Here is a 72,089-nt window from a genome sequence, read left to right on the forward strand (position 1 = left end):
CATAACCCTTCCTTTTTCCAGGACCCCCAGGCACTGACAGGGCTGATCAAGTCCATCTTACTCACACATCAGCCCACCTGGGATGATTGCGAAAACTTTTCCAGGCTTTTCTCACTAATGAGGGAAAACAGTGAGTCTTCTTAGAGGCACACAAGAATGTCCTTAGAGCAGACGGCAGATCCACCCAGCTGCCAAAGGAGATCAAGGATGCCTTCCCCCTCACCTGACCAGACCGGGATTACAACACCATGACCGGTAAGGAGTGACTTTGTTTCTATCACCAGATTCTCCTAGTGGGTCTCAAAGGGGCTGGAAGATGTCCCACCAATTTGGCCAAGGTACGTGCAATAGCTCAGGGTATGGAGGAGACTCCTGCATGATTCCTAGAGCATCTGATGGTATGATACTGTGTGTATACCCCCTTTGACCCATTGGCCACTGATCGCCAATTGGATGTGATTATGTTCTTCATAGGGCAGTCTACACCAGATATCCAAAGTAAGCTCCAATGACTGGAAGTGTTGCAGGGTTATACTCCCCATGATTTAGTCAAAGAGGCAGAAAGAATTTTCAATAAAAGAGAGACTCCTGAAAAGAAAGAGGAAAGACTGTGTAAGGAATAGGAAGAGGCTGAAGACAAGAGGGACAAAAAGCATAGCCAAGAATTAACTAAGATCTTGGCCACCATAGTACAAACTCAGGGCAAATTAGAACAGGTCAGAATAGGAACCTGGGAGACAGGAGAAAGCCATGGGTGGACCGGGACCAATGCACCTACTGTAAGGAAAAAGGACACTGGGTTAAAGGCTGGCCAAAGAGACCTCGTGAACTGAGGAAGAAATCAGTTCCCATTCTGTCACTAGAGGATGATGATTAGGCTGATCAAGGCCAGGATCACACACACACACACCCCAGGCCCCAGATAACCCTTGATGTAGGGAGACAACCAACAACCTTTTTAGTGGACAACTTTTTTAGTGGAGCTCAGTACTCTGTCCTAACCCAGATAAATGGCCCACAAAGCTCCAAGACCTCCTGGGTCCAGGGAGCCACTGGGGAAAAATATAGCGATGGACTACCGAGAGGAAAATTCACCTAAGCACTGGGAAGGTGACACACTCATTCCTGCTGGTACTGGGCTGTCTCTACCCCCTATTGGGTAGAGATCTCCTTTCAAAAGTTGGAGCCCATATCCATTTTCACAAGGAAGGTGCTACAATTTACTGGCTCGGATGGACAGCCCCTTCAGGTCCATCTTACACCTCGAGGATGAACACTGACTGCATGAAAAGCCCTCAGCCAACCTCCCTTTCCTTGATCCCATCTAGTTAAAAAATTTTCCACAAGCATGGGCAGAAACAGCTGGAATAGGACTGGCTGTTAACCAACTACCACTGGTCATAGACCTAAAACCTTCTGCCATCCCTGTCTCTATCCGGCAATAGCCCATGAGCAAGGAGGCTAGAGAGGACATACAGGCCCCAAAGTTCAGGTCAGGTAGAAAGAATGAACAGGACAATCAAAGAGACTTTAACCAAATTAGCAATAGATATTGGCACTAGAGACTGGGTGCAGCTCCTTCCCATAGCCCTGTTGTGAGTACAGAACATCCCTTCCTGACGTGGGCTGACTCCATACGAGATGGTCTATGGAAGGTCTCCCCCTGCATCAGACTTGAACACTCCTGCAATTGACTCTTTTGCTGGTGCTCCTGACTTGCAGGCACAGCTGAGGGTACTCCATATCATACAAGCTCAGGTCTGGAAGCCCCTTGCAAGGCCTACTGGATGGAGGGTACAGAGACTCCTCACCTGTACCAGATTGATAACTCCGTCTATGTCTGGAGGCACCAATCTAAGACCCTCGAGCCCTGCTGGAAGGGTCCTTACGCTGTGCTGCTAACCACCCCAACCACACTTAAAGTGGGCCATATTGCTGCCTGGGTCCACAATCCCACGTCGAAAGAGCACAATGAGAAGACAATGGAACCCTGAAGGATCAAGCAGGATGGAAGCTTCAGAGCACTCAATATCCACTCAAGCTAAGACTTTTACAAACTGTAATAACTTTGAGTCTCCTAGCCTTGGTTAAAGGAAACTCATATGCCCCTCAACAGCTTACCTGGCAGGTCTCCTCCCAGACTGGGGAGGTCATTTGATCCCTCACAAATGTAGCAACCCCTGGGACCTAGTGGCCTGCCCTCATGCTCGACTTCTGTCAGCTGGTTTCAGGATTAGATAACTGGGACATACCCACGTATTATGTAATAACTTATCCATCCATACAGGAGGAAAAATTAATGTGGCTGAGGAATTTGGATGTGGCATTCCCCAGAGGAGATGCCGACTGGCCCAGCAAGATTTCTACGTCTGTCCCCGAGATGGTAGAGATTGGGCCATGGCTCAGGGATGTGGGTGCCTTAACCATTTTTACTGTGCTGCCTGGGGATGTGAGATCACAGGAGATGTGTACTGGTGACCCATGCCCTCCTGGGACTGGATTCAAGTAAACAGAAACTATACCAAACCATCCAGCTGCTTAATTGATAATAAGGGAAAACTCCTGGGTGCCTATGGGGAAAAATCAGCTTGCCTACCCCTCAATATCACTTTCACTCAGAAGGGGAGACAAAAATACCAAAACTGGCTAAAAGGAAGAACCTGGGGCATTAGATGCTATCGTTCGGGTACTAACCAGGGAGCCACTTTTAAGATCAACCTCAAAATATAGTCACTCCCTAGTAAACCTAGCCAAATATAATATTGTCCAACCAGAGTGGTCCCTCAGCTGGCCAGCCAGGCAACCAAGAGCCACCATCTGAGACTCCCATTCCAACCCCTATCACTGCTTTCGACATCACCTCCTCCCCCGAATTTCCCTCGACTGGGCAGAGACTGTTCAACCTAATTACAGGAGCGTACTCGGTCCTCAACCAAACTAGCCTCAACTTGACCAGTTCTTGTTGGCTCTGCCTGGCCTCCAGCCCCCCTTATTATGAGGGTATTGCAGTCTTGAGAGCCTATCATAGCACCACTGATGCAAGCTAATGTCTTTGGGACACACACCACCAGTTGACTTTGACTGAGGTCTCAGGAAAAGGAATCTGCCTCGGGCACCCACCCAAGTCCCATCAACGGCTCTGTAACACCACCATTCCAACCGAAGTGACAGCGGCTAATTTTACCTGGTCCCTAGCCAGGGAATATGGTGGGCCTGCAACAAGGGACTCCTCCCCTGCGTCTTTACTCAGGCCCTTAACACTACCAAAGATTTTTGTGTCATGGTGCGACTGGTACCTCAGGTGTTCTATCACTTGACTAACACCCTGGAAGATTTCTATGACAAGCATCCCACATGCTTTCAGAGAGAGCCGGTCACCTTAACTCTGGCAGTCTTACTGGGATTTGGGGTTGCTTCTGGGGTTGGTACTGGAACAGCAGCCCTAATCCAGGGCCCCTAATATTATAATGAGCTACATGCTGCCACTGATGAGGATATACAAACCTTAGAACAGTTCATCTCTAAATTGGAAGAGTCACTCACCTCTTTATCTGAGGTTGTGTTACAAAATAGGAGGAGATTAGACTTACTCTTCCTAAAGGAAGAAGGTCTATGTGCAGCTCTAGGTGAAGAATGTTGTTTCTATGCCAACCATTCAAGAGTTATCAAGGACTCCATGACAAAATTAAGAAATGGGCTAGATAAAAGACAAAGGTACCAGGAGGTCCAACAAGACTGATTTGAAGGATGGTTTGACAGATCACCCTGGTTAACCACCCTCATTTCAACAATCATGAAATCCCCTTATCATTCTCCTCCTGTTTCTCACTTTTGATCCCTGCATTCTCAATAGACTCCTCCAGTTCATTCGTGAGCGACTGAGCATCACCCAAGCCTTAGTGCTCAGCCAACAATATAGGCCCTAAAAGAGGACCTCTGATATTCCAGGATTACAAAAACATGTTTTCCTCATTCCCTTCTCTTATTTTGCAAACTAGAGAAAACATGTTTTTGTGAACGAGCCATGACCCCACTCTGCCTGTTGACCAGAACGTTGTGTTGACCAGGCTGTGTCTTCCAACAGCCTGCAGGTGCTTGCCTGTCCTTAGCCTGACCCAGCAACCACCGTCCCACCTTCAATATAGCCAATCATAGTAAATGCCCTTAAAATGAGTGAATCCCTGCATTTGACAAACAACCCACTGTACCCCCTCTCTGAGTATGTGGTTTTTTGTCTTTAAAAGTAGCCTCTAATAGCTAATTGGGACTTTTCTCCCTTGCCTGGCTGAGAAGCCTGTTTGTGCAAATGAGAATAAACTTCCTCTTGCGTTTGCATCAACTGGAGAGGTGAGTGGTTTCTTGGGGCAACCTTCCTGATGAGTTAACATCCCAGAGTTGGGGTTTAACACTAGCAGCTATCCTGATTCCCCAATACGTCTCTGCCTGCCTGTGATGACCCTGTCAGATCACTTGGCTTTCTCAGACCTCGGTGGGACTTCCACTTGCTGTGCCAGTGCAACTAGAGTCAAGTCTGAGTGAAAGACATCAGGATCAACGAAACACACACTTTGGATGTTGCAGAACAAGAAGCCTTTATTGTACAGCACCAACAGGATTTTATACAGAACCCAGACAGGTGGGTCAACAGGATGGAGAGTGCATCACCAGATCCATAGGTTAGGGCCAAGACAATGTATATTCAGGAATCAGGGTTGGTAAACAAATCTGAAATCATGGAACTTGCAACTTTCTTAGAAACCCAGAACAGTAAGGACAAGAAAGGTCACCAACAGGGGAGGTGAGTAGGAAGGCCAGGACTCCATTAGGTCCCAACAGGGAGCAAGAGAATGTGCAGGAAGGGAACTGTAGTTGTTATGTAAAAGGAATTTTAAAAAAAGAAAAAAATAATAAACAAAATGCAGGACTTATAAAAAAGATATGAAGGTATTTATTAAATGATTTAGCTACTTATTTATTTATTGAGTCATTGACAGAATAATTTTCAGTCTTCATAGAGATGAAGAATGAATAAAGAACACATGATTTTTAAACAGTTTGAATATTGTGTAGATGTATCTATACTTAAAATAATTTTGACCTGGAAAGCAGTAGTGGAAACAATATTGAATTAAGTTCTCAATAATATACAAGAGTTCTTAAATAATAAACATTTTTATATTTTGTATCACTTATTTGCATATTTAATTATTTTTACCATTGAAATTAGTGAGTGAAATGCCATAGCTGTGATTACATATGTTATTATCATTTTATTATCCTTAAATATCTAAATATATTGAATAGTAGAGAATAATTGATATAAATAAATTTTAATATAGATACATTACAATGTATCTATATCAAATGATAGGTTGCATTTTGATATAGATAAAGGATACATTGTATATTATAAAATAAAAGAATTTAGCATTTCAGTGTCATTTAATTTTGTGTTTGGAGACTTTGTGCTCCCTTCTGTCTTTGTTGTATATAAAGTAGATGAATCTTTGAGGAAATATTAACTTTGCCTCATAGATGACATACAGGAGATGTGAAATTTTGTGTTTAAAATTTTATACATCTATTAATAAATGATTATATAAACAATTGCATCAATTCATAGAAAGTTTACTTGTCAAAATTTACTCTTTTCAGAAATCTCTGTGGTCAGTTTTCCTCTGTAGAAAAGCATTTATCATGATCTTCAGCTGGGGAAACATTTAATAGTAATTGCAAATAACATGTGATTTTATCAAAAGCACCAGCATATTTCTTTAGAAGAAGATGAATCCAGTAGCATGGAAGTCCACTGCAAAAAATGGTAATCTCATAGAAACGATCTAATGTTGGAGACTTAATAATTGGTATTAGGAGTAGAAACAAACTTAAACCTATTGATCCAAATACAAGTGGCAGCCATACCTAAAAGTAAGAAGAAAATTAAAATGAGTAGTGAGTTTGTTATCAAATTTACTATGACAAACAAAAATATGCTTTGATTGTTGTTAGGTCTGAGACTTTTATGTTACTAACTTCAATCTTTAGTATAAATAAAACATTTTGGTAACCAATAAGTTAGATATTTTACATAATAAAAATCAATCCCCAAATGGTTCATACCACAAAATTAGAAACTGTTGGCCCAGGAAATATTTATCAGTATTCAATTTGCAACCAGTAACAATGTTCATTCAATTCCCACTCCTGGTCTCCATACTATGCCCCACAGTCCTGGTAACCTTAGAGGAGGTCCCTAATTTTAGGGACCCCATATAAGATAGTGACCACCATCAACTAAATCCTTATAAGTCTGCCCAACAATCTCAGAATATTTCCAAATCCCTGGGCTCCATATAAGAGCCTACAACTTCTAAAGAAGACTTCAGCTTTACAAGAGGCCAGGCTGGATCTAGCATACCAGGGAACACATCAAGTGGTGCCTATGAGTGCTCCCTAAAACCCACTCAACAATTCCAGAATTCACCCTTTTTGGGGTTCTATATTCTGGCTTACAACTTTAGGAGAAAATGTCAACTCTACCTAGTGTCATACTAGATCTGAGGACCCCAAGATCCCAAAACCTTTGAAGGGACTCGCTGCTGTCTAGTCACCAAATCCCTTGGATACTTAGGCTAGAAGACCAGAGAAGATACAAAAGTCAAGGAAAAAAAAAATAATACCAATCCAACAAAGACAGATGCATTAATCAATACCTAGACTTATAATTAGACCAAATATAGATGTTAAATTCCAGTATAAGAACAAAATCAATAACAGAAAGTGTAATGTGGTACCACCACATTGTACTTATAACAGCCAAATCTGAAAAATTCAACACATCTAAAACATAAGAAATTGATCATAAAACTGACTTCAAGAAGATGATAGAGGTCTTTGAAGAAGAAATAAAAAAATACCTTAAAGAAATCAAGGAAAGCCTGTGTCAGCTCGGAGAGTTTCATGGCAAGCAAGGGGCACTAATCTGCTAGCAGAAGATTCATCAGAGAGGAGAGTTTGCTCCTGACCTGCAGCAGAAGCCTGGCAAGGAGGAGCTCAGATATTCCCTGACCCCCTTGACTCCCTGATCACTCAGCAGGGCCTAAGCCCTCTCGCCTCCTATCACAGCCCAGCTTTCACCCAGGAACCCCTTTCTTTATTCCTCCCTGCCTCCTCAGGGCCATGAAATCCTCCAGATAGGCGGGCTTGCATGCTGGGACTGGGCTGCAAATGCAGCCTGGCAGGAGGGAGTTCCTGTGTTTCGATAGCCTGCCAGCGGAAAGGTAGGCCCTGTGTCAGCTCAGCGAGTTTCCTGGCCACCAAAGGGCACTGATCTGCTAGCAGAAGATTCATCAGAGGGGGAAACCTGACCCAGTACTAGAAGATCTATTAGAGAACATTTGAAGGAAGAGATGGGCAGACGCCAAGGCAGGAATTCCTCCAACAATCTGAAAAACAACATGAAAACACCAGAACCCAGCGTTCTTACAACAAAAGGACTTGAACACCCTAATCCAGAAGAAGTGGGAAACACTGCCATTATGAAAGCAATAGAGTCCCTTAAACAGGATATGAATAACTCCCTTAAAGAAATGGATGGGAAGTATAACAAAAAGTTTGAAGAACTGAGTAAATCCATAAAAGATACCCTGGGAAACCAAGAAAAGACAATCAAACAGGTAATGGAAACAGTTCAAGATTTGAAAATTGAAATGGAGGTAATGAAGAAATCACAAACCGAGGGCTGGCTGGATATGGAAAATCTAGGTAAATGAACAGAGACTACAGAATCAAGCACAAGCAATAGAATACAAGAGAAAGAAGAACGAATCTCAGATTCTGAAGAAGCCATAGAGAAAATAAACGCTCTGATCAAAGAAAACAGCAAATCCAACAAATCCTCATCACAAAACATTCAAGACATCTGAGATATAATAAAAAGACCAAACCTAAGAATAATAGGGATAGAAGAAGGAGAAGTGCAGATCAAAGGCCCAGAAAATATATTCAACAAAATTATAGAAGAAAACTTTCCCAACCTAAAGAACAATATTTCTATGAAGGCTCAAGAAGCATACAGAACACCAATAGACTGGATCAAAAAAAATCATCACCTCACCACATAATAATCAAAACACAATAGATACACATTAAAGAAAGAATATTAAGAGCTGCAAAGGAAAAAGGTCAAGTAACTTATAAAGGTAAACCTATCAGACTTACACCGGACTTCTCTATGGAAACCATGAAAGCCAGAAGGTCCTGGATAGAGGTACTGCAGAAACTAAGAGACCATGGATGCAAGCCCAGACTACTATACCCAGCCAAGCTATCATTCACTATCAATGGAGAAAACAAAATATTCCAGGATAAAAACAAATTTAAACAATATGTAGCCACAAATCCAGCCTTACAGAAAGTAATAGAAGGAAAATCGCAACCCAAGGAATCTAACATTGCCAACACTGCCTACAATAACTCAGATATTTAGCAAGCCTTCACAAGCACATCTCAAAGAAGGGAAACACACAAACTCTACTACACAAAAAAATAAAAAGAAAAAATATAACCGGAGTCAACAACCACTGGTCATTAATATCACTTAATATTAATGGCTCATTAATATTATAATGACTAAAAGGCACAGACTAAGAGATTGGATATGAAAACAGGACCCAATATTCTGCTGTTTACAAGAAACACACCTCAACCACAAAGACAGACATCTACTCAGAATAAAGAGTTCTGAAAAAATTTTTCAAGCAAACGGATCTAAGAAACAGGTGGGTGTGGCCATTCTAATTTCCAACAAAATTGACATCAAACTAAAATTAATCAGAAGAGATGAAGACGGACATTTTATACTCATAACAGGAACAATTCATCAGGAGGAAGTCTCAATCCTGAATATCTATGCCCCTAATATAAAAGCACCTACTTATGTAAAAGAAAAACTTCTAGAACTCAAGGCAGTCATTAAACCACACACACTAATAGTAGGAGACTTCAACACACCTCTCTCACCAATGGACAGGTCAATCAGACAGAAACCTAACAGAGAAACAAGAGAATTAATGGAGGTAATGAATCAAATAGACTTAACAGACATCTATAGACTATTCCACCCAAATAGGAAATATACCTTCTTCTCTGCAGCTCATGGAACCCTCTAGAAATTGACCACATACTTGGTAAAAAAGCAAACTTCCACAGACACAAAAAATATTAGAAACCACCTGTGTATTGTTGGATCACCATGGAATAAAGTTAGAATTCAACAACAATTCTAACCCCAGAAAGCCTACAAACTCATGGAAGCTGAATAGTCAACCACTGAATCAGCCCTGGGTCAAGGAAGAAATAAATAAAGAAATTAAAGTCTTCCTTGAATTTAATGAAAATAAAGACACAACATACTCAAACCTATGGGACAACATGAAAGCAGTGCTAAGAGGAAAGTTCATAGCACTAAGTGCCAAATTAAAGAAAACAGAGAAAGCACACATTAGAGACTTAACAGCACACCTGAAAGCTCTAGAAAAAAAAAGGAAGCAGACTCACCCAGGAAGAGTAGAAGACTGGAAATAATCAAACTGAGGGCTGAAATCAACAAAATAGAAACACAGAAAACAATCCAAAGAATCAATGAAATAAAAAGTTGGTTCTAAGAGAAAATCAACAAGATTGACAAACCCCTTGCCAAACTAATCAAACGGCAGAGAGAGAACATGCAAATTAATAAGATCAGAAATGAAAAGGGAAACATAACCACAGACACAGAGTAAATTCAGAGAATCATTAGATCTTACTACAAAAGCCTATATGCCACAAAATTGGAAAATGTATTAGAAATGGACTTGTTTTTAGATAAGTACCATTTACCAAAGTTAAATCAAGACCAGGTGAACAAGCTAAATAGACCTGTTAGTAGCGAAGAAATAGAAATTGTTATCAAAAACCTCCCTTGCAAAAAAAGCCCAGGACCAGATAGATTCAATGCAGAATTCTACCAGAACTTCCAAGAAGAGCTAATACCTATAGTCTTTACTGTATTTCACAATATAGAAACAGAAGAGTCAAGGCCAAATTCTTTTTATAAAGCTACCCTGATTAAAAAAAAACCACACAAAGACACAACAAAGAAAGAGAATGACAGGCCAATCTGACTCATGAACATTGATGCAAAAATTCTCAACAAAATTCTGGCAAAACGAATCCAAGAACACATTAGAAAAATTATCCATTATGATCAAGTAGGCTTCATCCCAGAGATGCAGGGCTGCTTCAACATAAGCATATCTATCAATGTAATCCATCATATAAATAAACTGAAAGAAAAAACCAATGATCATTTCATTAGATGCTGAAAAATCATTTGACAAAATTCAACACCCCTTTATGATAAAGGTGTTGGAGAGATTGGGGTTACAAGGATCATACTTAAATATAATAAAAGCTATTTACATCAAGCCGGCGGCTAACATCAAATTGAATGGAGAGAATCTCAAAGCCATTCCACTAAAATCAGGAACACGACAAGGCTCTCCACTCTCACCATACCTCTTCAATATAGTGCTTGAAGTTCTAGCAATAGCAATAAAAAAACATAAGGGAATCAAGGGGATTCGAATTGGCAAATTGGCAAAGAAGAAGTTAAACTCTCATTGTCTGCAGATGATATGTACATAAATGTATGTATGTAGTGTACATAAGCGATCCCAAAAACTCTACCAGAGAACTCCTACAGTTGATAAACACCTTTATTAATGTGGCAGGATACAATATCAACTCCAAAAAATCAGTTGCCCTCCTATACACAAAGGATAAAGAAGCAGGGAGGGAAATCAGAGAAACTTCACCTTTCATGATAGCCACAAATAGCATAAAATATCTTGGGATAACTCTAACCAAGGAAGTGAAAGACCTATTTGACAAGAACTTTAAGTCTTTTAAGAAAGAAATTGAGGAGGTTACCTTAAAATGGAAAGACTTCCCTTGCTCTTGGATTGGGAGGATAAACATAATAAAAATGGCAATTCTACCAAAAGCAATCTGTAGATTCAATGCAATCCCCATCAAAATCCCATCAAACTTCTTCACAGACCTTGAGAGAACAATAATCAAATTTATATGGAAAAACAAAAAACCCAGGATAGTCAAAACAATGTTATACAATAAAGGAACTTCTGGAGGCATTACCATCCCTGACTTCAAACTCTATTACAGAGCTACAGTATTGAAAACAGCTTGGTATTGGCATAAGAACAAACAAGTCGACCTATGGAATCGAATAGAAGACCCAGATATTAACCCACAAACCTATGAACACCTAATTTTTGACAATGGAACTAAAGGTATACAATGGAAGAAGGATAGCATCTTTAACAAATGGTTAAAGATCCATAACTGAATGTCAACCTGTAGAAGAATGAAAGTAGATCCATATCTATCACCATGCACAAAACTCAAGCCGAAATGGATTAAAGACCTCAACATTAATCTGACCACGTTGAACCTGATAGAAGAGAAAGTGGGAAGTAGTCTACAAGACATAGGCACAGGAGACCACTTCCTAGGCAGAACCCCAGTAGCACAGACAATAAGAGAATCAATGAATAAATGCGACCTCCTGAAACTGAGAAGCTTTTATAAAGCAAAGGACACTGTCAGTAAGACAAAAAGGCTACCTTCTGACTGGGAGAAGATCTTCACCAACCCCTCATCAGACAAAGGTCTGATCTCCAAAATATATAAAGAACTCAAGAAACTAGACACTAAAACTCTAATTAACCCAATTAATAAATGGGGTACTGAACTGAACAGAGATTTCTCAACAGAAGAATTTTGAATGGTCAAAAGACACTTAAGGTCATGCTCAACCTCCTTAGCAATCAGGGAAATGAAAATCAAAACAGCTTTGAGATACCATCTTACACCTGTCAGAATAGCTAAACTCAAAAACACCAATGATAGCCTATGCTGGAGAGGATGTGGAGTGAGGGGAACACTCATCCATTGTTGGTGGGAATGCAAATGTTTTGAAAGACAAAGGACACTGCTAATAGGACAAAGTGGCAGCCCGGAGAATGAGAAAAGATCTTCAGCAACCCGTATATCCCATCAAATCAAGGTCTAGTCTCCAAAATATATAAAGAACTCAAGAAACTTGACATCAACAAAACAAACAATCTAATTAAAAATGCAGTACTAATGTAAACAAAGAAATCTGAGCAGAATCTTAAATGACAGAAAATTCAAGGAGTTTTCAACATTCTTAGCCACCAGTTTGAAATAAACAAGAATGACACTAACATTCTATCTTACACCTGTCAGACTAAGATCAAAAGCACAAGCGACAGCTTACGCTGCAGAGGATGTGGAGCAAGAAGAAAACACCTCCATTTCTAGTGGGAGAGTAAATTTGTTCAGCTAATTTGGAAGTCAGTGTGTAGGTTTCTCATAAAAGTGAAAAATAATCTACCACAAGACCCAACTATACCACTCTTGAGACTATACCCAAAGCATGCTCAATTTTATCACAAGGACTCTTGCTCAAGTATGTTCATCACAGTTTTATTTGTAATAGCCAAAACCTGGAAGCAATCTAGGTGTCCTTCAATTGAGGAATGGATAAAGAAAATGTGGTACATTTACTCAGCTGTTAAAAACAATGACATCAGAAAATTTAAGGGCAGATAGATTGAACTAGAAAATATAATCCTTAGTAAGGTAACTCAGACCCAGAAAGACAAAGAAAATATCTACTCACTCATAAATGTATATCAGCAATGAAATAAAGGATAACTATGCTACAATCCACAGAGCCAAAGAGACAAGGTAACTAGAAAGGTTTCAAGGAGATACTCCAAGATCTCTTTGGAGAGACAGGAGAAAAGAAACTTTGGATTAACTGTGACTTGTTAGAGATGGAAACATGAAAAATCAAACTGGGGATAAAGACCAAGGGGGAGAATGCTGAGACAGACTTCTGGAAAAGGGGGTGGGGTATTTCAGTGTAAGATCAAAACCTGGCACAAGGGAATCTTTCCAGTATGCACCACGGATGACCGCAGCAAAGACTCCTAGCGCTAGTGGATACAGCGTGAATTCGCTAACTCCTACGATCAGGCAAGACTTCAAGTGGAGGGAGTGGGAAACCAGCCCAGTCACATGATCTTCAATCAACAGTGTGTCTAACCCATGGGTAGTTCTGGGGAAAGTGTTCTCTAGAGGTTGAGTGAATGACCAATCTAGCATAAAATCTGTAACAGGAGAGTAATACCATGCCTAACACTTCCAGGAGCACCAGGAACTACCTACTGGGTATCCCAAAACCTTATTATAGAACCAAATACTACTGGAGGGAAAAATAATCTGTCAATGTAATGATGCCTCACAACATTCTGCAATACCCATAGATTGATGTCTAGCCCAATTGTCATCAGAAAGGCTTCATCCAGCAACTGATGGAAACAGATGAAGACCCACAGTCAAACATTAGGCAGATAATCCTGCAGAAGTGTGAGAGAAAGGATTGTAGGAGTCAGAAGGGACAAGGATAACACAAAACATCACAGAATCAACTAGCCTGGTCTTACAGGGACACACAGAGACTGAATCAACAACCAGGGAACCTGCGTGGGAATGACCTATGCCCTCTGCAGATATTATAGCTGTGTGGATTGATTCTCTTGGACTCCTTACAGTGGGAACAAGGGATGTCTCCGACTCTTTTCCTGGCTTTTAAAAGCAACTTACTGCAACTTGATATGACATGTTTTATGGATATTCATGGGAGACCTGTTCTTTCCTAAACAGAAACAGAGAAGGTGTAGATCGCAGAGTGGGACAAAGGGGAATTTATAGAAGGCACTATGAGGAGAGGAGGCTGTAATTAGGATTTTAAATTAATTGGTAAATTAAAAAACATTTTCTTTCATTATTCTTTATATAAAGACAGAAGAAATTTAATGTTCATACTTTTATTTACCTTATAAGGCCTAGGAAGGTCTGGGTCCTTGTACCTCATTTTAAGTAAAGCTATCATATTTAGTCCATTTCCAATAAAGTATGTTAGTCCTAAATATTTTATCACATAGATTAAATTTAAAGGTATTATTGCCAAAGATGATAATATGATAATTTGAGTGATAGCTACAACTGGGCAGTGGTGGTCATTAAGCATAGAGCAAATTAAAGGAAGCTGTCCTTCTTGGCTTGCAGAATAGACAACTCTTGAGGCTGAAAGTACTCCACAGACAGTGGTGTTCAGTATAGAAATTGAGATGGCCAAAGAAACGACCCATTGCATGGAAGGCGACACTCTGTTCATCCATGTGACCGCAACAGAATCTACAAAAATTAAATAGAAATTTAAGAATTAAAGCTATTTTGATTATTGAGAACACAGTGTTAACCCTATGTTCTTTCCTTCATGATCAATGAAACTTGGGTGCTTCTACCAAAGGAGGGAGTTACTTTACTCATTCTTGTTTCACATAAAGCCTTGTGATTTCATTTGATAAGTAAAAGGCATTAAAAGTTTTATGTTCCAGCATTCAGTCTATTCTCTGATATTGCAGAATTCTTGGCCTCTCAATTGGTAGACTGGATACCTGATAAATTGACAATATTAGATAGTTTGTGAGGAGATGAAGCCATGACTATGCACAACGTACACTGAAAAGCATGTGTTCCATGTTTCACTGTATTAATCACTAGTCTTCTTACTGTGACCAAATACTGATAAGAACAAACTTAAGAAGACTCTATTTTAGCTTACATTTTGTGGTGCATAGTGCATCATGTCAGACAAGATTTGATGAAAAAATTATGAGGCATTTGATCACATTGAATCTATAGTCCAAAGGTAGACATAAAGGAATCTGAATCATTAAATTCATATTTATTCATATTAATATTCATATTTAATATTAATGAATATTAAATTCATAGAAGGACTCAGTTTTTTCAGCAAGGACCTGCATCTGAAAGTTTCTATAGATTTCAGAGCAATTTCATGACCTGGAATCCAAATAATCAAACAGTTAAGCATACAGGGGACATTTGACATTCAAATAGTATCACTCAGCTGCTTCACTGCTACATCAGTGGTAGAAATTGAGCACACATTATTTATCTGTCAGATTGTTCACACCTCATGACCTTGTGTGGAAGTCACTTGAAGCATCATTTATTTTCTGACTGAATTTATTTTGCTAAAAGGTTCTTGCTATTCCTTTCTCCTATCTAATGAATAATGGGAATTAATTATCCAGTTCCATTATACCCATGATTTTCATATTTTTGTCAAGTTTCCTATTTTTTCAAACACAAAAATTTGCCCTAATACAATAATGCACATATTCTAGAATTTTCTAATTAAAGGACAGTAAGTCACCTAAACTTAAGAGCTCAGTTTATTTTAAGCTTCATGGCAGATGATTTCCAAGCTACAGTAGTCTCCAGAGAATTTACAGACCCTGTGAAAGATAGAAGCAATTTCCTGTACCCACCATAAATGTTTATCCTATAGATTTGTGGATTAAACAAATTGACAACTTTTGTCATAAAATTTTTGGAGAATTGATAGGAACACCATGGGTAATTAAACAGTGACTAAAACATTCATAAATTATAATTTATAAATTGAAAGATTTTTTTCAAAATGGAAATAAAATATGTTTATGAATAAATGGATGTTTCCTGTCCTGAAGCTTATTGGTCCCAAATACTCAGAATTCATATCACAAATTACCTCACAGAGGGTTATATTACTTATGAATACTTTGCTGATAACTCAGACTTGTTTCTAGCTAACTCATATGCTTAAATTAATCAATAATTCTTATCAGTGGTTAGCCATGTGGCCTGGTACCTTGTCTCAGTACAGCATTCTCATGTTGCTTCACTGCATTTTCCAGTAATTCTCTTACTCTGCCATTTCTCTTCCCAGAATTATCCTTATCTGACTTTTGTTTTCAATCACTTCCTGCCCAACTATCTGTCAATCAACTTTTACTTAACAATGAGCATAATGCACAGCTTTTCCTCCTTTTATCTAATTAAAGATTTTAACCTTAACATAGTAAACTTGTATACAACAAAAACAGTTGGTAAGCAAAAATTACAGTAACAATAGCCAGTCTATTTGTATTTCACAAAATTAGAGAAAATACTCTATCATCTATCTTATCCTGGTAAACCTAAAATTTCACATCTAATTTATCTTTCATCATAACTAAGACAAATTGTAAATATGAATACCTAGTCTTTAACTCCATCAAATTCCATAGAAGAGTTACTAAGTTAACCTCTGACAGGGACCTTAAGCTGCCTGAACAGTCATCCAAAATTCCTCTGCAGCATTTGATCATCGAAGCCCAGCTCCCAGGCCCAGCATATCTGACAGACTTTGCTGTGAAGCAGGGCATTTTGAAGGATTGTTCTATGTTCTCTTGACAAAATTTGGCAGTCACCTTTCTTGCATGCTTTTGGATCAGTTTTTTTACAGTAACTGTCAGCAATTGTGGCAAGGGCAGTTTCTTTGCCCACATGACTATCTTTTGCCATAAAGAAAAAAAAACCCAACACATGAAGTTTCTTCAAAGCCTTTGAAGTAATTGGTGCTGCCAGGAACAAATGAGTCTCAACATCAAGAAAAGTCTAAGCTCTTAAAGCAATTTAAATCACATATCCTGTAGGTCTGTGAAGTGTTTCAAGGCTGTCTATCTATCTGAAATATATTTCTGTATGACTTTGGAAACCTAACTAACATGGCTATAAGTTTGCTATTATAGATGACTAATAATCTGTATATCTTAGTTATATATTCTGTTTTCAGATGAACCATACAATCACAATGTCCTAAACAAGAGTAGAAACATCAATACAGAACAACAGAAATAACTTTAAATTAGTATCAATAAACTGAAATCATTATCAATGTGAACTGTTTTGAAATTAACAGTTGTTTTTTCGGGGGGTTAAATTATATTAATTAATCTACCTTTTTACCCATTATTTCTATGTCACATCCCTTTTTCTTCTTTTAGATAGAGATCTCTGATTTTATCTCTTTTATTTAGTCATTATTTTTACTATAGTCAATAACAATTTTTAACCAACCCCCTTAAGTAAGAACACACATTTATAACCAAAAGTTTGAAAATTTGTGTGTAGCTCTCTAGAGTACTTTCTGCTGATTGGGGGCAGTGGCAATCTTTGGGAAAGCCTGAGGAAATTTAGGATTATGTTCAAGTCCTCAGTATTGTACTTTGTGAGGCTGAATTATTTCAGCCAGCACCCTAGAAGCTGTTCTCGATGCTCAATCATCTGTGCCACTGTTTCCTGTTGGAAATTTTTTTCATGGGGTCTTCCGCAATCAAACTTGATATTTTTTTTAACCTGTAAGGAATCCATAGCCTTTCATTTTCTGTGGAAGCAAAACCATAACCTTTCCCACATAGTAACATATCTTTTGACTTAATTGTTGAAGTTAAGACAATTTTAATACGTATTGGTAGGTTTAATATAGGAGTTTTCATAATCCAAGGTCTTCTATATCCAAACATTTTAAAGATAGTGCAATAATATACACAATCCAGACTCTGTGTGTGTTTTCCATTTTTATATGGCTTATTATATTTTTTATTTCTCCATTCCTTTTGAAGGACTTTTTCCACACTTTTTATTTTCTCTCCCATGCCTACACATATTTTTAATCCATTCAAAATTATTTAGAGGGCTTTTTTCCATCTGAATCTGTCTTTATTGCATATACATATCTTTTCCTGACCACATGATCTTTTAAACTACTAAGTGGGCAAAGCTAAGACCAAAGCAGCAGCTTTGGCAGTTGGCACTATCTCATTCCTTAGCTTCCTGAGATGAGAGTCTAGCTTAATGGTGAAGGCAAAAGCTGGAACCATGTTTATCACTTCAACAATGCAATGTCTCTAAGTCCACACTGCCACTAAGTAGCTAACCACCCACTGCTCAAAAATCCACATTTAAGTACTTGGTAAAAGGGCCTCTTAAAAGAGCCATGCAGTTTTGGCCAAAAGCACTCAGTCAGGAAGCCATCTCCTAATGGAGTTGTGCCTCTGCTTGTCACTTAGAGACTAGAACCTACATAAGAAAAAGTGGTTACTAAGAAGCAAAGTTTCATTCCATTTTTTGTATCTTTAGAATCCTTTTTTTAATGCTTTTACAGACTTTATGGAATTTCTTGCCCAACTTGGACACCTTATATAAATGGCCATTTCCTGCATTACCACACAGAGGCTTATATTACTTATAAATAATTAACCAGAAGCAGACTTACTACTAGTTAATTCTTACACTTAAATTAAACCATAATAATTTTTGGTCACGTGGCTTGGTACTTTTTCTCAGTACAACATTCTCATGTTGCTTCTCTGTGTTTCCAGTGACTCTCTGGCTCTGCCCTTCCTCTTCCTAAAGTTATCTTAACTGGATCTCAAACTCAATCTCTACCTGCCCAGAAATTAAGAAAATGATCTTTTATTTAACAATGAGCATGACCCATAGCGCTTAAGTAATATGGATATCTGACATTAGGAAAATAGCAATAAATTTGTAGCTTTATCTGACATAGTTAAAAAATTATCCCCCCTGTGTGTTTAAACACTGTTTATAGAGCTGTGAGATGGTGGTGAATCTCTTTAATCCTAGAATCTAGGAGGCAGAGACAGGCGGATTCTATGGGCTCAAAGACAGACTGGTTCACAGAGAAAGTTCCAGCACAGCCTCCAAAGCTACAGAGAAAACCTGTCTTAGGAAACCAAAAAGAATAAAAAATAAAGATTATAAGCTATTGTTAAAATTTATTGTTATAGTTATATTGTTTTTTTCTTTTTTAGTAATTTTCTGTGGCTGGGCCATAATGATTTCCTTGGGGGAGAGCATGAGAAGGCTTCACATCAATGAACACAGTCACTGAAAGTACAGTGAAAAGGATAGGGCAAACTCATTTATTTAACAATGGGAAAAAAACTTATATACTCCTCCATCATCCAGGCCTTTGTATCCATTGACATCATGGTGGTCAGTCTCATTGGCTAGGCAAAATAAGGATCTCTGACAGCACCTATTTCTAGGCCTTCAGAAAATATTCCATGATCACCCCTTATTGGTTAGACATGATCAGTGCCTTTGTCAACACCAGGCAGATTCCATGCTGGTTTTCTCGGCTTGGCCTGGCAGGTCTTAACTTCCTACACTTGTTCATTCCTATTTGAATCTCAATTAGTTCTACCGCTCCTTCCATCACAAGTGTTTATAATCTAGAGTTATTCACCTATATTTGCAAAGCTACAATTGTTAAACTGTGCTTCTAAAGGTTATCTTTTAACGAAATCCCAAAGAGCTGATTATTCAGAGGTATCACTTCATTCTGATTTTGAATATGGTCTTCCATTCTATTTCAAGATTTTATGTCATCATTAAGCTCTCCATAATGAAATAGTCATAAATTCTAAAAGGCCCTTTTGTGCATGAGGTATAGAATTTAAAATAAATCCAACTAGACTGCAAGAGAGGATTGTGAGGATAAGAGTACCCAGGAGGCATGTGGAAGGCAGAAGGTGTCTGTTTTGTACCTAAGAGCAAGTTATTTAGAGGCTGTAGTATTTGTGTGCAAGAGAATTAAAAGATCATTATGATATTAAAGATATTTGTGTTTGTGATTGTTTATACCCAGACATACCTGAAGCAATGATTTCCTGAGGTGTCAAAACTGCCAGGTAGGATACATTAGTCAATATGTAAATCGCAGCTATAATAGGCAGACCAAAAATCAATGATTTGGGAATTGTTTCAGAGGGATTTTCTACTTCTCCTGAAAAACACAAGTAAAATGATCAGAAAAGTTGCATACTGGGAAATGTATTCTTCTCTGCATGAAAAAGAAAGCAAGGCCTGGCCATGGTGGTGCATGTCTTTAATCCCAGCACTCAGGAGGCAGAAGAAGGTGGATCTCTTTGAGTTCAAAGTCAGTCTGATCTAGAAGATCTAGTTCCAAGACAGCCAGAACATCAGAGCAGTTACCCAGAGAAACCCTGTCTTGAAAAACCAAAAAAAAAAAGAAAAAAAAAGAAAGAAAAAGAAAAAAACGTGTGATACTTCTTTAACTTCCTTAAATCATTAATTCTGCTCCTTTGGCAGACAAATTTCATTTGAATATTGACATTTTCTATGATCCTAATTTAAAAATAAAAGTTTTTAAAATTTAAATATTCTTCACCAAATTATATCATGGAAAAAGAGACATTCAATTTTATAAGCAAGGAGTAGCCAATATAAACAATATAAACATATCTCTTCTGTTTTTTTTCACAAAGGTTTAAACAAAATTATGTGAGGTCAGAATTTGGAGAACTGCCTTTCTCTATTTTGGGTAACAATGGTGCATAACAAATTCCCAACTTTGAAGGCTCTAAGTGACATTAACATGCCGATAATCATATCGATCAGTTTCATTTTGTGTGGCATAAGTATTATTATACAGGCTTCCTTCTCTTTTTTCCCTTCCACAGATATACTGTCAAGTGAGAAAATCACTGTTTAAAATTTATAATCCACCATAAATCCTGGCACACGTGGACTTCACAGGAGCCCGGTGTGTCCTCTTCAGGCAGCTCTAATTCTTACTTTGTGACATAAGCTGAGAACATAACTGAGAACAGAACAGACGCCTGCTTTCATGGCCCCGTGATTAAATGTGTAATTCTTCCAACATTTTTAAGGATCTATGGTGAGAACCAGCTAATTTAATGGAGGGTTTCTTTCTTCATTCAGAAACTTCATTTTGATCAAGCCAATCTAGAAGCATTTCACCAGCAAGTACTCGTGAAACTTTATCCTTAGGCAATAATCTGCCTACCAAAAAATTCATGTTAGGGCTATTGAAAATCCAAAATCTCACTAAAAGTAGTGGTAGATGATAGATAAATATACAGACAGATTGACAAACATAAAGAGATACAGAGAGACAAGCAGATCAACAGATGATAGATAGATAGATAGATAGATAGATAGATAGATAGATAGATAGATAGACAGACAGACAATAGATAGATTTTACAAAATATATAATCCATACTAAATAAAGCTAACAATGACTTAAATTAAGATACAATGTTACATCCAAATCATCACCAACATAAATAAGTACAATATGCCTTCTCCAAAAATTAATCCTCCCAATTTATATGGAACATAGATGACACACAAGACAGTGATTTCAAAGTAAAAATAATAAATGTCATCAATAAACTCAATAAAGAATATAAATTAATTCTGAAATTAAGACTACACATTAATAAACTGATGATTGCATTAAGAAAAATTTCAGCATTTAAAAATAGAATTTAATTGAGAGAATTTCTGAACAAAACTCAAACAAAAATTAAACTTGTTGTGAGATATTTTAATAAGACAACAACAACATCCTTTCTATGTGCCAAAAAGCATGCTGAAGAAATGGAAAAATTCCCACTCACATTAGCATCAAAAATATTAACAATCATTCTAAACAAGGAAGTGAAAGAACTTTACGATGAAAACTAAATTCTGAAGAAGCAGAGAAACACTAGAATATTGGGCGATCTTCCATGCTCAAGGATTGGTAAAATTAATATTGCGGAAGAAAACATTCTATCAAAAGAAATAAACAGATTCAGTTCAAATTCAATCAAAATACCCATCATTCATGATATTTTTGATAGATATTGAAAAAAATACCTAAAATTCAGGTAGACCCAAAATAGCTAGCCAAGCAGTAGTAATTACAATGCTGAAAGGATTATTATTCTACATTTTAAGACTTATTACAGAGATGTAATAATAAAACCAGGATGCAACTGGCAAAAAAAACAGACATATAGACCAATGAAGCAAAATAAAAGGTTTAACAAAATAAAAGACTTAAATAGCTACAACCATCTCATATTTGACAAAACATCTGAAAGCTTACACTGAAGGAAGGATAGCATCTTATACAAGTGGTGTTTGGAAAACTGGTTGTCTACCTGTAGGAAGAATAATATTGTCCCTAAATATATAACCCTATTTAAAAAGTTACTGCAAGTATATCAAAGGCATCAATGTATCTCCTGAAATGCTGAACTTTCTAGAAAGAAGTCCTATATGATTTATAGGTAAAATAGAAAAATTCTATTAAACAATAAAGAAATAGGAAATTATCAAATTTTCAGGTACATGGGCGGAATTATAAAATGTTACCCATATGAACTAAACCAAATCAGTAAAGACAAACATTGCATGATCTTCATCATTTTATTTACATTACTCATATTTTAAGTGTATTGGTGGAATAAAGCCAGATTCTAGGCCAAAGTATCAGAAACATGGTCTCCCTACCATCTCTCAATAAATTCCTTGTTTCCCTCTAAAGCTCAGAAGCTGAACTGTCAGTGTCCACATTTTTCTCAGCATTAGTCTTTTCAATGTACTCATTAGCACAGTTCATTACATTCTGCTTTTGAAATCCTGTAGCATTTTTAGCTCAACATACTAAATGCCTCTACATTCCTCCAAAAAATTACATAGGCTTAAAATGCACTTGGTCAGGCTTATTACAGAGATGACCAAAGTTATGATGCCAACTCTTATCTCATTACTTTTTTAATTGATGTGATAAAATATCCTTACAACTTATGAAATAATGGCTTTATTTTAGGAGAGATTTCCAGATTACAGAGCATCATTATTACTGGGAAGCCACAGCAGCAGGAAATTAAGTTAGCTGTAGACATTGCATCAATATTCAAGAAGTATAGACAGTTAAATGCATGTGTCTTCATTAGGGTTTCAATTGCTGTGAAAAAACACCATAGCCACAACAAGTTTTATAAAAAAAAATATTTAATTGGGGCCAGCTCAGAGTCGAAAGATGTAGTCCATTATTGTCTTGTCATGAAGCATGGCTGCATGCAGTCAAACACGATGCTGGAAAGGTAGCTGAGAGTTCTAAATCTGGATCAACAGGCAGCAGTGAAAATCACTAGACCTATCTTGAGCTTCTGACACCTCAAAGCTCACAACCCCAATGAAACTTCCACCAAAAAGACCACACCTACTCCAACAAGGTCAAATCTAATAGGGCCCAACCCTTTGGGGGCCATTTTCATCGAATCACCACAGCATGCATGTTAGTGATCCCCTTACTCTCTTCACTGTCAAGCATTCCAGAATACCCTGCTCAGGAAGTGGGGCCTGCCATACAGTATAGGGATTCCATATAAACCAATATGATTAAGATAAACTCTCATAGAAATGGACAAAGACCTCCTAAGTCATTCTTTGTACAATGGTAACAATTAAATTAATGATCTTACAATTCTTTCATGATCCTATAATTCCTACATTTATGATACATTGGTAGTTACCCCACATAAAATCATACCCTTTTACTTCTTGAATTTTATTATTCTTAATCCATATTTTAACTTCTTGTTTCATAGATATCTCCATTAGATATAGATTTTATGTTATTTATTTGCAGCTGTTGCAGAATATATTTTCTTGTTTTTTTCATTAGTTTACCTATTAGTTTTTATTTCCTTGTTTTTACTGAAATACAGATAATTTAAAAGAATAAACTTGTATTTATAATTTCATTGTTCTATTTATATTTCTGAGATTGCACTCAGCATTTATTGAATAACTGAATTGATAGTTATATAAATGATTATTTTTATGTGGCTAAAGATTTAATATTCAATGTGGTAACTAACTTACTTGGCATAATTCCTGTAGGTTTTATAAAAATTTAGTTTTCCAAACAGTATAGGATTGTGATGAGATGAAAACATAGATATAAATAGATTTGTAAATCTATATACATTGTTTGTTAGAAAGAAAAATTTCAGGTGTCCTAAAAATTATGTGTAATGGATTATATTTGAGAAACTAAATAAATTTGTGTCTTTTTGTATCAAAAATCCCTCAGTCTTTTTAACTATACCTCCAAAAAAGTTAAGTCATAAAAAATAAATGTAATTGGCAATCAATCCATGAATTATCAACAAAATTGATAGAATACTGTCTTCAGTCTACCCAGTGTGGCCACAAATCAATTTAAAATCACAATGCAGACAGCTCCAAAATGAGGAAATACAAATGGTTAAAAACTAGAGAGAAGATGCTAAGTGTAATGAATAAATTAAAAAATGCTACAGATCCCGAGTAGCTGCAGGTCCCCAGACAGGAATGGTGCATGAGACCATGCCGCAGTTCTCCAAAGGTAGCTGGTCACAGGTGATGGGCAAGAGATGGATAGACACGCTATGCAGAATGAGGTTGGATATTTATTTAGTGGGTTATGGAAAGGAAAGGGAGAAGAGGAGAAGAGCAGAGAGGCAGACAGAGAGAGAGAGAGAGAGAGAGAGAGAGAGAGAAGAGAGGTGAGAGACAAAAGGGAGAGACAGAAGCTGATGGAGAAGGGAGTGGGCATGGCTTGTCTTTTAAAGTGACAGAACACATCATTACATTCCCATCTCTTTTTTAAAATAAAAATGCAGGATGTCAGTCACCACAGGTTAAGGGAATTGGGGCAGCAAATTTTCAAGACTGTTTCCTGCTTTTTGTGAGCATCAACTTTGGGGGGAACCTGAGAAAACTGGGTGATGGTCACATCCTGACATAGCTGATCTGTTTGTTTCTGTCCGGTGTTTGTGGTGTGGAAATGTCTGTTGTCTCTTATACCTGTTTAAGTTATTGGGAGAACAGAGGACAAAGTTAGGTTTAGAAAAAAAAAAACAGGACCAGGGAATTGAGAGGGGTGTATCTGACCTGTTGTTTAAGGTGGATCCTTCAGTTTGGATTCCTGGAACTCACATGAATTTTTTGAGTTTGTGAAAACAGAAGTTTTAAACATATACATTGTATAAATAGTAGCATATTTATATCAGAATGGCTGTGACAGATCTTTTTTACACAATGAAAAGTATTTTTAAGACTATGAAAGGCAGCATGACAGAGAAATTTGATAACCTGTATTTGTCCTCACACCTTTATAACTTGTGGGTCTTGTATTTGTATTTGATTAAAATTTATTTGGTGAGATTGGTCTTTTAAACTGACAAACCTCTCAGCTGTCAAACTGCATCAAAGATCTTTGAGAATGATAAAATTTTAACTGAGTTATTGATTAAAAAATGACAGAAAACTTACTTGATTGGCACCTAGAACAACCCCTCAGGGTACTCCATGATTACTAAAGGTCATATTTGCCTTTTGCTGTTTGGCATAAGACCTGCCAGGCTCCAGAAGACCCTGTAGGCTAAGAAATCTGTAGAAAGACAAGCCTACTTTGACCTGAGCAGCTAGGCTGTTGATTCCAGCAATTCTGTCCATGTCTGAAGATCTTCAGTTTAGATGAAAGGCAGTTTCCCCAGTGGTCAGCGCTTAGCATTCGAAGCAGATTGCAGAAGGATGTTGTTCTGTGACAATTTGTCTTCTGTCTTCTTTGGAGGAAGTAGAGTGCTGCTGTTAGGAGGCAAACTGACTCTTTCTGTTATGAAAAGATTTTTAATAATTAAATATTTAAATGCCATATTCCTTAGCTCTCTGAGCAGTTAAGGGCTGTTTATCTGGTAGAGATACAGTATAGAATCTGCCCAGAGAGCTGGGTCCAACCTTGAATGTACTGGCTCTTAACTTAACAGATAAGATTTATACTCATAAAAAAGAGAGAAAGAAGAAAAAACTGCTTGCAATAGAAGGTTTATGGAAGAACTAACAATAGTATAGAATGTCTTAATGTATTTTAAATGAGGATTGGATTAAATATAAAGTATTTTTGTAAGAGACTTAAAAGTACATACCAGTTTAAAACATTCGACTTATTGTTTTGTAGTCTGGAATGAGATGCAATGAACAGACAATTATAACATTTAACAGTAAACATAGGTGCATTGAAGTTACATGTATGAACACACACAGACAGTGAACTGGAACTGGGTGAAGGGGATGCTCTTGGTGGGCCCTACCAAAAGCATGCCACTGCACAAAGCACTCATGCAAAAGAGTCAACTGGAAGAATTTAGAGACAAAAACATAAGTAAACCTGGGGACCAGGCAGGGTATACTTCAGTAAAGATGGCAGAACTTGGTCACCTAATCTGGCTCTCAGTTAAAATGGTGGTGAAGTCACCTGGCCTCAGCCAAAATGGCAGCAGTCACGTGTTGTATAGAAAAGCCACTGAGTTAAGATGAGGATGAAGTCACCTGACCTCAGTTAAGATGGTGGTAAGGTAGTCTGACCTCAGTCAAAATGGCAGCAGTCACATGTTGTATGAAAAAGCAGGGAATAAGAGAGACACAGAGGCATGATCTATCCTGTGCCTGAGTTGCCATGCCACAAGCTGAAGAGGGTAGCAAAAGACTACAATTGAAAAAAAGCCATCTTGTGGATCTGACCAACCTTGTTGGCAGCAGTAGTGGCAGGGACAGTTTAAAGAAACTCCTTTCATTTGCCTGGGCATCGACAGTAGTTAAAAAACTCCAACTGACAGCAATTAGAAAGCTTTCATAAAAGTGGAGCCCTCTGGACACCATCAGAGTGAGGTAGTACATGAAAACGTAGGGTATTAAGGTCTGTGGTTTTATGCCCTCTAAAAGGCACCCATCCCAAGTAGGATGGACATGCATAACTTGTTACCCATTGCTGAAACCGTGAAAACCCACAAAACAATGACACCACAAGGTACACAGTGAGACATCTCTTGACTATGGGTGGGGTGTGAATCAGTACTACCTTTACAAGACCCATGGGATGGCGTCCCCTGGCCATGAGTGGGATGGTAAGGCCTGGATGGATCTGGTCAGGACTATTCAGAACCCAGAAAGGCCAGAGGCTGCTCCAAGTGGCCTTTCATGGTGAGGGGGAAAAAAAGAAAAAAAAAGGAGACAGAAGAATCTTAAGGACCCTGGACCCCCAGTCATGGGTGGATCAGCCCCGGGCCATTCCAAACACAATTTTAGCAAAGAGAAGCAATTCAGAGATGAATATCAGCTGACCAGAATGGGGAAAACTCACCAACTGAAGCCGGTGGTGTGCATACAAATCACACTGTAGAAATCATGCTCAGGCACATAGAACACTTGGATGTTATGCAAAAATAATACCTGGTTCTGGATCCCGACCCTGGAAGAGGAACTTGGGGTAGGAGAGCCTTCCGAGTCTCACGGCACCAATGTAAAGGATTAATTTTAAAATGTGTGTATCCTGAGTAGCAGCAGTGGGTAGAGACCATGCCACAGGTCCCCAAGCAGGGGCAGGCAGCGGGCCACAGAGCAGCCAGTCCCAGGCAGGGACAGAACATGAGATCATGCTGCAAGTCACTGAAGGCAGCTGGTCCCGGGGGTGGGCAAAAGACAGATAGGCATGCCATGCAGAATGAGGTTGGATATTTATTTAGTGGGTTATGAAAGGGAAAGGGAGAAGGGGAGGAGAGCAGAGAGACATGTAGTGAGGAAGCAAGCAGGCCTGCTTTTCGTCCCACCTGGCTCCCGCACACAAATTGTATTTGTTTAAACATTGCCTGGCCCATTTTCTCCAGCCCCTTATTGGCTAACTCTCACATATTAATTAACCCATTTCTAATAATCTGTATATCACCACAAGGTCATGGCTTACCGGGAAGATTCTAACCCACGTCCGTCTTGGACCAGAGCTTCATGGCGACTGCCTGCCTCTGCTTTCTTTCTCCCACAATTCTGTTCTGTCTTCCCCGCCTACCTATATTCTGACCTATTGGGCCAAGCAGTTTTTTTATTAATTAAGAAATGAAAGCAACAGATAGATAGAAGACCCTTCTATGTCAGAGACAGACAGACACACACACACACACACACACACACAGAGAGAGAGAGAGAGAGAGAGAGAGAAGGGCGAGACATAACCTCCCTTATTGAGAGGAGATGGACAATGGAGACTCTCAGGCTCAGACAGACCAGGTACACCAGGATGTGACCAGCACCCAGCCTTCTCAGGTTTCCCCCAAATATGACACCCACAAATAAGCAGAAAGCAGTCTTGAGAAACTGCAGTCCCAATTCCCTTAACCTGTGGTGCCTGACCTCCTACCTTTTTATTATAAAAAAGAGATGGGAATGTAATAATCTGTTCTTTCTCTTTAAGAGACAATCCACATCCACTTCCTCCCCCATCCACTGAGGCAGGCAGATCTTCCTTCCTGTTTGCCTGAGTTTCTTCTTTTTCTCTCTCTCTCTCTCTTAGAGACAGCTTCTACCTCTCCCTACTTCACCCCTTCTTCCCTTCACTCTCTCTCTCTGTCTCTCTCTCTGCACACTGATTCCCGGGCCTGCATGTACCCCCTCCAATAAACTCCAAAGCGGGTTTATTGCATTTCATGTTTTTTTCTTGCTTGTGCCCAGGTACCCCAGAACCAGTTGCCTTCGGAGATCTATGGCATGGTCTCATGACCTGCTGCCCACTGTAGGCACTCAGGATCTGCCGAATATTTTAGTTAATCCATTTCACTAAGCCTCACTAACATGGGAGGAAATAGTCATAAAAATGAATTGAAATACCAGCCTGAACTGGCCTTGGCCCATAACCATACTGACGAATATTTTGCTTATCACCATAGATCCTTCATCTGGCGATGGATGGAGTTGGAGACGGAGACCCACATTGAAACACTGGACTTAACTCCCTAGGTCCAAATGAGAAGCAGAAGGAAAGGAAACGTGAGCAAGGAAGGCAAGATCAGAGGGAACCTTCATTCAACGAGGGATGGCGATACAGACGGAGACCCACATTGGAGCACCGGACTGAGTCCCCAAAGGTCCAAAAGAGGAGCAGAAGGAGGAAGAACATGAAAAAGGAAATAAGGACTGCGAGGGATGCGATCACCCACTGATACAAGGGGACTGATCTAATGAGAGTTCACCAAGGCCAGTTGTCTGGGACTGAGTGAGCATGTAATCCAGCCAGATTCTCGGAATTAGGCCGGATTCTCTGAATGTGGCTGGCCCGAAGTCTTCCTGAAAAGCCATTGACAATGACACTGGGACTTGTTTCCTCTGCATATACTGGATTTTTGGGATCCAGTCTGTTTGGATGCTCACCTTCCTGGATCTGGAGGGAGGGGGGAGGAGCTTGAACTACCCTCAGGGCGGGAGACCCTGACTGTTATTCGGGATGGAGAGGGAGGAGGGGAGGGAGTGGGGGGAGTGGGAGGGTGTTGGGAGGAGGGGCGGAAATGGAGACTTGTGTATTTTAATAAACTTTGAAAAAAATGAATTGAAATAGATTTTATCAGTGATTTGTTTATTGAGATTGATCAAAGATAGATATTTTGAAGTCTGTTTGAAAGGACCCTCCCCCACCTACCTCAGCTTCAGAAGCCACCCAATAGGCAAACTTCCTGGAGTTAGGCTGCTTCAACACTCTCGCTCCATCATAGGATCCTGTAAGTTACAAGTCCCACATTGCCCCCAAACCCACCCTTTCCTAGAAACTCAGAGGAGCTCTGAAGGCTGCAACTACACAGAAGGGGTCAAGAGAGCAGGCCAAGAGAGACCTTGAGAGCACCCTGAGACACAGAGAACAACTGCCCAAATCAGACAAAGAGCAACTTTCTAAGACACAGATAACAACTGCAAGGATTGAAGCAAAAAGAAAAAGAAACATAGCCAGCATCAATTGGAGGAAAAAATGTGTAGGCATCAATGGAAAAATTCATTTAGTAACCAACAAAGCAAGAAGGTAACATCAGAACCCAGTGGTCATATATAAAAGTAGGAAGACCTGATCACCCTAACAGAGAAGAAACAAAAGAAAATTATCTGAAATATAATTTTATAAAGATAAGATACCCTTAAGGAAGAAATGAAAAATTCCCTCAAAGAAATGAAGAAAAAGACAAATAAAAAATGCAAAATATCAACAAATCTCTTAAAGAAATTCAAGAAAACCAATAGAAAGCAATCAAATAGGTGAAGTAAATGGTTCAAGACATGAGAATCAAAATAGAGGCAATAAAGAAAATACAAACCAAGGGAAATCTAGAAATAGAAAATCTGGCTAAACAAACATGAACTTCAGATGCAAGCATAACCAACAGAATATAATAGAAGAAAGCATGAGCCTCAAGTGTTTAAGATACGTCAGAGAAAATAGATTTATTGGTCAAAGAAAGAATTATATCCAACAAACTATTAACATAAAACATAAAAGTATTTTATGACACCATGAAAATACCAAATCTAAGAATAATAGGGATAAAAGGAGAAGAACTCCAGCTCAAAGGCACAGAAAATATATTTTAAAAATCATAGAAGAAAAGTTTCCCAACTCAAAGAAGGATATGCCTATGAACATACAAGAAGCTTACAGAAAACCAAATAGACTAGACAATAAAAAAATTCCCCTTGCCATATCATAATCAAAACACTAAGCATACAGAATAAAGAATGAATATTAAGAACTGCAAAGGAAAAAGACTTAGTAGCATACAAACACAAACCAATCAGAATTACACTCAACTTGTCAATGAAAACCCCGAAAGCCAGAAGGTCGTGGAAAGATGTGCTACACACACTAAGAGATCACATGTGAAAGTCAGACTACTATACATTGTAAAGATTTCAATCACCATTGATGAAGAAAACAAGACTGTTAATGACAAATCCAGATTTAAACAATACCTATCCACAAATCCAGCACTAAAGAAAGTACTAGAAGAAAAATTTTAACTACAGACAAAAACACAGGAAACAGATAACCTCACACCAACAAACCCCAAGGACAGAAACACACAAATGTTACAACTGAAAAATAACAGAAATTAACAATTGCTTGTCATTAATATCTCTTAATATCAATGGACTCAATTCACCTATAAAAAGACTCAGGCTAAGAGAATGGATACAAAATCAGGACCCATCCTTTTGTTGTATACAAGAAATAGACCTCAATCTTAAATAGAGACATTAACCCAGTGTAAAGTAATAGGAAAAAAATTTCTAATCAAATGGACCTAAGAAGTCAGTGGGTGTAGCTATCCTAATACCTGACAAAAGAGACTTCAAACTAAAATCACTCAGAAGAGATGACACTTCATACTCATCACAGAAACAATACATCAAGATGAAGTCTCAATGCCCCAAATACAAGAGCAAAAATATGTGTAAAGAAAATTACTAAAGTTTACACACTAATAGTAGTAGACTACACCACTGCACCCTCCACAATGGACAGAAAGAAGCTTAAGAGAAAAACAAGAAACTAACAGAATTCATGATTCAAATGGACTTAACAGACATCTACAGAACATTTCACCCAAATATAAAACAATATACCTGCTTCTCAAGACCTCCAGGGACTCTCTCTAAAATTGATGACATACTCTCAGTAACGAAGTGAACCTTGACAGACACACAAAAAAATGGAATAATCCCCTGTATCTATTATGGTCACCGTGTTTAAAGAAAGAATTAAACAAAAATACTAATTGCAGAAAGGCTAGAAACTCATGGAAATTAAACAGTGTTCAATAGAATAACGCCTGAGTCAAGGTAGAAATAAAGAAAGAAATTAAACTCTTTCTAGAGTTCAAGAAAATGAAGGCACCATGGAACACTATGAAAGCAATGCTAAGAGGAAAGTTTATAGCACTAAGCACCCACATAAAGGAAAGGGGAAATCTTATACTAGCAACTTAGCAGCACACCTGATAGCTTTAGAATAAAATGAAACAGCTTCACCCAGGAGTAGATTACAAGAAATAATCAAATTATGGACTGAAATCAGTAAAATGGAAACAAAGAAAATACAAAGAAACAAAGAGCTTTTTCCTTGAGAAAATCAATAATACTTATCCAAACTAATCAAAAGGCAGGGAGAGAACATCCAAATTAACAAAATCAGAAATGAAAAGGGGGACAAAACAACAGACACTGAGGAAATCCAGAGAATAATTAGGCCCACTACAAAAATTCGTACTCCAGAAAATTGGAAAATGTAAAAGAAATGGACTTTTTTTAATAGATACCACCTACCAAAATTAAATCAAGACCAAGTGAACAATTGAATAAGACCTATAATCTGCAAGGAAATGGAAGCAGTCATCAAAAGCCTTCCAACCAAGAAAAATACCCAGGACCAGAAACCACCTGAACTTCAAAGAAGAGCTAATACCTGTACTACTTAAATTGTTCCAGAAAATAGAAACAGAAGGAACATTGCCAAACTCTTTTTGTGAGGTTGCAGTTACACTGATATTAAAATCACATAAAGAATCAAGAAAGAATTACAGACTAATGCAAAAATACTCAATAAAATGTTGGCCAACGGAATCCATGAACACATCAAATAAAATCATCTACCAAGATCATATCAGCTTCATCCTAGAGATTCAGGGATGGTTCAACATATGAAAATCTATCAATGTAATCTACCATATAAATAAACTGATGGGGAAAAAAACATATGATTATCTCATTAGATGTTGAGAAAGCATTTTACCAAATCCAACACCCCTTCATGGTAAATTTTATGGACAGATGAGGGATACAAGGAATTTATCTAAACATAGTAAAAGCAATATATAGCAAACTGACAGCCGGCATCAAATGGAAAGAATAAATATAGAGAAACTCAAAATGATTTCACTAAAATCAGGCACAAGACAAAACTACCGATATTATCCTGGAAGAGATGAGGCAGGCAGCTTCTAGCCTCCTGTACATTTTTACTGCATCAGATCCAGGACTTTGGGTCCTGAAAGAAAAACTTCTCTAAGGTGAGGCAATACACTGGCTACCTCCCTTCATTTCTCTGGCCCACTGCCAGCCAGCAGCTCCTACAGAGGGCAGGGGATGCAGGTGCATGCCCATGTGGTCAGAGATACTACAGGGAGACATGCACTTGTGTACGGGGTGGCAGAGAATTGAATGCTTGAAGTTGAAAAACTGCACGGATGTGTAACAGAGAATCTTTGATTGTGGCCTGAGAAGTTAACAATTTTTTTTTCAGGAATGCTGGCAGTCAAGGACACTCTGTGACCACCAGCGCTGCTCCCCTCTTTTCTCTCCTAAGTTCTTCTTCACTGTGATAACACTCAAGGTCTCAAGGTCTTTTCTGCTGGCCAGCAATTTCCCATTTAACCCTACTCTGTCTTGATACTGCTTTTAAAAAAAAGAAATGCTGAGTTATACCAACCTGTGTACTTTTATTTTTTTTTTTTTTTGCATTTTATCATTTTATATCAAAATTAAAATGAGTACAAATGTTGGAAGTCACAAAATTATGCCAAAACATATCAAAAATGGACGAGTAAAACAAATAAGATTAGGGAGGAAAACAAAGTCAGCTTGGGAAATAATTAGTACAATTATGTATATAATTACCTGATAAAAGTGTGTTCTCATTATGTAGATGATCAACATGAAATCTATAATTTGCCCAAATATGTATAAAATGTGAATATTCAAATTGGTTAGGAAAATACTACTACAAAGACTTAAATTCTTCTTTTTCATGTACATGTGTGTTATGCATGCATGTAGGCATGCTCACATATGTACAGGGATGTGAGCACATGTAAGTGTGTGGATGTGCAAGCCAGAGACCGATGTCATTACTCCTCCTTGATTGTTCTTTTTTTTTTTTTTTAGTAAATTTTATTAAATTATAAAAGTTTCCATTTCCACCCCCCCCTCCCAACACCCTCCCACTCCCCCTACTCCCCCTCCTCCTCCCTCTTCGTCCCCCAGGGCGGTCAGGGTTTCCTGCCCTGTGGGAAGTTCCAGTTCCTTCCCCCTCCCTCCAGGTCCAGGAAGGTGAGTGTCCAAACAGACTGGATCCCCAAAATCCATTATATGTAGAGGAAACAGGTCCCAGTGTCATAGTCAATGGCTTTTCAGAAAGACTTCGGGTCAGCCACAGTCAGAGAATCCGGCCAAATTCGGAGAATCTGGTTAGATCACGTCCTCTTTCAGTCCCAGTCCAACTGGCCTTGGTAAACTCTCATCAGATCCGTTCCCTTGTATCAGTGGGTGATGGCATCCCTCGCAGTACTGACTTCGTTTTTCATGTTCTTCCTCCTTCTGCTCCTCATTTGGACCTCGGGGGGCTCAGTCCCGTGCTGCAATGTGGGTTTCCGACTGTATCGCCATCCTTCGTCAGATGCAGGATCTATGGTGATAAGCAAAATATACATCAGTATGGACATGGGCCACGGCCGATTCAGGCACCCACTCCTCTGTCCAGAGAGCAATCTGGGGGATCTCTCCTTGGACCTGGGATCCCATATATACTCAAGTCTCCTGTAAACCCTAAAATGGGTCCCTTAGTTGAAATATAATCTTCCCTGATCCCTTGTTCATCCTTCCTCCCTCCCCCCCCATCCCAGGCCACCAAGCTTTCCCCTTTCTTCCCCTACTCCCTTCTCTCTAACCTTCTCCCCTTCCATCGACCCTCCCTCCCCCCCATGCACCCGAGGTTACCTGGGACTCTTGTCTATTTCCTACCTCCTGGTGGATAGCTAAATAATCTTCATCAGGTTCATCTTCTTATTTAGCTTCTCTAGGATCACGAATAATAGGCTCAAAGACCTTTAATTATGGTTAGAATCCACTTATGAGTGAATACATACCGTGTTCCTCATTTTGGGTCTGGCTTACCTCACTCAGTAAAGCGTTTTCTATTTCCATCCATTTGCATGCAAAATTCAAGATGTCATTGTTTTTTACCGCTGAGTAAAACTCTAATGTGTATATGTTCCACACCTTTTTTAACCATTCTTCTATTAAGGGGCACCTAGGCTGTTTCCAGGTTCTGGCTATTACAAATAGTGCTGCTATGAACATAGTAGAACAAATGCTTTTGTAGTATGATCGGGAATCTTTAGGGTATATTCCCAAGAGTGGAATTGCTGGGTCCTGAGGGAGGTTGACTCCCAGTTTCCTGAGAAACCGACACACTGATTTCCACAGTGGCTGCACGAGTTTGCATTCCCACCAACAATGGATGAGTGTTCCCCTCACCCCACATCCTCTCCAGCATAGGATATCATTGGTGTTTTTGACTTTAGCTATTCTGACAGGTGTAAGATGGTATCTCAAAGTGGTTTTGATTTGCATTTCCCTGATCGCTAAGGAGGTTGAGCATGACCTTAAGTGTCTTCTGGCCATTCGAAGTTCATCTGTTGTGAATTCTCTGTTAAGTTCAGTACCCCATTTTTTAATTGGGTTAATTAGAGTTTTAGTGCCTAGTTTCTTGAGTTCTTTGTATATTTTGGAGATCAGACCTTTGTCTGATGAGGGGTTGGTGAAGATCTTCTCCCAGTCAGAAGGCAGTCTTTTTGTCCTACTGACAGTGTCCTTTGCTTTACAGAAGCTTCCCAGTTTCAGTAGATCCCATTTATTCATTGTTTCTCTTATTGTCTGTGCTGCTGGGGTCCTGCTTAGGAAGAGGCCTCCTGTGCCTAAATCTTGTAGACTACTTCCCACTTTCTCTTCTATCAGGTTCAAAGTGGACGGATTAATGTTGATGTCTTTAATCCATTTGGACTTGATTTTTGTGCATGGTGATAGATATGGATCTACTTTCACTTTTTTACAGGTTGACATCCAGTTATGCCAGCAAAATTTGTTAAAGATGCTGTCCTTCTTCCATTGTATACCTTTAGCTCCCTTGTCGAAAATTAGGTGTTCATAAGTTTGTGGGTTAATATCTGGGTCTTCTATTCGATTCCATAGGTCGACTTCTCTGTTCTTATGCCAATACCAAGCTGTTTTCAATACTGTAGCTCTATAATAGAGTTTGAAGTCAGGGATGGTAATGCCTCCAGAAGTTCTTTTATTATATAAGATTGTTTTGGCTATCCTGGGTTTTTTGTTTTGCCATATAAACTTGATTATTGTTCTCTCAAGGTCTGTGAAGAAGTTTGATGGGATTTTGATGGGGATTGCATTGAATCTATAGATTGCTTTTGGTAGAATTGCCATTTTTACTATGTTGATTCTCCCAATCCAAGAGCAGGGGAGGTCTTTCCATTTTCTGGTATCCTCCTCAATTTCTTTCTTCAAAGACTTAAAGTTTTTGTCAAATAGGTCTTTCACTTCCTTGGTTAGAGTAACCCCAAGATATTTTATGCTATTTGTGGCTATCATGAAAGGTGATGCTTCTCTGATTTCCCTCTCTGCTTCTTTATCCTTTGTGTATAGGAGGGCCACTGATTTTTTGGAGTTGATCTTGTATCCTGCCACGTTACTAAAGGTGTTTATCAGCTGTAGGAGTTCTTTGGTAGAGTTTTTGGGGTCACTTATGTAAACTATCATATCGTCAGCAAATAACGAAAGTTTAACTTCATCCTTTCCAATTCGAATCCCCTTGATCTCCTTATGTTGTCTTATTGCTATTGCTAGAACTTCAAGCACTATATTGAAGAGGTATGGAGAGAGTGGACAGCCTTGTCGCGTTCCTGATTTTAGTGGAAAGGCTTTGAGTTTCTCTCCATTCAGTTTGATGTTAGCTGTCGGCTTGCTGTATATTGCTTTTATTATATTTAGGTATGATCCTTGTATCCCCAGTCTCTCCAACACCTTTATCATAAATGGGTGTTGAATTTTGTCAAATGCTTTTTCAGCATCTAGTGAGATGATCATATGGTTTTTTTCTTTCAGTTTATTTATATGATGGATTACATTGATAGATTTGCGTATGTTGAACCAGCCCTGCATCTCTGGAATGAAGCCGACTTGATCATAATGGATAATTTTTCTAATGTGCTCTTGGATTCGGTTTGCCAGTACTTTATTGAGAATTTTCGCGTCGATGTTCATGAGTGAGATTGGCCTGTAATTCTCTTTCTTGGTTGTGTCTTTGTGTGGTTTTGGTATTAGGGTAACTGTAGCTTCATAAAAGGAGTTAGGCAATGACTCTTCTGTTTCTATACTGTGGAATACGTTAAGGAGTATAGGTATTAGCTCTTCCTGGAAGTTCTGGTAGAATTCTGCATTGAAACCATCTGGTCCTGGGCTTTTTTTGGTAGGGAGATTTTTGATAACAGCTTCTAATTCTTCGCGACTAACAGGTCTATTTAGGTTGTTCACCTGTTCTTGGTTCAACTTTGGTATATGGTACTTATCTAAAAAAATGTCCATTTCTTTTACATTTTCCAACTTTGTGGCATATAAACTTTCATAGTAAGATCTAATGATTCTCTGAATTTCCTCTGTGTCTGTGGTTATGTCCCCCTTTTCATTTCTGATCTTATTAATTTGCATGTTCTCTCTCTGCCGTTTGATTAACTTGGCTAGGGGTTTGTCAATCTTGTTGATTTTCTCCAAGAACCAGCTTTTTGATTCATTGATTCTTTGGATTGTTTTCTCTGTTTCTATTTTGTTGATTTCAGCCCTCAGTTTGATTATTTCCAGTCTTCTAGACCTCCTGGGTGAATCAGCTTCTTTTTTTTCTAGATCTTTCAAGTGTGCTGTTAAGTCTCCAATGTGTGCTTTCTCCGCTTTCTTTAATTGGGCACTTAGTGCTATGAACTTTCCTCTTAGCACTGCTTTCATAGTGTCCCATAGGTTTGAGTATGTTGTGTCTTTGTTTTCATTAAATTCAAGGAAGAGTTTAATTTCTTTCTTTATTTCTTCCTTGACCCAGGGGTGATTTAGTAGTTGACTGTTCAGTTTCCATGAGTTTGTTGGCTTCCTGGGGGGAGCATTGTTGTTGAATTCTAATTTTAGTCCATGGTGATCTGACAAGACACAGGTAGTTACTAATATTTTTTTGTATCTGTGGAAGTTTACTTTGTTACCGAGTATGTGGTCAATTTTCGAGAAGGTTCCATGAGCTGCAGAGAAAAAGGTATATTCTTTCCTATTTGGGTGGAGTGTTCTATAGATGTCTGTTAAGTCCATTTGATTCAATACCTCCAATAGGTCTCTCAATTCTCTGTTTGGTTTCTGTCTGATTGACCTGTCCATTGGTGAGAGAGGAGTGTTGAAGTCTCCTACTATTAGTGTGTGTGGTTTGATGACCGCCTTGAGTTCTAGAAGAGTTTCTTTTACATATGTGGGTGCCTTTATATTAGGAGCATAGATATTCAGGATTGAGACTTCCTCCTGATGAATTGTTCCAGTTATGAGTATGAAATGTCCATCTCCATTTCTTCTGATTGATTTTAGTTTGAAGTCGATTTTGTTAGATATTAGAATGGCCACGCCTGCTTGTTTCTTAGGCCCATTTGCTTGGAAAACCTTTTCCCAACCCTTTACTCTGAGTAGGTGTCTGTCTTTGTGGTTGAGGTGTGTTTCTTGTAAACAGCAGAATGTTGGATCCTGTTTTCGTATCCAATCTCTAAGTCTGTGCCTCTTTATAGGTGAATTGAGTCCATTGATATTAAGTGATATTAATGACCAGTGGTTGTTGACTCCGGTCATTTTTTTTTTTGTTAGGTAGTAGAGTATATGTGTTTTTCTTCTTTGATTTGTGCTTGTGAATGGTCGCTAGATGTTCGAGTTATTGTAGGCCGTGTTGGGAATGTTGGATTCCTTCGGTAGTGATTTTCCTTCTAATATTCTCTGTAAGGCTGGATTAGTAGCTACGTATTGCTTAAATTTGTTTTTATCCTGGAATATTTTGTTTTCTCCGTTGATAGTGAACAGTAGCTTGGCAGGGTATATTAGTCTGGGTTTGCATCCATGGTCTCTTAGTTTCTGCAGTACCTCTATCCAGGATCTTCTGGCTTTCATGGTTTCCATAGAGAAATCCGGTGTAAGCCTGATAGGTTTACCTTTATAAGTTACTTGACCTTTTTCCTTTGCAGCTCTTAAAATTTTTTCTTTAATATTTATGTTTTGTGTTTTGATTATTATATGACGCGGGGATGTTTTTTTCTAATCCAATCTATTCGGTGTTCTGTATGCTTCTTGAACCTTCATAGGAATATCGTTCTTTAGGTCGGGAAAGTTTTCTTCTATAATTTTGTTGAATATATTTTCTGGTCCTTTGATCTGCAGTTCTTCTCCTTCTTCAATCCCTATTATTCTTAGATTTGGTTTTTTTATTGTGTCCCAGATTTCCTGAATGTTTTGTGAAGAGAATTTGTTGGATTTGCCGTTTTCTCTGACCAGAGCATTTATTTTCTCTATGGTATCTTCAGAATCTGAGATTCGTTCTTCTATCTCTTGTATTCTATTGGTTATGCTTGATTCTGTAGTCTCCGCTCGTTTACCTAGGTTTTCCATATCCAGCCGGTTCTCGTTTTGTGTTTTCTTCATTGCCTCCATTTCAGTTTTCAATTCTTGGACTGTTTCCTTTACTTGTTTGATTGTTTTTTCTTGGTTTCTCAGGGTATCACTCACGGATTTACTTATTTCTTCAAACTTTTTGTTATATTTCTCATCCATTTCTATACTCATTTCTTCAAACTTTTTGTTATACTTCTCGACCAGTTCCTTGAGGGAGTTATTCATATCCTGTTTAAGGGACTCTATTGCTTTCATAATGGCACTTTTTTCCACTTCATCTGGGTTAGAGTGTTCAAATCCTTCTGTTGTAGGGTCGTTGGGATCTGATATTTTCATGTTGTTTTTCAGATTGTTGGAGGAGGTCTTGCCTTGGCGTCTGCCCATCTCTTCGATCCAATGCTCTCTATTGGAGCTTCTGGTATCGGGTCAGGTTCCCTTGTTGGGCAGGGAGTTCACTGATAGAATGCCTACCTTTCCCCAGGCAGGGTATTGAAGCACAGACACTCCCTCTTTCCGGGATGCCCCTACAGAGCAGGCCCAGTGTGCAAGGCAGCTGAACTGGGGAAATTTTATGGCCTCAGTGGGAGGGGAGAAATATAGAAATTTGTACCTGGATGGAAGCTGGGATGGCAGGCGGGAGAGCCTAGCAGTGTGGACACAGCACTGCAGGCTGACCTGGGAGTCTATGGGGTCGGGGATAGTCCTAGCTCCTCCTCGCCAGGGCCCCTGCCGTGGCCCGAATCAACTCACCACTCGGAAGGCCCTCTGGATGGAAGCTGGGATGGCTGGCGGGAAGCTAGCAGGGTGGAGCCAGCAGGGCAGGCTGACCTGGGAGTCTATGGGGTCGGGGAAAGTCCTAGCTCCCCCTCGCCGGGGCCCCTGCCGTGGCCCGAATCAACTCACCACTCGGAAGGCCCTCTGGATGGAAGCAGGAATGGCTGGCGGGAAGCTAGCAGGGTGGAGCCAGCAGGGCAGGCTGACCTGGGAGTCTATGGGGTCGGGGAAAGTCCTAGCTCCCCCTCGCCGGGGCCGCTGCCATGGCCCGAATCAACTCACCACTCGGAAGGCCCTCTGGATGGAAGCTGGGATGGCTGGCGGGAAGCTAGCAGGGTGGAGCCAGCAGGGCAGGCTGACCTGGGAGTCTATGGGGTCGGGGAAAGTCCTAGCTCCCGCTCGCCGGGGCCCCTGCCGTGGCCCGAATCAACTCACCACTCGGAAGGCCCTCTGGATGGCACCTGTGTACTTTTAAAAGTGCTGATTTGAAATATTAGTTAAAGATTCATTATGTTTGAGGAAAATTATGCATTTGTTTTCACAGAATTATTTAGATCCAATGGGTTACAAATACTTATCATCTTTAAAGGAAACTGAGTAAAAATTAATATTGGTTAAGATTAAAAAAAAGCTACTGCTGGTTTCAAAAGTTTCACATTAGTACAGGTTTTTATATGTCACTACAAATTTAAGGTTTTTTATTGTGATACATACACACATACATACATATATATTTGGCTTTTGTTTGAAATGTGTCTATGCAATGTTCTGAAGTGCTGGATAAAATCACGAGAGGAGACATTCATGGAGATTTACATGTTGTCTAAAGGACCAGGGGACAAACAAGAGACTAAAATGATATAAAAAAATCATATATGGACAATAATGAGTTTTAAGAAAAACTATAAAAAATATAAATATTTAATGATGTTGTGCTAATTTTGATTGACTCCTCCATTGATAAGGCTGGTGATTCTTCACTGAAGAATAATTATGTTAATTATGCAATCATATTCTTTAAAGGTAAAAGGAAGACTGAGGTCCTAAATACAAGTTAATAATTAATCATCAAAATACAAGCAATCCTCTGAGTTACAGGTTCTATATGATTGTCCTCTTATAAAATAATAATGCTAAAGCTCTTAGCTATTCAGACTCCTATAGAGAAGTCCAAACATGTTTCTTAAAAACTTCAACATCACATCTATGGTCGGTAAATTAAAACTGTACTCTAACTGCTCCTATGATTGTTAGTCACAGGTCAAAATGCTTTTATTGTGAGTCTATATTAATTCAGAGGGTTGAAAAAAATAATAAATAAAAAACTGAGAACATCAATACAGGTTGTAAGGGTTTGAATGCATAAAAGCTTGGAGATTATATGGGTCTTAGAGGATATTCTAAAAATATAAAATTTGTAAAAAATAATGGCTTTAGATGTATATAAAATTTAGAATATTTCTTTCCCCTTCCTTATTTATTAAGAATATGAGTAAACAAGCTTCAAATGAGTCCATAAATTTAACTTCTGTTCCCAGATTGTATCTGTTTTACCGGGTTTCCACTTTGCTGACAAACACATCCAAGCCTCAATTGCTGATAACAGCCTGCTCCAAATGACTACAAATCCTGGCCTTGCTGAATCCTGATGTGGACAAATCCAGCCAATGTGACGGCTGTAGCTTCAGCTTGTCAATGAACCAGATCCTGCTAAGTTCCCTCACTGCTTTTGAGTAACATTCTAGCCTTCCAGGGCCCTGAGAACAATGTCCTAAGGTCAGCAGGAGGTAAATACAGAAATGAATACATCATCCCTGTTTCCCCCCTCCCCTGGAATGTTAGGGGAAAAAAAGAAAATTTCTCTGTCAGTCATCACGGGGATTTTGTCCATTAATGCCTTCAATAAATAATAATTCATGTCTGGGTACTATTAAACTAATATTACTAAAATCTCAATATCAGCCTCTGGAATAAATTCATCTCAAGGATTTGAGATGATGTACTAAGCAGGGGCAAGGAATTTTTTAAAGAGCAGCATTTTGTCATTAATAACCTTATAGCTGAACAACCTGTTTCACAAGCTTGAACTGCCTTTACTGATGGTTCAAGAACCACTTATTGGACTGAATCAGTTTTGGTCACGATTATCTCCTTGTTCCTCAGCGCAACAGAATGGGTTATGGACAGGCATTGCAGGAATTTCCTACTGAAGTCCTTAATATAGTAGCTGATTCCAAATATGTAGTTGGGTTGTAAAGACCATCTGCACTGCTTCTATTCATGTTAATATTCCTATATTTCAAGGGTTATTTTTAACATTACAAAAGTTACTGCAAAATGGTATTATGTAGTGTTTATTGTGCATATACGATCACATATCAAATTACCTGGACATCTAACAAAGGAGAATAATCTTGCTGATGCTCTTGTAAACTTTGCTTTGGCTGAGGATGAGCATCAACATTTGCACACCAATGCTCCTCATTTACATGTTCAATTAATTGTGAATCAATCCCACACCAGTTGTCTTTTAAAGGGCTATTTATTTTGGGGGGTAAAACTTACATACATCATAAACCGTCAGGAAGGGAACCTAGTCGCTGGAACCAAGAGGCCAAGCTGAGCTTGCCACTCTTCTTTTAAAGAGAGCTATACCACACCCCAGTGGACTGGTATTTCAGCTGCCATTGGCTGACGGAGCGGAAGGCGCTCCCGCAGCACTGTGGGCTCGTGCTTCAGCGACTATTGGCTGAAGCAGCGGAAGGTACTCCCACAGCATTCAATGTAAGATTCCTTATAGACAAGGTAAGCATATTATTCCTAGCTGTCCTGTCTGTCATCCCCTGCATTTAACACAAATATCCTTGGTACAAATTCTCAGGGGTTGGATTCCAATCATATTTGGCAGATGGATGTAACTTATATAACAGAATTTGGCCGGTTATCTTATATTCATGTGACCATAGATACATTCTCCTCCATGTTATGGGCTACACCATTATCTGGGGAGACAACAAATCATGTCAATCCCATTTATTTGAAACTTTTGCAGTATTGGGGGTGACAACCATAATAAAGACAGACAATGGGTCTGCATACTCCTCTAAAAAATGTCAGCGATTCTGTGATCAATATGAAATTAAACATGTGACTGGCATAGAATATAATCCTCAAGGTCAAGCTATTGTAGAAAGAGCCTACTCTACCTTATAGCAACAAATTAAAAAACTAAAAAGGAGGAAAATGCAGGACTTGAGTATGAAAGACATTTGGGATTTACAGAATAATCCTAGCACTATTATGCATCAGATTTGTTTATTTTAAACTTTTTGAATTTACCACAGGAAGACATTCTGACTAGAACGGAGAAGATTTTTTTGTGTCTGAAAGATCTCAGGCTTTGGAGCCAGCTCCTTTCAAGAAAATTTGGGCAAAAACTGCTACTGATGCTGAATGGGTTCCGGTACAGTTGTTGGTAGATAGAAGGGAGTATGATCTTGTTTCTTTTCAGAATGGCCACCAGTAGTGGATTCCATCAAGGCCTGAAGGACCGATTAGAATGGCTGTGCAGAGAAGAATGGCATCGAGGGGAAACGAGGACAATCTTGAGGTGCCAGTGGCAGCGATGACCCAGTTATTGGCCAGAAAATTTCCTCATCGGCATGTTAAAGCTCCTTTGCCTACCTGGGGGCAAATTAAGTCTCTCACTGCTAATGGTCAAACTGTTCTGCAGAGGTGTGATAAACCTGTTACAGCCGAGAATCTTTTCCTGACCATGTGTGCTTTACTGAAGGTAACTTCTGCAAAAGTCAATGGCTCCAGCTACGAGGAACAATGAGACGGTTAACAGTCCTCGGCTTATGGCCTGGGGAGATGGAGGGATAAGTAGACCTCGGATTACTACTCTACAATTTCCCGAAGCTGCTCAGATGCATATTTGGAAGCTGGCTGCTGCCTTAAAGACTGTACTTTTACAATGGATCATTTTTCTGGAACTGCTTCCAGTGCTTCTGTGTATAATTTTACTGTGTATAAAAGCTAGAATGTTACAGCCTGTGTTCCTTTGACTTATCTACTGCTAATTAGGAACTTTGTTTTTACTGAAAATATTTCTTGTATCCAACTGTACCTTATACACTTGCTAAATAATTCTATTCCTTTAAATGGTCAGTCCATCATGATTGCGAAGCAACGACCCTCCATATGGTTACCTGTAAACTTAAATAGACCTTGGTCATCGAATCCTCTAAATCAGTTAACAGTAGAGTTTTTTAAGAAATTTCTTGCTGGTAGTAAACAATTTATTGGAACAGTTGTTGCTGTATTTTTGGGTCTAACTTCACTCGTGACGCTAACCACGGTATCTGGAAAAGCCTTGCACAATTCATTACAGACTAATCTTTAAGCTTTGCATAAAGATTCTCATGAACTTTGGTCCCAGCAAGATGAAATTGATGCAGAATGAAGTTTATGCCTTAAAGCAAACAGTATCTTGGAGAAAAGGTGATGATGTTAGAAAATGAGCAAAGATTACCTTGTGATTGGAATTCCACTACTCTTTGTTTTACTGATTTAGCTTTTAATAAGTCTGTATTAGCGTGGGAGAAGATGCAAGATTATTTTTTGGGCAATGATTCTTTAAGACAGGAAATCGAAAGACTGCATTTTAATACAGGGGGTTAAATCCTAAAGCCTGGATACAAAGTTTGTCCCACACCACTGGCAGTATGGGGATAGTAGTCATTGTTATAGGATTGCTTTTGCTACTGTTTTATTTACTACTTATTAAGCCTCATCAGTTGAGCATGAAAGAATTGCTGTTAAATATGTGGATCGACAAACTAACTCATTATAAAAGGAAAAAGGAAGAAGATGTAGAGGGCCGGTTTTGAACTACACAGAAACTCTGTGCAAGGGAGACTTGAGGTAGCATTCTTGCTGATAAGCTTGGCAAAACAAGTTGGGAGAAGGCAAACCTCTCCCACCAGCAGGGTGACTTATTAATGGTCAGTCCTTGAAAACACAGATGTGCACTGTAGTTCCAAGGCTCTGATTAGGTTGTGGTTTGTCTTCTGATGAGGTGTTTTTACATATTATATTACAACAAGAGTTTTTTCCATAACACCAAGCTTTTTGTTTAGATTAGTTAGGGCACAAAGCTCTTGAAATTAGTTGAAACCAAGTGACTAGTCTATGAAACCATTTTTATGTATTATGGGAACCTAGTTTGAATCATGATTTAAGTATTATAAAAAGAGCACTGGCTTTGTAATAAAGTATGCAGTTGTATCTCCTACTCTGCATCCCCTGTGTCCTTATTTGTGTGGCACTACTCAGGGTCATCCATAACCAAGGAGGTTGGGGAAGGGTTCCCAACACAGAGGTTTAAGGAAAATCAAAATTTTAAATGTTATAATTGTGGTAAACAAGGTCACTTTAAAAGGGATTGTAGCCAAGGCATTCCTAGAGACAACATTTTACAAAGAACAATAATACATTCATAACACGATTCCCTTCTAGATTATGCAGAAGGTTTGGGAAAGGCAGGGATAAAACTGATGAATGTAGATCAATGAGGAATATTCAAATAACCTTTACTATTATGAAACTACATGAGTGGTCTCTCACAGGCTTCTATGCACTTCAGAAAATCCTGATTTGCAGAAAAGTCTGTTAAATAAGCTTGGCCTGTAGGGCAAAGATGCATACTCCAATATTGTAGAAGAATTTTGGGTGACTGTTCAGGCAGCCAGATATTTCTGTCATTTCTCACATTTTTGGATGTTGTTTGCTTGCTCGTCCTGCCTACTTAATTAATATTATTTTAGCCTTGGGTCTCTGAGGGAGTTGAGGACTAAGTACTTAGAGTTTTCCTTTTTTGCCTGATGGAGAAAGAAAAGCATGATAGAAAGTAAATTAGGTAAAAGATTTTGAACCCAAGATAGGATAGATATGAAGTATTTTCTCTGAATTTTTCAGATGTATATGGACAAGACATTGTTGATATATTTATTGCCTTTGCATATAGTTATTGTACTTATTGTACATAGTTATTCTTATAACATTTATAGACTTTTTATTTTGGACAAAAATGGGAAGAAAGTATGGTATTTCATTTATCTTTTAATAAAGCTAGCCTGAAGATCAGAGTGCAAAGCAGCAATTCCAGTCCACCATAAAGGCCAGGCCATAATGGTGTACAACTTTAATCACATCAGTCACTCCAAGGCCCCCCTCCATCCAGGTCTAGGAAGGTGTGCATCTAAACAGACTAGGCTCCCAAAAAGCCAGTACAAGCAGTAGAAACAAAATCTGGTGTCATTATCATTGGCTTCTAGTCTGCCCTCATTTTCAGCCACATTTAGAGAGTCCAATTTGATCACATGTTCATTTGATCCCATTCCAGCTGGCCTTGGTGAGCTCCCATTAGATCAGTCCCACCGTCTCCATTGGTGGGTGCACACCTTGCTGTCCTGCCTTTATATATTTTGGGATATAAATCACTATGTATTATTTATAAAGAGAGAGAGAGAGAGAGAGAGAGAGAGAGAGAGAGAGAGAGAACTCAAGCTAAAATGAAAGTAAGGTTGAAAAAACTCTAAGAACCCTACTATAAAAATTAAAGAAAGATAGAATGAATCAAGCAGAGAGTAAAATATTGGGAGTCAGAAAAGGAGAGCATTAGATGAAACAAGCAAAGGTTGAGGTAAGTGATATTCAATGAAAATAAACAGTAGAGATAAAAGTACCGTGGAACTGAAAAGACAACCTAATTCATAAAAATAAATGAAAAATGTATAAAATGAAATGTATAAATATATATAAATACTATATAAAGCATGTTAGGAGCTAAACTCAACATAAAATCCCAACTTCTAGATTGAAAAAAAAATTACAGACAGTCATAGATTATAGGAATAAAAATAACATAAATATTAAATTTGTAAAAAAGTAATAGAGTAAGAAAATAAACCATGTAAAGATGGAATATACACAAAGAGTCTGGATTATGTATATTATTGAGTTTTATTTGAATTTTTGACTGTGAAGAAACTAAGTACAAAGAGACATTTCATTGCATGGGCTGCTAAGATTTTCTACCATAAAGGTATCTTGACTTCAGAATTAGGGTCTAAGGATATGTTGCTTTGTAAATGAGGTTCTGCTCTTATTTCAACAGAGGATTAGAGCCTGTGAATTTCTCCCAGACTAATGTGGTTTTTTGGAACAAGACCACCTGAAAGGTCACTGGGAACACCCCTAAAAATTACTTAGCCCAACAAAAAGTGGGAAGCAGCTGTGCAAACTCCCAAATATTGATTATAAATGTTTGTTTACATTTAAAGGGGATATGATATAGAGATCATTACATTGCATTGGCATGGATCTTAGTATATTGATATAAATTTAAGGTCAATTTTGTTATATGTATATTTTTGCTTTTGATTAAGGTATTATGTTTGTGCAGCTCATTTAAAAATGTAGTGTATAATTAAGAAACACAGGTCAATAGATAAGCATCTATAAAGGTCAAGCTTGTCATGTTAGATTTTCTAAATGTACAGATATATTTGAGATGGATAGTTATTCTTCAAACCTTTCAAAGATTATATAATATGGCATTTAAAATGTTTTAAGAACTTAGACTTTCCATGACAATGAGACATATCTGCTTCTGGAAGTGTCAATAACTTGAAACAGAAGATGGGCATTGAAGAGGCTCCTTATGGAGTTTGTTACCCATTTGGGAAAGTAATTGATCTTGACTGGACTGCTTAATGGTATGCAGTGGGAATTGGACATTCTTGACCCACAGAGAAATGACTGGTGAACTTGCCTAAAGGTGAGACAGTCCTTTGGATTTCCTGTTTCATGAAAGAATCTGCCAGACAATCTGCAGGACACAGAAGAAAGTGACTGACAAACTGCCAATAGAAGTGGAACTGTCTTTGAAATTTCATGCTTCATGGAAGGTCTGCCTGTAGACTGAATATGGATGCTCCCATGATACAGAAAAACATTGGGTGATTGTCCAGGCAGTGAGATGTCTCTGTCAATTCTAGAGTTTTAGAAGTTGCTTACAATGGAATTTCTGTTTACCTAGGTAATATTATATACTTCTGGAGTCTTTGATGAAGTTGAAGAATAAATAGTTGTAGTTTTCTTTAGTTATGATAAAAGATAGAGTATATACAAATGTTGTAACTGTAATTCTTACTTGATATCTGTATTGTTATATTTAATTCTATTATAGTAAAGTTAAATCTTTCCTTTTTATTTAGACAGAAATGGGGAGATGATGTGGGAAGTCCTTCTGTATATGTGTTGATTTTGTTGGTTAATGAATAAAGACACTGTTTTGAGCCTATATCAGGGCAGAACAGAACTAGGTGAGGAAAACTAAACTGAGTTCTCAGAGAAAGAAGGCAGAGTCAGGGAGATGCCATGTAGCTTCCACCAGGGACAGACAAGAGAGAACATTGCTAATAAGCCACAGCCACGTGGCACAGATTTTCAAAAATGGGTTAAATTAAGGTATAAGAGCTAGCCAATAAGAGTCAATAGGCCAAGCAGTGATTTAATAAATATAGATTCTGTGTAGTTATTTTGGGGCTGAGTAGCTGAGAATAAACATACGACCACCTACTACAGAGGGCAGAGAGAAAGTTCACCAAAATATTGAAAATATGACTGCCATATCATATCACATCATATTTCTGAATGTATGTCATAAGGAAATAAACATGGTATACAAAATGGACTTGATTAGCATCTGTTACAGAATTTCCAGTTCTCAACAAATGAAAGCAGCTGTGGCACCTACCACATATGTAGAGAGAGAGAGAGAGAGAGAGAAACAGAAAGACAAAGACAGATACAGTAAAACAGACAGAGAAAGACTGAAAATAGAACAGATATCATGAAAAACTGGACAATTTGTAAAGATGGAAGAGTGGAGCAGGTAAAAGAGAGTGGAAGGTGAGTAGACAGGATAAATGTGTGACATATAAAAAATTACAGTGAAACTCATTAACTTGTAGGATTAACACTTATTAAGAAATATAATAAAATATTTTAATAATACATATGAGTGATTGAAGTCTTTAACTTGTGGAGAAGTTTAGTAATCAGAAACTATAGTATTTCAAGAAAACAGAATTCTAAGTTTTGGGAAAATTTTGCAATTATTTCATAAATAAAACCAACAGAGGTGTTACAACTAGTAAAGCAAAATAAATGTTTTTTATTCAATGATTTTTGAAAAGATGTTTGTAAGTTTTAGAGAGATTCAATATTCTTCCTTAATATTTTATATTTTATACCTTTGTGATGTGAATGAAATAAAGTAAATTATTTTATCTAAACTTTTGTTTAAAGTGAGTTTCATGCACATCTATTTCCAAATTCTTTCAAATATCAAATTATGCAATGTGACAACAAAGTAACAAAATTGTATATAGAGAAGGATCTAAAACTATGTTTGTCTTTCATATGGAAAATTTCATACTTTAAAGTTCATGAAAAGGAAGTGCATCAGAAAAATCACTGCCACAGAAAGCTAATAGTACTGTGGAGTGAACTGTAAGAAAAACAATGCAAGATGAATTAGTGAAGGCATTTTAATCATTTTGCTATTATTGATGATATGAGAAAAGTGGTATTTTCATGTACAAGATTATGGATAATAAAGAGAATTCAAATCGAATGGCTGACTCTCTGTACATCTGAATAGGTAAAAGGATTTGGGCAGAAGTAGTGGAATATACCAAAAAATCTTAAATATGTGATATATTTTCATTGAAAATATGAATTATATAATTATTTCTTAACAGAAAATGCCTCAAATTACTGAGTCTATTGAAGAATAAAATCTGGATGGACAGATGATCTTGGTTTTTGTTAAAGCTTTAAAAAGAAACACAAGGCATTATATAAGAAACATAACACAAAGTAAAGTAAATTTTACATATGCTGTTTGAACAAATTTTACAGAGACCATTAATTGTAGAATATGTAAAAATAATATTACAAGCAGTAAACAATAACATTTCATTTTAAACAAAAATTCTTGATGAGTCTTTATTTATTTTGCTGTAATTTTTTTAATAAATGGAGTTACCTGCTATGGTGACCAGGAGTGATGCTCCCATGTATGCATAAAATGCTTGAAGAATGGCTTCTACAATCTGTGAGGTAACAGGAAGTTCAGCATCCAAAGCGTTCTCAAACTTGGATACATTCTCTCTTTTCCCAGTCACTAACAGTACTATCCCAATTAGAATAATGAGACAAAGAACACCCATCTTCAATAAACTGCTGATGCTATTAAACCAAAACACATTAGTTAGTCCTCGAGTATTGAGAAATCCAATTGACCACAAAATAGCCAAAGCCAGACATTTCTTTGGTAGTTCTGGGGCTGGGCAGTCAACATAGAAAGGTTGTAATAGATAACTTGCTATTAGTAAGCTTTGAGCACCCAGTCCAAGGGAATAACCAAAAAGTTTAATCCAAAGACTACAGAAAGCAACAGAAGATCCAAGAGATCTTTTCAGAAAGTAATAAGGGTTTAGGGACATCATTTAGGGGTTGGCAAATGGATGAAACTAGAAAAAAAATTGAAAGAAAAACTGAAGAAATTTTCTTGATCATTTTTATTTATTTGTTTGTTTGTTTTTGTTAAAAATTTCCCCCTCCTCCTATTTCCCTTCCCCTTCCCTTCTCCCCCTCCCCCTCCCACTGTATCCAAAGAGCACTCAGGGTTTCCTGCCCTGTGGGAAGCCAAAGGTCCTCACTGATGGACCATGTGGTCAAACCCGACTCTCTGAATGTGGCTGACAAGGAGGGCTGACTGAGAAGCCAGGCACAATGGTACTGGGTTTTGATTCTACTGCATGTGTTGGCTATGTGGGAGCCTAGTCTGTTTGGATGCTCACCTTCCTAGACCTGGATGGGAGCCTTAACTAGCCTTTTCCTATAATCAGATTAATGATTACCTTGTTTGTCATCATAGAACCTTCATTCAGCAACTGATGGAACCAGATGCATTGATCCGAAGCTGAGAACTGGGCAGATATTCCAGAGTCCAGACAAAGAAAGGGGAAAGTGATAATATGAGCAAAGGTGTCAAGACTATAATGGGGAAAATTACATAAATAGCTGACCTGAGCTTGTGGTAACTCACTGACTCTGGACTGACAGTGGGGGAACCAGCATAGGACCAAACTAGGCCATCTGAATGTGGGTGACGGTTGTGTGGCAGGGGCAACCTGTGGGGCCATTGACAGTGGGACCAGGATTTATCCCTTGTACTTAAACTAACTTTTCTGAGCCCATTCTCTTTGGAAGAATACCCTGTTCAGTCTAGACATAGAGGGGAATGTGTCATCCTGCCTCAAAGGGATATGCCAGAATTTGTTGACTCCAAATGGGAAACCTTAACCTCTTTGAAGAGTTAATAAGGGTAGATTAAATGGAGGGTTGGGGGAGTGGGAGGTGAGAAGAAAGTGGGAACTAGGGATGGAATTTAAAATAAGAAAAGAATGTTTGGAATAGATAAATAGGTAGATAGATGAATCCAAACAATGTTTTCCAGACAACATAGGCCAATCGTCCTCATAACTCAAAGAAACACACAGAAGCCATGAACAGATTCAATCCAGATAGAGTCTTAGCACTGAGAAAAGGAAGTACACAGAGTCACACCCATAACTGAGAAGTTATCTGCAATTGTTACTGACTGGTAAAAGGAGAATCAATTTTCTCCAAAGGTGTCTCAGTAAGAATATAAAACACAGTTCAGGCCAGGCCTTGTGGGCTAACAAAAATAGCATTCAACAATGTTTTTGTGGACTTTTGTTTCATTTTGCTTGGTTTTGGCTTTTGTTTTTCCTGTTGGTGTTTTTAATTCATTTGTTTTGATTTCCTTTTTGTGGTGTTTCTTTTCCTTTTTTGGTTTTGTTGGTTTGATATTTTCTGTGGTTATTTTTTTTCTGTTTTTCATTTTTGAAAAAGAAATTGAGAGAAAGAGCATAAACTTGGCAAGGTAAGGTGGGAACATCTGAGAGTAACTGGGGAAGGGGAAAATATGTATGACAATTTTTTAAAAATTCACTATAAAACCTGAGTGGTGGTGGCCCATGCCTTTATCCAGGAACTTTACAGGCAGAGACAGGAGGGTCTCTGTGAGATCAAGGTCAGTCTGGTCTACAAGGAGAGATCCAGGACACTCGGGGCTCTTATACACAGAAAGAAATCTTGTCTCAAAAAAAAAAACAAGTAAATAAGAGTATTAAAAACATCAGTTGTTTTTTTTCTAATGGGTTTATCTTTCTATGTGACTTTGATTTTTTTCCCTCGTAACTTTTATATGTTTTCTTTCTTCTGTACATTCAGTGTTTTGATTATTATGTATCATTGGCAGGTTTTTCTGGCCCTTTCTATTTGGTATTTTGTATGCTGTTGGCACTTTAATAGGCATCTCTTTAGCGGAATTTGTGCAATTTTCTTCTATGATTTTTGTTAAAAATATTGTCTTCCCTTTCTTACTGGGGCTTCTCTATACTTATTGTTCATAGATTTTAGATTTTCATAGTGTCCCAATTTCCTGGATGTTACATGTCTGGTGTCTTTTGTTTTTGCTTGTTTAATATTTTATTGGGCTGAAACTATTTCTCCTATCTTTTCTTCAACACCTGGAAATTTGTCTTCCAATTCATTCAATCTGTTGGTAACACTTTCCTCTAAGCTTTTTATTTAAATTTCAATTTAAATTTATTTCAGTTTAGTGTTTCTTGGGTCTTTCAATTTCTTTGATAAGTCAAACTTTAATATCCTGAATTATTTTCATTGTTTCATTAAATTGCTTGTATTTTCATGATCTTTATATAGAGCATTTATTCATGACCTCTTTAAGGTCCTTGAACACATTCATAACTGCTTGTTTAAATGCTTTTCATCTATACTGATTTCCTTAGAAAATGGTACAGTGGAGGTGCTGGTATCTAGAGGAATCATACTGTGTTGGTTTTTCACATTTGTAGTTTTGTCCTTGGTAGCTAGGCATCTAAACTTGATAAGTTTGTAATATTCTTTGATGTGGATATCTTGTCCTGTTTTTATTAATCAGTTTTGTGCTCTTTGATTTGTGTTGACAAATCTAACAAATATTGACCAGAATGATGATTGTTTTTCATTCTTTTTATTCTTTTTTTTTTGGATTTTTGAGACAGAGTTTCTCTGTAGTTTTTGGAGCCTGTCCTGGAACTAGTGCTTGGATACGAGGCCAACTTCAAACTCACAGAGATCTGCCTGCCTGTGCCTCCTGAGTGCTGGAATTAAAGGTGTTCGCCACCACCACCAAGCAGTTTTTCATTCTTGAGGATATTCTTGTTTCTGACTTCAGATTCTAACTGGTTCCACATGTGAAGTTCTGGTTGGAACTCTGTGTTCAGACTCGAGGAAATCACAGATCACTGCACTGGATGGGGTGGGTGATAATGATGGAAAGAGGACGGAACCTAGAGCTCGTTTACATATGTTTGTGGCCTATCACCATAAACAGTACTGGGAGAGGCATTAGGAATTTCCTGGGTAGTCTCATTGAACTGGGGATGATCTGGGAGAAGGGACTATGGTGAGTGGCCTTGTAATAGTAAAGAGAGAGAGAATCTATAGTCAGGGAATAATCACAACAAAATGATGATGGCATGAAAGAAATAGCTGAACAGGGTGACAAAAGAATACCTAGAATAACATTGAGTAAGTGCCACATGTGGCATGATGATGTGTCCTGGGAAGATGGGCTCAAATGTGAAATGGCAGCAGGACTAGGAATACCTTATGGATGCCAGATGTGGGAGAGAGATAAGAATGCTAGTGTCCTACCTAGGTCCACACCAAATGTGGTCACTGTGAAGTCCATGGAAGGGAGCAGGTTTTCTCTCAACAAAGAGATAGGAATGGCCTAGAAAAAAAATGACTTAAAATGCCAGTGGAGAAAGAACGCTGGTCATCATGAGTTTTCATAAGGAGTGTTGCCAGAGTCAAAAGGGGATGAAGGTTGGGTAGAAGGACCATCTGAGGATATTTTGTTTTATTATCTATAAAAATCTCACTCACATTCATTAATTCCCCAAGTAATATTCCTTGGAGAATTTATATATATATATAAATATATATGAAGATAAAATTAAAATTTGGTTCAATATTTCAGGGTGTTTTTCCTTTCATAAGCCTGATATCCTTCTTACTGAGTCTCCTCAATTCTGTTGATGTTGGAGCATCAAGCAAATGAACTTTAGCCTGGAACAGTACTACTACTACTACTCCCCAAAGGAAATTTCTCTATCCAGAATGACTAAAATCTTACATTTGAAATTAGGGGTTACTAATTTAACCAATGGCATCTCTGTCTTTAAAATTTTTAACAGGGTTGAAGGTGAAGTTCAGTAATAAAATGCTTACTTAGCATGGGTGAGGATCTGAGTTCAATCTCCTGCATGACAAAAAATAAAGATTAACATAAAATAGATTAACTATGGATGTAGGAACAGGCCATGAAAAGTAAGAATAATTCACACACTAATTATTTCAAACTCAAACTCAAAAGTAAATGTCTTGTGAAAAAAATAATATTGATCAGTCAAGAAAATATCTAACTTTAGGGAACCTTGCATGAGTTGGGAGGAGGGGTGGCATTTTTATCCTAAGTGTTTGAAATCTGTGTTGGAGAATTTTTTTAATGGAACAGTAAAACATGAGATTCTTGAGAGTGATAGGCTTTTTTCCACGGAAGCATTTTCTTATCTAATGTCATGGTGAGGATGGAATCTACATGTCTTTTAAAGGGGTATTAAAAGTCTCATCACGGCACATCTCTGATTTCCTGCTGCCTGCTAAAAATGATGAATTCTCAATGTCTTTCAGAGTTGGAGATCACCATTCTTGAGAGTGCAGCACTTTATTATTTCCTGAAAATATCCTTTGAATCTTCTCTTGCTTTTCTGGGTCTCTCGATTAATATATTTGCTTATTCCCTAAGCCTAAGTGCTCAAGACTTACTAACAGCAAGTTGTCTAATCCAACCTTTACATGATGGGTGACCAGGTCCAGAGCTACAAAACATGTCTTTCTTTGGCTCTTTTGTGTCCACTTGGAAGTCTCAAAACTCAGGGAGTGATTATAGTGTCTTGCTTTAATACTAACAGGATTTGCATGAGGATGACTGTTCTCTGTCTCATTATTCTAGCTAGGTTGTGTGGTTGATTGAGTAATAGAAGAATGTGTCCAGGTTTGAGAATGCTTTAACACTGAACTTCCTGAAACCTCAAAGACTGCAAAAGCCATTCTCCAAGGGCCTTATGCATATGCAAAATTATCACTCCTGATCAACATAGCATGTAAATCCATTCATAAAAGTATCTGGCAGCATGTATAATGGTTTGCTCAGAGTTTATCTGGAATAATAACAGTGATTAGTTCATACTTTGCAATTAAAATTTATTTTTTTCAGTATTACATGTGCATCATTAAACCTTCTTGTATAACTTAGGCAAATGTCGTAGAATTATATGCTCCTCAGCTTTGTCTCTTACATTAACATTGAGAACTTTGTATTGTCAAAAGTAAATTAATGTTTTAGGCACTCTGAATTTTGTAGCATTTCATTTCAGCATTTTGAGGTACTTTTCAAGGAATAAATTGTATAAGAAGTACACAAACATTCATTTTCTAACGATAAAAAGTGAGTCACCTTGAATTGAAAACTTTTGCTTCATTTTGCCATTCCTCAAAAACCTAAACTTTATATAGACTTTGGCAAATATCCAGGAAAATTATCTCTGCTGATTCTTTTTAATTACAACATTTTCTGCTTTGTCTTTGTATTGTTTTACCAAATTTTTGTCCTTACAAAATTCACTGTTTTATATTGCAATTTAAAGACATCCCATTGACAGCTTCAACACTGTCCTCTTCTCCCAGTCACTCTTGCTCATAACTTCGCTGCCTCCCCTATTCTCTTGTCCTCAGTCTCTATTCATGAATGGCAGGCCTCCCACACAAGTCAACATAGCACATCAAGTTTCATTATGACTAAACACATCCCCCCCCCCATTACAATTGGACCAGGCAACACAGAATGAGGAGTAGGGTGTCATAAACCAACAAAAGAGTCAGACTCTGCTTCCACTGTTAGGAGAACCACAAGACCAAGCCCCACAAATGTAACGTATTCACAGGGCATAGGTCAGTCACATGCATATGACCTAGCTATTAGTTCAGTCTCTGCGAGCCTCCATGAGTGGAGTTTAGTTAATACTGTGAATTTTCTTGTGGTGCTCTTGATCACTCTGGCTCCTATAATCTGTCCTCTCTCTCTTCTGTAGGACTCTATGAACTGTGCTTACTGCTAGACTGTGGATCTCTGTATTTTTTCCATCAGTTGCTAGATGAAGTCTCTCGAATAACAATTGGGGAAGGTATCAATCCTAGCACATCCCACAGATTGGTTGAACAGATTGTAGGCTGGAAACTATGTGGTTCAGTTGGTGTTCAAAATCATCAACTGGAAGTCTTGCCTGTTCACAGAAGATGGCCAATTTAGACTACATATCCTTTATTGAAAGTGGTCTTAGCTGGGGTCAACTTTATAGATTCCTAAATAGATTTCAATGTCACTTCAAAATTCCCCATTCTCAGTAATCCCTTTCAGTACTCTCCCTCATGTTTCCATCCCCACCAGTACCTACTACACCAAAAATAACTATAAAATAATCAGTAGCTCTCCTATATACAAATATTAAATGGACAGAGAAAGAAATCAGAAAAGCAACACCCTTCACAAAGTCACAACTAATATAAAATAGGTAAGTGTAACTCTAACCAAGCAAGGGAAAAACCTGTAAGACAACAACTTCACATCTTTGAAGAAAGAAACTGGACAAGATATCAGAAGACAGAAATATCTCCCATGCTCATGGATCAGCAGGACTCATAGTAAAAATGCTTATCTTACCAAAAGCAATCTACAGATTCAATGCAATTCCCATTAAAATTCCAAACACTTTTTACAGATCTTGAAGAAACAATACTCATCTTCATAAGAAAAAAATTAAAAACCCAGGATAACTAAAAATAATCCTGTACAGTAAAAAACTTCTGAAGGTATCATCATCCTTGATTTTAAACTCTACTACAAAGCTATTGTAATAAAATCCAACTGACACTGGCATAAAAACAGGCAAGGTGAATAAGTGGAATCAAATTGAAGACCCCAATGTAAAGATTTCCTTTTATCCTGCAATTATTTTATATTTTTTTTCACAATTCTATCTCATACTTGTGGTACCATTGAGATAAATATATTTAATATACTTCAGAACACATAGTTCTTTCCTTCATCTGTTCTTTTACCCTAAACCTCTGTGCTACTCTCAACAAATATTCCAGTATAAGAAAATTACTCAATAGTTGACAATTTTCTAAGTTAACTAATTGTTCTCTGCTGGTCACTTAAGTGTGAAATTTGAAGTATTTTAAGATGTTGGGATGTCATTGTCTGTAATTGATTTCCTTTATATTGAACCACGTCCTATTTTGTCAAACTAAGGGATTAACAGTTTTCTCGAGCTCTAATTTTCCTGTGTATTAATTCTAGATTTTCTGGCTTATTGTAGAATCTCTAGTAAGATCATGACATTCAGTCAATTATAACTCATTAATCACATTCAGTGAGAGACTGTTATGTACCATCATGTCATTAATCTAGACAGTTGAGATACAGCAATGAACAATCTCCTGGACTTTAGACTCCAATGTATAGTTTGTGAATCATTTGTTTGTCTTTTCTCTATTAAGACTAAAAATTCTTGAAAGACTGCCTGCATTCTGCTTCAGTACTGGGTTTTTGTTATTGTTCTTCCATTCTACATGATCACTGTGACTTTTGTACACTTTTCATAAGTGTTACCTCACTCCTCACTCAAAATTTATTTTCTAGTTCCATCTATTTGCCTGCAAATTTCATGATGTCATTGTTCTTTACAGGTGAGTTATTATTTTCTTTGTTGTTATTTGGTAAAAACAACTTTTATATTCATCATTTTCCTAATAATTTAATGTATTATGTTACTTAGAAGTAGTTGTGTATAGTTATCAAAATCCATTAAGATTTGTGGCTAGAAAGATAATACAGCAGTTGAAAGCACTGACTGTTCTTCCAAATAACCCATGTTCAATATCCAGTTTCCACCTGGCGGATCATGGAAATTACAGATGACTGTAATTTTAATTCCAGAGAGTCTGACACCCTCTTCTGTACTTCACAGGCATTGGATATACTATGCATATTGGCAAAGCACTGATACACATAAAATTAAAATAAACTTAAAAAATTATCAACATATTGAAACTTAAGGTTCCATTTTTTTATCACAGAAAACATATCCCTAACCCAACACAATAAATATTATATGTTTTGCTTAGAACATATTTCTAAGCTTTCATTTTATAAAATTTTGCTTAGAACATTTTTATACTTTCATTTTATAATGCTGTGGGACAATGGTCTGTGTCCTGTCACTTGTATTTTAAGATTTTAATTAAAAACTGATTGGCCAGTAGCCAAGCACAAAGTATAGGCAGGGTGTAAAGGTAGTGCTACAAGAACAGGAGAATTCTGAAAAGAGGAAAGTTCATTCTGTAGCCATCACCCAGACACAGAGGAAGCAAGATGGGAGTGCTTTGCTGATAAAGGCACCAAGCCACGTGACTAACACAGACAAGAATTATGGGTTAATATGTAAGATATAAGACTTAATAAGGAGCCTGAGCTACTAGGCCAACCAGTTTATAATTAATGTAGACCTCTGCCTGTTTCTTTAGGATTGAACAGCTGTGGGACTGGGAAGGACAGAAACCTCAGTCAACAAATGGTACCAATATGAACAACTACATTCACTTAAAACCTGAGTTTAAGAAAGAATTCTAAACACAAAAAGAACAGAGTTAAGCATGGCTTCTTGGTAGCTTTCACTCAGGTGGGCTCTGTTTGTTAGAGGCAAGTGCACTTCATTTAAGAGAGATTTCCTGACTCAGTTTTAACTGCAAAAATCTTGTAGCTCTTTTAGGAAGCCTTGTCATAAAACACTTAAATGGTGTTGATGAATAGCTTACTTCATGCTTTTTGAGGTGACAGGGACCTTGATACTCTATGTAGTTCTGGCAATAAACATGGCTCCAACCAGTATTTCTGCCATGAGCCTAGAATCTCAGAAAGCTAGGGAATGAGATGGATCCAGACATAAAAGTCATGGCTGTATTACTAGCCATATCACTTAGCAAATTAAAGCCTCATGTGGTCAGAAAAAGAATGATATACAGTAAAGATAGTTTCAGATGAAGCAAACCTCTAAGTGGTTTATAGTGTGTTTAAAAATCTAGGTAGGCTTGGGGGAGAAAAGAAAAAGTATGAAGTACTTGAAATAAAAAAGAAAGAAAGAGTAGTTGGGTGTGGTGGCACATATCTTTAATTTCAATACTTGAGAGGCAGAGGCAAGCAGATCTTTGTGAGTTCAATGACAACCTAGTCTATAGAGTAAGTGACAGGACAGCCAAAGATAGACCTAGTCTCAAAAAGCCAAAAATTAAAAATAAAATGAAAAGAAATACAGTTTAAAATAAAGCCACATAAAGATGAAAATAAGAGAATGTGAATACAGTATGTCATTGTGTTGTCTTTAAATTGTTTGATGGTGAGGAAGGAGCAAAATCTGCTAAAAGATATTTGATTCTAAATGCTGCTGGATTAATCTAACATATATATTTTGAAAATGTCTTGACTTCAAAATTTAAGTCAAAAACTATAATACTTTGGAGAAGAGGTTTTGCTTTTGTTTCTATAGGAAATAAGAGGCTGTGGATTCATTCTGGGGTAAGAAAGATCAGGTTTGATCAAGAAAGACCCCCCCCCGAAGAATCTCCAATAGAAGCAGATGGTCCTGATGATTCAACTTTTCAGAGGATCTTTATTGAAATTTCCTCTGAGTTCTGCATCCAGAACGGTTCAAGACTGCTGGCTAAGATAATCGAGCCTCACAGACTATTCATTCAGGACTTGACCATAATTCAAAATTTTCTTTAGGTCCCCATAAGATGATCAGCACCCCCATCAGCAGGAAGTATCCCGGAAAACTGGCCACATTCCCAAAAGATGGATTATGGGTGTTAGTCTTTGTATAGAACGTTGATTACAAGTTGTTATGGATAATAGTCAGGAGAAAAGCTAAACAAAAGAGATTCAATTCAGAGTTCTTGTTTTGAAAAAAAGAGGGGGGAACTGCTGTAGGACAACAGTCTGTACCCTGTCACTTGTATTTTAATAAAACACTTGATTGGCCAGTAGCCAGGCAGGAAGCAGAGGCAGGGTAAAGAGAGCAGGAGAATTCTAGGAAGAGAAAAGCTCATTCTTCAGCATCACTCAAACACAGAGGAAGCAAGTTGGAAATGTATTACTGATAAATGAACCAAGCCATGTGGCTAACACAGGCAAGAATTATGAGTTAATATGTAAGATATAAGAGTTAATAAGTCTGAGCTAATAGGCCAACCAATTTATAATTAATGTAGACCTCTATGTGTTTCTTTGGGACTTAACAGCTTCAGGACTGGGTGGGACAGAAACCTCAGTTAACATAGTTATATTTCCTTTAATTTTTGGAAGTGCAATTTCCATTGTCATTCTCCAACATATAACCTTGCTCTGACAAGAGCTTAAGACTTTCAGTAGATGTACAGAAAAGTCTGCTACATTTTCTGAAAAGGTACTTTAGTTTACAAGTGACCTGTAGGAAGCAGATATATTCATAAAATTAAACAGCACCATTCTTCTAGGAGCAATAAAGAAAGGGATTGGTCAGTATGGTAATTAATATTGTCAACTGGTAGAATATAGACTCATCAAAGAGGCAAGACTCTGGACACATGTCTAAAGACTCATACAGATTACGTTAATCAAATGGGAAGATTCACCTTCACTGTAGATGGCATCATCCAAAAGGTTAGAGACCTTGGATGAATAAAAAAGGGGAAAGAAACTAAGCACTGGAATTCATACTAATGGGAAAGACAGAAAGACTTAACATTTTACTGTAGTTTTGTTTGAGAATAGTGAATCCTGGGTTCTACATCTGTAAATCCCCCATAAGCTAAAGCTTGTCAGGAGAAACAGAAAGAAAATATTTCTCATCTCATCAATACCACTTCTGTAACAATGCTTCCTTGTGGTCCGTAGTGTACTCTTCAAGCATCCCAACACCTAACCCACCAATAACAGAAGAGGTGAAAATGTTCCTGCCCATGAAATTAAGAAATTGCACCTGGACCCAGGTTCTGAGAGCATTATCTTTTTAGGTCTTCCAGCTTGACCAATGACAATGTTTTCCCTGACTCTATAATTGCTACTTGGCTCTTCATCTTCTACCACAAGCACTCTCTGCTTCCTGATGTTAGATGCAATGTGACAAGCAGTCTCAAATTCCTGCCTCCATCATAATATAACTGTATCTTCCAATTGTGAGTCAAAATAAACCCCACTTTTTTGAAATTGATTTTTATATATTTATCTTTGTAACAAGAAAAAAACTAATAAAATCAATATCTACCTGAAAGCTTCCCAGATTTTCTACAGGAACATGGACTCTTAGCCATGAAGCTATCATACTGATGCACACATTTAATCTTAATACTTGGGAGTCAGAGAAAGGCAGATCTCTGTAAGTTTGAGGCACACGTAATCTACAGATGATGTAAGACGGTCATCTGGCTATGTGTTGCTTTCATTGGTTAATTAATAAAGAAACTGCTTGGCCTGATAGGTCAGAACATAGGTGGGTGGAGAAGACAGAACAGAATCCTGGGAGAAAGACGCAGAGTCAGGCAGACACCATGAAACTCCAGCCCAAGATGGACGTAGGTTAGAATCTTCCAGGTAAGCCACCACCTTGTGGTGCTACACACATTAATAGAAATGGGTTAATCTAGATGTGAGAGTTAGCCAGTAAGAGGCTAGAGCTAATGGGCCAGCCAGTGTTTAAATGAGCACAGTTTGTGTGTTGTTATTTTGGGTGAAAGGTTAACCATGTGGGAGCCAGGCGAGACAAAAGCAGGCCTGCTTGCCTCATCATTACAAACAGAGTAAGTTCCAGAACAGGGAGGATATACAGAGAAACACTTACTCTGAAAACAAGTAAATAAAATAGAATGTGTATTCTGCCAATCCAGAAAATTTCATTATTACTTTCCAACAAAAACAACTTTTTCATCAGCTTGGGAAGCCTGCTTCACAAGACTATCTTCCAGGATCCTCCACATTCAGGTCTCCCTTCAGCCCCTGGAATCCAGTCTCCCACATCACAGCTCTCATGTGCCAAACTGCAGATGTCAAACATCAGGTCAGGCCACAACATCCAGGGTGTCTTCATCTGAGAGGTCTGGTTTAGGATGCCTCCAGTGAAAGCATCAACAAGATCCACATCACCTTCTCTTGTTGATAGGGGCTTTCTGTCTGGACCTTGATCCCCATGAGAAGAGTTAACATGATTGTGTTGGGAGGGCCATCAGAAATAGATAAATAGGCAACACTTTTCTCTAGGGCCAATCTCCCTTGGGCAGTGGTTATATTTCTTTTCTTGTATTTGAGTTTAAGGGTTGTCCACCATAATCTCTTTTTTTTTAATGGTCATCTTGGTCTTCCCTATTGTCCTGAGGGAAGGGGAAAATTTTAAACTATGAGCCAGTGGCCATATAGGCATTTCCCTTCTGTTTGGGAAGATGCATCCATATCCTAGGCCCTGTGTCAACAAGGTGTCTAGGATCCTACAATGGTTAGTGAGAGGTTCCTTCCACCTAACCATTATGTGAAAGGATGCTTAAAAAATTTCCACACTAGCTCAGAATTAAAAAATAGGTGGTTATTTATTTAGGGGTAAAATCACAAATCATAATCCTCTGCTTGAACAGAGAAAAGAAACCAAATCCAGCAACCAGAAAGAGAGCAGACACATGCTCTACATTGACTTATATAGTATAAGATGCCATGCCCCAGAGGGTGTGTAACAACTGGCTATAAGACTTCCTACAGCACCTCCCTTTTTTGTTTAAATAGAGAGTTCTAATCCTAATACAAAATTATATACAATAAGAACAAATATATTCAATAATTATCCTATCCTAACCATTGTCTGTATTCTGTTAATCATGTTTTAAATAAATGGTGATTGGCCAGGCACAAAAACCAGACAGGATGGAGAGGTGGAGCAAAGAGAATAGGAGTATTCTGGGAAGCAGGAATCTCCCTCCACACTCCTGCCCACACACTAAACAAGCATGTTGTGACCTGCCCCGCCAGAAAAGATACTGTACCATGTGGCTAACATAGATAAGAATAATGGGTTAATATAAGTTACAAGAGCTAATAAGAAGCCTGAGCTAATGGGCCAATCAGTTTTATAACTTATGGAGACCTCTGTGTGATTTTCTTTGGAGCTTGCCGGTTGTGTGGTACTGGGCAGGACAGATACCTCAACAAGCAGACCCACTCATGTTACACTAAGCAGTTTAAGTCTTGTATAAATACATAACTTGGCCAGGTCATGAGAAAGAAGTTACTACAACTATCTAGTTTTCAACTCCATCAAAGATCCAAGAAGGGAAATATATTACTTGAGTAAGTGGGAAGTACAATCAAGCAACTTTCAAAACTGTGTAATTGACAGAGATATCTGGACAGTCACCCAAAGTTTTTCTGTACCCAATGTTTCTGAAATATATTTTGTTCATCTTATTTTTGAAAATTTAAAATATTGATGGTTAATAATGCCTTTTCAGTTGTAGATGGGTAAGACTTCTCTCCCTTTTGTTTTATAAAGACCTCTTTGACATATTGGTGATGTCTTTCAACAATAACTTTACCCTGAGGGTTGTTTGGGATTCTAGTGGTATGGGATGTATCCATCTCTGGAGGAAATTTTTAATGTTTTACTTATAAAACAGGGACTGTTGTCAGTCTTGTCCTGTTGTGGTATTTCCAACATAACAAAACATTGTAAGAAGTGGCTTTTGGCATGGGTTGCCTTTTCTCCTGAGTGGGCAGTATCCTAACATGCTTTAAAGTATGTGTCTATGGTCACAAACATATATTTTGATTTGCCAAATGGAGGGTAATGTGTTACATCTGTTTGCCAGATAATATTGGGTACTAACCCTTTTGGGATCACTCCCAGCCCTTGTAAATGGAGAGGGTACAGAGAAACTGTTGGAAAATCTTACATGTGTGAACAATTTTATTTAATTCTGTTGTTGGGATCTGGGGGTATAGGTATTTGAGTCCTCTCTAGTTGACATGAGTTAAGTCATGCATTTCAGTAGCATTTTGTATGAGTCAAGTTGGGACTTCCATGAGACAGGCCCCTGAAGCTGCAGCATTCACAGCAGCACACTCCCTCGAGAAATGAGGCCATGGAGGTTTGGGTGTCCTCTGAGATGTTGAATATATATGGGGTTTTTTCTACCTTCTAGGAATGATTCGAGTTGTATCATCAAGGCAGAAATAGGGTTAACATCCAATCTGATATAGGCATATGGTAAGTGTGGGTGTAGGTTTACCACATAAGAGGTGTCTGAATAAAGGTTGTAATGTTATGGGACATTTTGTAAGGTAATAGGTATGGCCATCATTTCCTTATAGTCAGCCGATATTCCAGAAGGTAGAATTTTGGTAATCTTTGTCTTGGTCTCCCCTGCAGGGAAAACTACAAAGGCAGTCCCATTCTTCCCACCATCTGTGCAAACAGTGAATGCTTGGGGCAGTAGCCTAGTAGAAAAGATTAAGGAGATCCTCCAGTGTAGTTCTTGATATAGCTTCACTAACTGGACTCCCCAAAGTAGGTGTCTAGGGTCTCCAGAAATCCCTCTAGGGCGAGACTCAATTGAGAACAATGCCTGGCCACCTTAATTTTGAATGGAATTGTTAATTTAGAGGGATCTTCCCCATAATGTTGGAGGGACATGTCCCTGATTTTTATGATCATATAAGATATTTGATCAACCAGAGAGTACACTCTGGGGGTGCCCCCCAGTGTGGTGTGTACCCATTCTAGTGGTTGTGACTGCTGAAAAACGGCAGTCAATATGATCTTTTTACCTAACAATATCCAGTCTTGGAATGGAATGTTAGGATTGTATCTCTCCAAAAAAGCCAGATGAAGCTTATTGACAAATTCAGTGAGTGCCTGACAACTGTCAGGGGGTAAAGGAATGATCTCGCAAGGTTGCCACCCTTTTAGCACAGCATATAACATCTAGTCTCCCAGTGTCTATAGGCAACTAAAGCTTTAAGCAGATTTCCGGTGATTTCTTTGAGTATCTTAAGTTTAAGTTTAGGAAATGGCCACTGCTCCACCCATACCAGCTTACCAGGTGCCCACCTAGGGGAGGGGACCCTGGGTGCAGTGGCCTCTAAGTTTGGGGGTGAAATCCGTGTCAGGGTCTGCCTGATGACACTTTTCTCATTTTTATCATCATAAAAGTCTAGGTGGTCAGTGGTAATAAAGGCATCTATTTGTCCTAACAAATCTTGTACCAGGAAATTTTCAGACAACCCCAGGAGGATCTGAGTCCTGAGCTTTCTTTTGTCTCCTTCTGGCCCCACCCATTTCCTCCTGGAAAGGATGGAGCCCCCTTATTTGTCCCCTTCCCCTCCCCCGTTTTATCCTTTCCAAGAAGGCTGGGAGCATAAGGAGGCCACCACTCCTCGTCACAGATAATATCTACTTTCCTTTTAGTCTTTGCCTCTGTCTACCTTATTCCTTCCCCCTGGAACCACTCTTCAGTAGATTACACCCATTTTTTATCTTCCCTCTTGTCGGTCTCCTTTTCTGACATTCTTTTTGTTAATCAGTTACTTTTGGATTCTTCAGACCTCTCCCAATCATTAACCGTTTCCTGCCTTCCTCCTTCTCCCCTTCCTTCTAGGAAGTTGGTTATTTTTGGATTCTTTAAACTTCTCCCAGTCTCTGAACTTTTCCTTACCCACCATTGGGGAAGGCTAAACAGTGGGATGAAACATGTCTTAAGGGCCATGATGATTGGATAGAATCCTAGTGGTGAAGGTATATCAAAGTGTTTTTCTTTTTCTCTGGCCAGAGTCTCCACCCAGTTCCATATGTTCTATGAGAAAAGATTCCCAGTTAGTACTCAGGGGGTCAGAGTAATTATATCCTATTGTGCCTGGATTGCATTTGGTTTGATAATTCCAGACCTCAGGAGGTTAGCAAGTATCTCAATGCCTTAAGTGCTGGGTCATTTTTGTGTGAAGTTGTGTTACCCATCATGGGGTCCAACTCACCTTTACGACTGCTTTGAATTGTAATTACCTGGTGTGAGCAAGAAGGAAATATGGAATATGTAACAAATCCGCTTAGGAGTTTATTAGAGGGGATGCATGCAGGCCTGGGGAATCGATGTGCAGAGAAAGAGAAGATTGTTTGTATAACTTTTTAAAATCTACCTAGTACATGCTCACAGGGGTTAGCTTGACTATGTCATATGCATGCATACAGGGGCTTAGCTGAGTCATTGTGGATATAACCACGCATGCACTCAAGGGCATAACTGAGTCATCTTGAACATAACTATGCATGTGTGGATGTGGGTCATATGGGGCCCTTTAACATTCAGACACTTGCCTGAGGGCTTGTCAACACATGTATGGCTCTAGAACCTAGCGATGCAGCCTTATTTGTGGCTGAATAATTATACTCAACCCTTTTGTTTATTAAAAAACTTAGTGGTTTAGGGATATTAATGGGTGGGATGGGGCATTGTAAGGTCTCTCATGACTGCTTCATGCAGACGTTGTGGGCGTCATTGCTGATTTTGTTGACATTGGGAAATTGAGTTGCTTGACCACATCCTGGGGTGGCTGGTTACTATTGTGTTTTCTGGGCTCTGTGGAACTGGCTGGCTTGTAGCTTGAACCTCACAATATGCTAGAAAGGCAGAAAATTATGTCTGGAATCTATAGGTAGTGCATTAAGGTCTGGGGTTTCAGGGCCTCTAAAAGATATCCCAGGAGGGAGGCTGGATTGATGGGCTTTGATGGCTTGCTACCCATAGCAGAAACTGTGAAAACCCACAAAAACAGGGACACCATATGGCACACAGTGGGACATCTCTCCACTGTGGGTAGGGTGTGAATCAGCACGTGAACATTGCAGGACCCATGGGCGTGTGTCCCCTGTCCACTAGTAGGTTGCTAAGGCCTGGCTGGATCTGGTCAGAGTGACTTGGAACCCAGAGAGGCCAGAGGATGCTCCAAGTGGCCTTTCATGGCAAGGGAAAAAAGAAAAGAGAAAGAAGAGTCTGAGGGACCTTGGGCCCCCAGTCAACCCCAGGCCGTTCCAAACACAGTTTCAGCTAAGGAAAGCAATCCAGAGATGAATGTCAGTGAAGTGCAAAACCGTAGCCTTGAAGACCATGGTTGGGACAGACCCACAATTTCTAGGAGCACTAGAAGATTGCTGAAGCTCAAAGGACAATTCCTCATGTTCAGAGAAATGGTTAAGCTTACCAGAATGGGGGAAATTTACCAATTGAAGCTGGTGTTGTGGGGAGATATCATGCTCAGGCATATGAAACACGTTTTTTAAGGAGAAAATACCCCGTTCCAGTTCCCAACCCCACGAGAGGGTCCCATGGTGAGAAAGCCTCCTGAGTCTCACGACAGTAATAAAATTACCTTATGCGAGTGAGAAGGAAACACAGAACACACAACAAACCCACTGATGCATTTATTAGAGGGTGTGCATACAGGCCTGGGGAATCCATGTGCAGAGAGGGACAGGAAGATGGTGCATCCATCTTTTTAAAAGATACCAGGTGCATGCACACAGGGGGTTACCATGACTGCATCATACTCAGATGATGCACTCACACATGCATGCACGGGCTTAGCTGAGTCGTAGTGGGTGTAACCATGCATGCAAGTATGTGGGTCATGTGGGGCCCTTTAACATTTAGGCACTTGCCTGAGGGCTTGTCTGCACATGCATGGCTCCAGAACCCAGAAGTGCAGCCTTATTTGTGGCTGAATAATTACACTGGAACCAGTCAACCCACATTCTGGTGGCAATTGCTAGTTCTCCTAAGCATCCTATACCCCAAAGAAAGATGAGTGACCTATTCCCTCTTCTGCAGCCCCATAACACTGCAGGATAATAAGACACACTAGGGAGCAGCCAATGATACAGGACAATCAGATGCACAGCCCCATGATGCAGGACAATCAGATGCAATAGGGAGTCAAGTCAAAGCAGTAACTCAGTTTATTACTGTGAGCATCAGCTTATATAGGTTAAGTGACATCATGTGATATGGTGGTACTTCCAGCCAGCCAATGAGAGACAGCCAAACTCTCCCTCTGGCTGGAGAGGCATCTGCCTAGATTTTGCTGTCTTATTCTCACACAGTTCCCTCAAACTCAAGCCAGGCTTTTCTCTGTCTTACAGGAATTGAGGTACAGGCCCTAAGATAATTTTGGCCCAACACCATCCCCATACACCTGGCTTGATTTTACCAGCTTAGTGGGTTTTTTTTTTCAAAACCCTGCCACAGTGGAGTTAAGTTGAATGACGAGGAAATTTCCCAAGCTCACACAAGTTTTCCCCCTTCACACTTTCCCTGCTGCACACAGCAAATTGCACACCTTCCAGTTTGTATTCCCTGCTCATGAGCTCTGGGTTCCTTGCTCCATGAATGGAATTGATTTAATTGCTTTTAATTTGTCAAGCAAAGCATATTTGTCAGTATTTAACCAGGCACTAAGTCAGGAAACCAATGTGATGCAGTACTATTTGTGCCCCCACTGTTCACATCTCTTAGCATCACAGCTGCAAATGTGACACCTTTTGGACAATGAATATAATTACACTTACAGCAATTTATTGAATTCTCATAACAAAGGTAACTATTTGATTAATAAATAAATCAATAAATTTGAAAGGTATATAATCGCAGACAATACTACCATCCAGGAATTTAGTGACCTTTTTACTTATGCTCTGGATTGTATACTGCAAGGTTTATATGGTTTTTCTGATATATCTATTCATTGGATATTGAGACTAAGTTTTGTTCTTCATATTATATCCTTAAGAAAATGGTTTGATAACAGAGCCAAGCATCAAACACTTTTAGAAATTATAAAGTCTTCACAGACTAATAATGAACAGTTAGCTGACAGAATTAATAGCATCAAAAATCAAGTTACCTGAAAATTATGCTATTGAAAATGATAACATTAATTCAATCTATATTAAAGGATACTGAGAAATTACCAAGGGCCCTCTACAATCTGTAATTCCTCTGCCTTCTCTGTTACCAAATGGATGTCCTCTCATAGTTATTGATTTAAAGGATTGTTTCTTTCATATACCTTTACAAGAAAAGGATAGAGAAAATTTTGCCTGCACAGTACCTTTTTATAATTCTCCCATAGGAAATGCTCAATAGCTCTATCCTGTGCTAAGACTATGTAAGTCAGTCATTGGAAATAATATGTAAGCAATTTTCTAAGTCTATAATTTACTATTACATGGATGACATTTTGCTATCTGATTTAAACATAGATACTTTAGAAAGATTATTTGGAAGTAAACAGAGTTTTGCCTAAATGGGGTTACAAATTGCTCCTGAAAAAAAAATGTAAAGAGGAGGATCTGTTAATTACCTAGGATATAAAATATGTTTACAGAAATTTAGAACACAAAAGATACAAATTAAAGGACACTGATTGCAGACTCTTAATGATTTTCAAACATCGATAGGAGACATTTCCAGTCTACGATAGGCTGTTGGAATAATACTTGATCTAATACTGTATTTAAACAAAACTCAGATGGTGACAAAGACTTAAATAGTCCCAGGAAATTAACAGCTGAAGCTGGAAAAGAATTGATTGTTGTTGAAGAAAAATTACAGGAGGCACATGTGGGTAAGATGAATCCAAATCTTAATTGCATTCTAATCATATTGCCTTCCAGAATTCTCCCTAAAGAAATTTTAATGCAAATGGAAGATATTATCTTAGAATGGATCTTTTTACCACATAAACAAAGTAAAAAATTAAAACCTCAAGTGGAAATGTTCTCTAAATTAATTTTAAAAGGAAAATTGATTTTGTCAACTAGCAGGAATACACCCATCAGATATTATAATGCCTTTTACTACTGACAAAATTTAAAAATTATGGAAAGACAATAAACACAGGCAAAGAACTTGTGCTAATTTTTAGGAGAGATTAATAACAACTATTTCAAAAGTGATAGAATTAACCATATAAAGAGAACTGCTTGGATCCTTTCACACACTGTATGGGATGCACCATTAACTGGAGCCCATACATGCTATACTGGTACAAATAAATCAGAAAAGGCAGATTACAAATCAGAAAAATTAAATAAGATGGAACAAAGCCCTTATAATTCTGTTCAAAAAATTATATGCTATTATCATGCAACTAAGGGATTTTAAAGAACCTCTCAATATATTTACTGATTCACAATATGTAGAAAGAGTTATCTTACATACTGAAACCACTGAATTTATACCAGATGATATGGAATTGACTTCATTATTCATATAAGCTCAAGATATAATCAGGAATAGGCTTTATCCCATATACATAGCATACATCCAATCCCACACAGATCTGCCAGGTCCTCTACCACAATGTAATGCAGAAATTGAGTGCTAAAGGCCTCAGAATTTCATAAGAAAAATTATGTCAATAGCAGAGGGTTAAAGAAAGAGTTTTCTATTACATGACAACAAACTGAGGAGATTGATAAAGAGATGTCCTATTTCCTCTTTCTATAACCTAACACTGCAGAAACTAAACCAAAAGTTACTCAAAGGAATGAAGTCTGGTGGATAGATGTGTTCCATTTTGCAGATTTTGGAAAATTAAAGTATGTACACCACACCATTGAGACTTAGTCAGGTTTTCAATGGGCAATTGTTTTGAGCTCATTTAGTTATCATAGGCTGATTTAGTTATTACACATTTATTAGAAGATATGGCCATCATGGATATACCTGCACAAATAAAGACAGATAATGATCCAGCATATGTCTCCAAGAAAATGAGACAGTTTATTATTATTATTATTATTATTATTATTATTATTATTATTATTATTATATAAAGTATGTTATGGGTATACCAAACAATCCTATGTGTCAGGCTGTTACAGAAAGATCAAATCAAGCTATAAAGGATATGTTTAACAAACAGAAAGAGATAGAAAAATGCTCCAGAAATAGATTGCCTAATGCTTTATTAACCTTAAATTTCATAACACTAATAAGAAAGGAACAGCAATAGAGAGACATTGATAATGAAAAAAACTCCTGAATTAAACCAGCTGGTGCATTTCAAGGATATGTTGACCTCACAATGGACACCAGGAGATGTGTTACATTGAGGAAGGGGGTTCACTCTTGTTTCCACAGGAGAAGAAATCTATGGATACCATCAAAATTAATAAAGATTCTGTTTAAAATAAGAGAAACCTCTTGAGAAAGAGAAATGACAGCTCATCCACAGAGGTGACAACCATACAGATCATAAGAAAACCTTATAAAAGTTGGGGTAGGGTTCTGTTCTTGTATTTGCAGGAAACTATTCATCTTCAAAAAATTCAAAAGACCCTGGATGTTTCGATGCATTAAGAGGAGAAGATAACTATCCAGAAAGGATCACTGAAAAAAGAGGAATGTGACTTATGAGGACAGATTATCTTCAGGGTAATATTTCATATGTATATTCTCTGTACATTTATATAAATATTTAATACCTATTAATAATATAAAGTCACTTAAAAATCAAAACTGGAAAATGGCTCTATCCTTCTCTAAAACCAAACATGTTGTTAAAAGAAACATTCAGAGTTACTGTCTCATGTCAGAAGCCATCTGGTATG

General features: G+C 38.2%; 1 protein-coding gene across 1 annotated transcript; it reads right to left on the reverse strand.

Annotated features, from left to right (window-relative positions):
• Positions 1–4,567: 4,567 nt before the first annotated feature.
• On the reverse strand, positions 4,568–50,472 carry LOC125390891 (solute carrier family 7 member 12-like). The gene is made up of 4 exons (XM_048420047.2): positions 50,171–50,472; positions 19,727–19,858; positions 13,988–14,349; positions 4,568–5,922 (listed from the first exon to the last, which is right to left on the reverse strand). The coding sequence occupies exons 1-4, from the start codon at positions 50,352–50,354 to the stop codon at positions 5,668–5,670; spliced, it is 933 nt and encodes a 310-aa protein (XP_048276004.2). The 5' UTR covers positions 50,355–50,472; the 3' UTR covers positions 4,568–5,667.
• Positions 50,473–72,089: the final 21,617 nt, after the last annotated feature.

This window comes from Myodes glareolus, chromosome 16 (genome assembly GCF_982192425.1).
Source record: "Myodes glareolus chromosome 16, mMyoGla1.1, whole genome shotgun sequence".
Classification (NCBI taxonomy): domain Eukaryota; kingdom Metazoa; phylum Chordata; class Mammalia; order Rodentia; family Cricetidae; genus Myodes; species Myodes glareolus.

What these genes read in the sequence shown, in the direction of transcription:
- LOC125390891 (XM_048420047.2), bottom strand. Translation starts at nt 50,354, where the DNA reads ATGGGTGTTCTTTGTCTCATTATTCTAATTGGGATAGTACTGTTAGTG. An exon ending in ACTCCTGGTCACCATAGCAG is followed by an intron (nt 19,859 to 50,170) that starts GTAACTCCATTT and finishes TGTGTTTTTCAG; the next exon opens with GAGAAGTAGAAAATCCCTCT. An exon ending in ACCTTCCTAGGCCTTATAAG is followed by an intron (nt 5,923 to 13,987) that starts GTAAATAAAAGT and finishes TCTTACTTTTAG; the next exon opens with GTATGGCTGCCACTTGTATT.